The sequence below is a fragment of the Prosopis cineraria genome, unplaced genomic scaffold, assembly GCF_029017545.1.
Source record: "Prosopis cineraria cultivar Desert tree isolate PC_DT_omini unplaced genomic scaffold, ASM2901754v1 PC11, whole genome shotgun sequence".
Classification (NCBI taxonomy): Eukaryota; Viridiplantae; Streptophyta; class Magnoliopsida; order Fabales; family Fabaceae; genus Prosopis; species Prosopis cineraria.
In genome coordinates, this window is record NW_026555342.1 from 20,853,877 (window position 1) to 20,925,965 (window position 72,089).

Below are 72,089 nucleotides of genomic sequence, written 5' to 3' on the forward strand. Positions count from 1 at the left end.
AGCCTTGACAAAATTTGATTTGTTCCAAAATCACCAATCATATTTAAAACATATATTCTTATTTTTCCATCAAACCTACCATAAGCTCAAATATTTCTAAGCTTTAGCATATAAAATGATTAACTGTCATATTATCATGTAATCTATGATACTTTCATTGTACTTGGTTACCTCAATAGATTAGAAGTCATAGCTTGCTCAAATATTTCCAAGCACCAACACATAAATTTACCATGATTTCCACTGAATCAATTTCTCATTAAAAATCAATTTAAGCTTAAAGAAAACCAAACCTCAATTTGGTCAATTCTTTCAATACTTTACATACCCACTTCTCTATCTAATCACACAGCTCTCAAGGATTTATCTAATAACACACTGGCTCCATAATTGACAAGATCTCTTGCAATATTCAAATTAAACTCACAAATAATTAGCATCTAAACCATATATGTTTCGTGAGAGTTATTGGAATTTCATAAACTGCATGAACAAACAAGATCTTTCCCTAACAAACATTTCACAGAACATTTTATATATGGGCATTAGTATTATAATTTTTATACTAAGCACTGCTCTTCAAATCTCATCCTAACAACTCTACCATATCTATATTTGAATTAACCTAGCTTCTCAAGTTTCATTCTTTCAACGGAATCAATATAAATTTAAATGAAATTCAAAGCCATATTATTTCATCTTACTCAACAACTAAAAAGTTTCAGCTTGCTCAAACCCTTCCTTTCTTATTCAGTCACACACAGCAGTAGGGCGAGGGAAGAATCACAATTGCCCCTATTTCAGCACATACAACAAAATAATGAAGAGATCATAGTCCTAACCTTTAAGCAACACAATGAAACAGAGGAAAAATTTTAGAGCCCTTCCTCAAGCTAGATCAGCCAACAATATATATATATATATATATATGAGAAAAATAGGGATGACATGAAGCACTAAAGGAAGAAGTTAGGTGTCTGATGAGGCTCTTACAGTAGTGAATGTCAGTAATGAAATGCAAGGGAGTAGAAGATTTTAACTCACCTTTGCAGCTGTTCGAAGGAAAGAGAAGGAACGATGGAGCAGGGGAAATAGAAGAAGCTGCGAGCTTAAGAAGGAGGAGAGAGCAAGAGTGTTCACGTACTCCCATAGCCATACTAGAACGATAATGCACCTAAATCTTTCTGTTACTCAGAAAGAATAGAGAACCCCACTGGTTGAATAGGGAAGGAGAAAGCTCAATAGTGACGGTCGAAGCCTTTGCAAGTACTAACATCTGCTATGGCAAATGCAAAGAAGGAAGACGAAGAAGACGGAGGAGTGAATTAACAGGGGAAGGCTTGAGCTAAACAACATCAAAGAAGCAAAAAATGAGTAACAACAGCGAACTCACAACAGAGTTGAAGCCCTCGCTGGCGACATTGTGATGATGTAGAAGGGTGAAGGAAATGACAGAGGGCGGTGAGACAATCAGAGCTCTCTCACTCTTGGTGATTCTAGAGAAATCGAAGAAGTAATGTGGAAAAAATGATACATGTGATATCTATATTTCTTGATACAACTAGAGGGATGAAATGGTAATTTTAACCATAAGTTATAGAAATAAAATTCCTCCTTTGCTTCTAAGAGGGTTCGAACACACAATCAGTTGAAGGAGAGCTAAAAAGAATACCACAAGGCCCACCAACACACCTTGTTAAATTTCTTCCAACAAATAATAAAAATACAATACATTTTACCTTAATGCCATTTTATCTTCATAATTATTTTCCAGGTTATTAAAAGATGCTATCATTCAAGTAGTATGATAACAAGAAACCATCAAACTTATACAATCAAATCAACAATTGCTTAAGAGTTTGAAGTTCTACTTGATGAAGCATATCAGAAGAAAGGAATTCTAGCATAGGTGGATTGAGAGGATATATACCCTTTCAAGTTTTAAGTTTCATTTGCAAGTAAAGGAATATAGAATTTAGAAAAACATATCTTTGTAGAAGTATGGATGAACAATTGAACCTATCCTTCTCATGATTCTCACATGATTCAAATTACAAAGCATATTTAAATGCTATTTGTAGGATAAACCATATTCAAGATAAAACAATTTCAACATAAACATTTTTAAATTACAAAAGCGAACATACTTACAAGATAAATCATATTCTCCTAACCAAAGGTACGGCACCCCATAATAATCCAATGATAAGGCCCATGGCATGTTGAATCTAGTGTAAAACATCTCCCAATTGATCTGATTTTAGGGTGCAAAGACATAAATGGTTGTTAATTTCAATTAAATTTCATAAAATAAAATAGCAATACTAATAACTAAAAGGAGACATGTAATTGCTAATTTGCATATAATATATGTGTGTGTGCTTGTGTATTTTTCCAAACCCGTTCAAAATCCAAATTACCCGAAAGCATCAAAACAAACAAACAAACAGAAAATTGATAAAAGTAAACTCAAAAGAGAGAATAAAGGAGGAGAAAGTGATGAGTTAACTCAAATATCTAGAAAAACAAAGCATTTGGAATCAAATAATAGAGGTAGAGCTTGATTAGGAATGGACCAACATCAAATGAAGATGCAATATGAACAAGATTCAACAACTCAATCAACATGAACAACACCAAAAACACAATAGCAACAATAGTGGTGTGATTCTCACACCAAGACAACACTTATGGACACAGACTCTTCTTAGTAGTTGTTGGAGAGACACTGTTGAGGCAAACAAGGGTATGGAGAAGCACGCTCTCATGGGAAGAGAGAATGTGGGGGAGATTTTGTTAGGGCAATATAGTCATTTGGTCTGGTGAACTAATGCCAACAAAGGATCTCACTTTGAAATCTTTCCTAAGTCCTTCTAAGCAAACTCAAATCTAGTTAAGTTTTTTTGAGCAATTTTCCCTTATTTTTACATTTAAAGCTTTTGAAGGGCTTTTAGAACCAGTTATTCATACACCTACTGTCAAAAGCTATTTTTAATTAGTTATTTTTAAAATAACTATTTTATTTTTTAAAAATAATTATTTTAAAAAAATTAACTATTTTTTATTTTTCAAGCTCCTAGAGGGCTTGTGGAACCAGTTACTCATACACCCGGTGCCAGAACTCAATATAATGGTAAATTATTTACAAAATGGACATTGACACGTACTTTTGGCACTTGTTCCAATTTAAACATTGCCGAAAGCAGTGCCGAAAGCACTTTTTTGTATTAGTGTATTTAGACGGCTCTGAGGATTTACAATTTACTTTCTTGTATTTACTATTTACAATTCCATTTATCTCGATTTCCAGCCTTGCATCTCAATTTTGTATTTATGAACAAATGATCTAAATATTGATTTCTCGTAAAAATTATTTGTTTAGTTTCAAGAATTTGCAGCCAACTCAATCTAATTTCCAACCCGATATACTTGAATTTGCAACTAGGTTTCCCATTTCATTTTCCAAGATTTCAACATTAAGTACATATCTCATTTGTTGTCTATTAGCAAAATCTCTTTGTTGCAAAGGATAATTAATTTCCTATTTAGCAAACTCCAATATAAATCAAATTGCTCTAACAAAAATAGTGTGTGGATTCCTCTTTTTGATGATGCTAGCTAGGCTAGCTGCACAATCATAACGCATTAAATTCCATAAAAGAGAAATTTTATTTTATTTTATTTATAGGAGTCCTTTAAGGGCTGTTTGAGCCTTATTAACAGCTCTATTCTTAATCTGAAACATAATGGAGCTCGTTTCTTTGCCCCAATCTGACCATCATCAACTAACTAAAAGAATTGCATTACTTTTCCCTTTTCCTAATTATAATTCTAATAATTGGATTTGATTGATTACATCTTAATTTGTTGATTTTGTTCTGGCTTAATTGATTCATGAGATTGCTTGAATTTGCTGGACTAATTTCAATTAAGTTCGTTTGTTTTTTCAATGATATTTCAGATTTATTTGTTCTCAAACGAAAATAACTAGCTGAAGACGTCCCTGAATGATACTCTTCCTTTAACAATACAAAAGTTTTTATTTTTATTTTTTTAAAATAAAAAATTAGATTCATATTAACTGCAAATGCAATGGCTGCAAGAATTTGTATGACATTAGCCGGGGGGGGGGGGGGGGGAACGAACTCTTCAGTTGACTCTTGGTCTGTTCTTTAAATATACATTATTGAGGAAGAAAATAGAAGAAACAAAAACCAACCAATAACACTCTAACGGTTTGAATTTCACCAGCTTCCATCTGTATGTGCAGAAGAAGGGAGTAAACCAATTTGAATAAATAAGATGCTTACTAGTGCTCTTCAGTTTTGGCTCTTCCCATGTGACATATGCTTTGTGTGTGTGTGTGTGTGCATTCTTTGTTAGCATCCAGAGTATTTATAGCTTTACTTCATGTAAAATCCAGAGTATTTATAGCTTTACTTCATGTGTCACAGTTTTCTCTATGTCTGAGTAAGACAATCTCCTAGCTTTTGGATTAGCCATTGTTGGCTTAACTGAAACAGCACTTTTAGATGTTGAAGAGTTCCTGTACTTTTGAACCTTGCTAGCTTGCTTAGTTTGAGACTTTCTAGGAGGTGTATTGCCAACACGGCTTTCCCATGGGCGAGCGGCGATCCAGCGGTCCTTCCAGCTCCAACCCCAGTTAGCTTTGTTAAGTTCATAATTTCCCAGCCCTTGGTTCTGTGTAGAATTGGATCTCCACTGTACATGAATGATTCATAAGATAAGCATGTGATTTATTTGAACTGAAGATGAATCTGGGGAAGCAAATTGATTATGAGACTCATTTTGTTAGATTAATTAACCTACTTGATGAGAAAAGGCATATGCAAGGGCTCTTTCCCGTTTTACTGCTGCTTCTTCTCTGTAATGTATCCTTGCAAGGATTTCCTCCATGGTTTCAGGGCCACCACACCATTCAACCTGTAAGTAAATATAGTTTAACTACTACGTTAACAGAGTAACTGAGTGGAAGGCAATGTCAGCATTATTAATTAGTTAATGATAAATCTTCTCAATGTCATCCAGATAATGGAAGTAAAAACTAATCTGTACAAAGTTAGCCAGTGAAATCTGTCGTTCAACATATCAATGTTGATGTGGAAAGAAAGAATTCCAGCATCCCATCGTTGAGAATATTTAGCTTAACAAGGCATTGGACTGCAAAGCAAGAAAAGTTACCTCTAGATCATGGAGCTCTGCCTCAAGTTTTTGTTGTGACTCTAGCTTCTTCCGTCTGATCCTGTCTTCTGTCACCATACAGATTCGGCGAGCTCTAATTTCACTCTGTACCTTGCTCCATTCATGAAGATAAGTTAAAGTTGTCTCAGCTTGCTTTTTAACAGAGTGACGTAGAGTCATGATCTTTAATTTTGCAAACCCTTTCAAACGACGCAGAGATTTTCTTGCCTAAAAGATGGAAAACAGCATTTCAGAACAAAAATCAACAGCTGAGAAATAACAGAACAGTAGGGACCAAGTTGATGCCCAACCCTATAGAGACATCATTGAGGAGGCCCATTCTGTTATAGGTAGTAATTGGGAAGTTTCAATTAACTTTATGTATAGGGAAGCTAACTGGGTTGCCTACTCTCCATCTAGGTTATCTCATAGACTTTTGTACTTTTGATTATCCAACACCTTGGGTAAAGAGGTGGTTGATGATGACAGAAGGCGAATTCACTAAGTAACCTCTTGCAATTTCTTTTTGATGAATATATGGATCAGTTTCAACTAAAAAAAAAAAAAACAGAGAGATAATAGAGGCCAATACTTGTGAATTAGCAGCACATATTACAAGAAATTAGAGCCGCAAGTTACGGCTGAGCCCTTTTAAGCCCGAAAGAATCTAGAGCCAGGCCACTACCCTAGAGTGTAAAATAATAATTCAAGCTTAAAAGGTAAAAAAGCCGTCCCTTTTAAGCCCTTTTATATTTTTTTAAAATTTTAATATTAAAAAAATTAAATACTACATTAATTTTAAAACCCTAACCTCATTTCATAGGGGCAAAGAAGAAATATATGAAAAGTTTAATATATTTGCCACTGTTGAGGCTCTATAAAGACAAAGATGAAATTATATTGATGTTGATGACAATGAAAATCATCAAGAATTCGTTAATGATGATAGCAAAGTTTGATTGTTATCGGTTTTGATTTTGTGATGATGTTTTTTATTAGATTTCAATTTGTTTTTATAGATTTAATGTCATGTGTGACAACTTTTTTGAGATTTTAAATGTTTTTTTAGATTTTTAAATTAAAGAATAAATATATATATATACGACCAAGGCCCTGAGGACCAGCCCAATTTAACAAAAATGGAGCACTGAGATTAGGGCTGTGCAAAAGTCTTCCAGTCCTGTCTGGTCCAGTCCAACCCGATATGGTCTCAGTCTTGTTCGGTCTGTATAGTCACTGGTCCTTCAGGACTAAAAAGACTAAAAGGACCAGACTATTTTTTCGGGTTGGACTGGACAAGAGACCAGGCATCCGGACCACTTGGTCCAGTCCAGTCCTATTAATTTTTTTATTATAATTGTAATTAATTTATTTTTGACAAATGTTTAAAGTGTAATTGATGCTAAGGAAATGATTGTATAAAGATTTATTAAGTTTGTTTCTAAATTGTTATTGTAATATAGTGTTGTTGAATTTTGTTGAGTACTGTTTTTGTTAAAGTTATAAATTTAAATAATTTAGACTATAACAGAAATATTTTTTTCTTATTGTTAGAAATTATTATGAATTTATTATTATTATAAGTGTTTTTACTATCTTAATTGAGTTTATTATGTTGGAATGGATCATTGCCTCTCATAGAATAAAAAGAAGGAAAAAAAGCTAAGTGAGTACTGGACTGACAGGACCAGTCTCCCAGTCCTATAGACCAAGTCTAGTCCTGTTAATTTTCGGGTTATCACTGGACAAGACTGGACTACGGGTTGTCTAACCCAATCTTTTTCATAAAAGAGACCGGACTTTGGGTTAGGGTGAAGTCCAGTGCCGTCCTGTCTTTTGTGCAGCTCTAACTGAGATATAATCAGACTTTACAAAGCCAACCTATTTTGGCCTTGGGCCTTCAAGGGCTAGTCTTAATTGATGCCTCTACAAGAAAGCATGCATGCATCTATGATATGTGAATATAAGGTGCTTGTGAATATTTATACACCATATATATATATATATATAAATATAATTTTCCATCTACATTTTGAAACAGATGTTACCATTCCAATTATCTAGGTGCAAGTGAATTCCTGAAATGATGGCCAAAAAGTTCCTTTCACTGAACTGCATTATTTTAACGATACTCCAACCCATCTTCACCGAGTAGATCTTTTCAAATTTATTGCTGAGGTAGGTCCAAAAGATGCCAATATGTGGGGTTGCTAATTATAATGACATTTCATGGCGCACCTAAAATGCATTATTTTTGCCCACCGTCAGTACTCTTGTGTGATTTCAATACTTAGATAAACATCAAAGATGAGTAAAAGGATTTAGATATTTTGCTTTATTGATGTTAAAAGCCACAGAAATGGTCCTGAATTCAAACCAGGCCACCTAGAGTAACCTTCGGGAGTAAGTATCTTCATTCTTGACTATGGCTTTGGGAGAACCTTCCAACTCTTAGTAGTGAGAAATTAAGATTCATGCTTGCTTGCCACAGTGCTGATGAAAAAAAAAAATAAAACAAACAAAACAAGAGGATATGTTTTTGATATATTCCAGTGGATATGTAAATTTCCAATTTCTTTTGTAATTTTTTTTTTTAAAAAGCCCATATCACTTATGATCCTAGTAGATGAGAAGGATCATTACATATTTTCTTTCAAAAGGAAGTGATATCAGCCTGCGTTGTATGACGCAGAAATATCAGATAGATTTATTTGATGTTGTTGTAATATCTTAGACCTAACCGTGAACCTACCTAGCTGGTACAACACAATGACATATCAAAAGGAATAATAATGAAAAATGAAAAAGGAAGGCATGATTACTAAGGATTGTGCTAATAATATAAATATATAATAATAAACTCAGGTTGGAAGTTCTACTATGTTTAAGAACTCCATTCTGCAAAAAATTACAACTTGACATACCTTATAAGCCCGATATGCTGTTTGGATTTTTGTTGCAGCAATTGTTTCAACTGAGACCCCAGGTAACACCAGACTTTCACTTTTAATACCATTCTCTACACCACTAAAACCTTTTCCTCTGTGATTGTTTGACTCCACTGCACTGAGTTTCCCTGAAGGTAGATCTCCCTGTCTCAAAGTGCAAGCAGATATGGACAGAAATTTTCTTCTTACAGCAGCCTCAGATACAAAATAAGTTTTACTTTTGCATCCTAAATATTGATAAAGTGACTCACATGCTTATTTTAAACAACAACGTTCATTGTCCCAAATATGAAATGCATCATGCCCAAACTCAAATTAACTTGTTTTTTTCAATACATAACTCTGCTTTTTAATCAATGGCAATGAATCACCAGATTTAGACAAAATATTGCTCATTTCAGAAAATATGGCAATGGCGAAGTTCAAGATTGACAGGAAGCACGAGATACCTTTGCTTTCTTTGAACTACCTTTTGACTTTCCTAAGCAAATCATTGTCTTAAAACAATTGCATGAACCCATTCTTGATGTGAGGAGTCCTGCGGCATTTAAAATGAACATAATACTCAGTAATCACTTACAAGTTGAAGTTTTTTAAAATCTGGTCAGCTGGCCCAAAAATGCCACAACTGACCTGTTCAAACAAAAGAAAACACAATTGAAGTTCCTGTATTCTTTATTAATCTACTCATTTATTTTATTTCATTAAATTAAAGCCTTATACCTGCTTCTTCAAACATATCCCTGAGGATTACATTAGTGTAAGAGATAGAATATTCTTGTGTAATTTAAGTTATTTATGATCAAGTCCAAATGTTTGTGTCTGCTGCCCTGTGTACATGATGCATTGTGTTATAACTGTACACATAAACAAGCAAATTCATATACATAATATTAATACATATTTTACTTCATGCATAAATACAGAAATGCAAACATATCCACATAACCACATAGATATATTATATCTCAGAGTCTTCCATCATAACAATGGCATGTTATCTTGATTCTTGTACCTAGAAAAGAAACCTAACTCACAACTAGATTTTATTATCAATTACATTAAGATCAAAGAAGCATACTCCAGTCAACCTATAGCATGGTATGTAAAATGTTAACAATTCTAAGCTATCTAGGTTGATAGAGCTGATACCAAAATGCATCCAATTTATTCTGTATGTGCTACAAGAAGAACCCCTATTGAAGAAGAATACAGAATTAGAAGATGAAAGATGATTGAGAGATAGGATGAATCACAGAGGAATGCCATTCCATTCACTCTATTCACTTTTGTCCACATGTATAATTAACTACAATCATTATACACATGGTTCATAACAATTCCACCCGAGTAACTAATCTCTAACCACTCTTGACATTCTTCACTTCACACTTCACCTAAGTCTCTGACTCCCATCTCAGAAACCAAGTACTGATTTTGTCTTCTACTTAAGGATTTTTGTCAATATGTCTGCTAAGTGCTCTTTGGTTCTATCAAATGGATTCTAGATCACATCTTTGTGAACTTCCTTTTCAAAATGACAATCCATCCCTATATGTTTTGTCTTTTCATGGAACACAAGAACAAGACCTGTAGCTGCTCTAATACCACGGAGTGAAGTAGAAGATGAAACAAGAAAATGAAATATGATCAAGAGAGAAGAAGAAGAAGAACAGACGAATATCACTGCCTTCACTCTGTTGACTCTAATTCTGTACACGTGTAATTAGCTACTCTCCTTGTACAGTCGTACATGGTTCATAACAGTTACACTTGAATAACTAATCTCCAATTACTCTTAAGACTTAACGTCCTTCACTTCACAAGAACAACAGTAATTGTCCAGCCAGCTGAAATATATAAAAGATGTCTAAACAACTACACCGCATCTCCTTCCACATCAAATCCACATGGTAATCCATCTACAGAACCACAAAACAATCGAGCAATAGTTCAACTACTGAAAACAGAGGAAGCCTCAAATTCTTATCAGTCATCAAGATGCTAATATTCCCAAAATAACAAAGAATCTAAAGACCGCGAGAGAACACAAAACTGCATCTGGGTTTGACATACCAGAGAAGAAGCCAGAAAGTACCCAAGGCAAGAGGAACCTGCTCCCAAAGTTGAGCAACCTAGATTTCGTACGAAAAAGGAGTAGGACAATGATATCAGCAGAAGTAAATTGGAAGGAAAGCCCAGACGAGAGAGAGAGAGAATAAAAAACGAAACGTAAAAGTTCGGTGAACAATGTGGACTGCCATGGCCCAATACCAGCTTTAATTTTCCCATTTGAGATGTGTAGTAGGGAAAGAAAGAGACTTTGCGCATCTGAAGAAGACAAGACGACTGCTGATTGGAGAGCGGAGTGGTCGAGCGTATAAAAACGCCGTAGATGGTTGAATTTGAAGAATTCAACAAAGAGAGAGTACAGCGACAGCAGAACGAACCGTGGCAACATCGTGTTGGCAATGGGTTGCTTTCCTTCGTTTCTGGGTGTTGTTTTAGATTGACGAATATGTACCGAGGAAATGAAAATTTTCCTCCTGAATACTTACATGTTTTAGGGGGCAAGATCAAAACTGTAGAGTCTTCATTAATTAACTGTAGTGAACAGATGGGGGGGTTGTCAATGCGATTGGGTTCCGCTACAGGCAGGAATACTCCAAGTTTGTGCAGCCGCCCGCCACGTGGGCCGTAGGCGCGTGTCTGACTCGGGTAGTGATTATTGGTTCAGGAATAGTCTAAGTTTTTGACGTCGCCACGTGGGCGATGGTGCGTGTCTGATTTGGGGAGTACTGATTGGTCCAGAAATTATAAAATATATGGTCCCGGCGGGGCTCGAACCCGCGACCTTCGGCTCATAAGACCAACGCTCTAACCAACTGAGCTACGGGACCTTGATATCTGTAAAATTTCTATAAAATAAATAATCATAATTCTGCACTTAGAGCAACTCTCCTTTATATTTATATTTTTTATTTTTAAAAACTGTTTTGTAATATAATTTTTAAAATTATTTTTTAAAAAAATAAAATAAAATTTTTTAATAGTTTTAGAATTAAAAAATAAATTGATCATGATGATTATAAGCAGCTAATAATAGTAATTTACGATAAAAATTTATCAAAATAACTGTAATTTGCAATGATCAAATATATAGTATTTTAAAAATAAGAAAAATAAAATAAAAATAACTTAAAAGTATCTATTTTTTATTTTTAAAAATAAAAAATATTTTTTAAAAACAGAAAAAAAATAATCCCTAAGATATTCCATTAAAATTTAATTACCTCTTTATCAATATGGTATTTAATATGTCATGATGATTCAAAAAAAATATTTTGAATATAATTGCCTAATTATTTTTCACTTAGTACTGTCCCAAATGAGATGGATTTACTTTTTTTTTTATATTAATTTTGATTCATATTGATGATAGATGTTGCTATTTAAAAACTCAATCAAACCCCACTTGTATATATATAGAGATTTGGTAGCATATTTAATAGTTGCTGCAATTCTTCACAAATTAACATGCATTCCACAGTCATATCGTCCTGTATTACACACACACACACACACATGTACGTATGTATATGTATATGTAAAATATTCATTTATCTATTTTGCATGCAATTCTCTTTTTTTCTCCATAATTATTAAGCTATAATATATATATATATATATATATTCAATTAACATATTGCCGATTATATCAAATTCAATCTATATATATTATAGCTAAAAATGTAAGTTATATACATATACACACACACACATATTAGCTGGTGGAAATGTCACGTTTAATGTTAAAAATTCTTAAAATTTGTTATCTTCATTTATACCCTTAACCTTGAGTGCTATTGAATTAAAGAAATCCATGTTTACACAAGTAAATCATGAAATCCAATAAAGACACAGCTAGGTGGCCCAAAAAAATAAATAAATAAAGACTTCTCGGTTTATGTATTTTTCTTTAACAGAATAATATGCCTTTTTTTGTGAAAATAATAATATGCCTTTTAGTAATAAACACATGATGTCAAAAAGTAAAATAACCTTTACGGTGCTCAAAGACTTAATTAAGTTAATATAATTTGTTGAAAAGACCCATACTCCCATATTCCTCCTAGAATATATATGATTTGACTGTGCAAAAAAGAATGTTAATCACGATTACGATATGTATATAATTAGTAAGACCAAGAATAAGCATCCATCTAAGGAATTATATACCTTAACAATGACACTAAGGACTTGTTTGGTTTCAATTACGTACCCTCTACTAATATAATGCCAGTGCAATACAATGTAACGTAATATTATGATGAATTTGTATGGTATGCTATTAGCCATGGGTTAGTTTTTATAGCTAATACTTCCTTCGTTCTAAATTATATTATACTTTTAAAAAAGTTTCTTTGTTTCAAAATATAATTAAGATAATTTGGATAAATTCATATTTAATTAAATGCACTAATTCTAATATTACTCTTTTTTCTCTATAATTAATTTCCATTCCTTTTCTTTTCAATATATTAAATGATGGATATTTTTTAAAGTTTATATTTTTATTTTAAAAAGATGAGATTGTTGAGTGTATTTAATGAAATTTATTGATATGTGAAATTTTGTTTGAAAGTGTCTCATAATTTGGGATGGAGGGACCAAGTAGGTAGAAAAACGAAAAGACCAAAATATCCCATCCAAACAAAATTTCCCCTCCTAAATCCTCTCTTCTTTCCTCAATGAATTCAGCAGCGGCTCTTGTTTAATTATTAAATGGGGATAAATGGTTTGATTAATATAATTATCACGTTCTCTTTAATATCTGTTGGAAACTTTACAATATTTTCAAAAATTACTAATTCATTGATTAAATCATCAAGTTATCGAAAAACGTGATAATTTGCCAAAAAATTCTGCATAATTTTTTTTGCCACTAAGCAACTCTATGTCATTGAAGACATATTAAATTATACTCTCTTTATCTTAAATTATAAGACACTTTTGAAGAAATTTTTCTGTCACAAAATATAAGATACTTTGGAAAGATTAAGATTTCATTAAATATACTAATTTCAATATCACCCTTTCTATCTCTATAATTAATTTGTATCCCTTCTCTTTTCAATGTACTAAATTATGAGTATTTTTAAAAGTTTATATTTTTATTTTGAAAAAATAAAGTTGTTAAATGTATTTAATAAGGTTTATTGATATGTGAGATTTTATTTAAAAGTTCTTATAATTTAGGATGGAGAGAGTAGTTTTTTTGCTCACCCTTCTTGAATTTTGTACATTGAAATTTGTATGATCATCGACTCATTAATCAGTATGCACTAGCAGTTTAGCAGTTCAAAATAATAGTTTAAATTTAAATTAGAAAATAACTGTGTACACCATCAATTTTTGATAAAGTAGAAAAATGTTTTTAGCCATTGAAGAAGAAAGAAGGAGAAGAAAAAGAAGAAGAAATTAAATAAATTTGAAGCCTATAAAACTAAAGAAAAAAGTACAAGTTCAGGCAAAAAGAAAAAAAAATGAGAGAAAATGAGAGAAAAAAGTAGTAAAAAGAATATTAAAATATAACAGAAATTTCACACATAAAAATTAGAAGATAGATCATAAATATACAAGTTTAAGAAATATCTAAATTAAATGACTTAAGTTATTTTGACAAAATATATTATTCTTGAGTATACTCAACATAGGAAATCTAATATGGAGAGCCATATCTTATGCTACAAAACTTCAACATACAAGACTGATAGAACCCAAGTTCTACCTAATAAAGTGTTTATATATTTGGGATTAACTTTTCATATATTTTAGTTAAGTTTTCTAGGAATTTAACATATATACTTTCACAAATTCTAGAATTGCGACCAAGCCACAGATAGAAGCAAGACAAGAGGACGAGGGCAGAAAGACGAACATCAACATATTCGGGACCAGAGATAAATATCCACACCGTTGTATGTATAGGTGACTTCATGGCGGGATCACTCGCAGATGAAGCGAGCCAAAAATGAACCAAATGAAGTTTGGTTTACGATAGGCACGCGTTTCCCACACTGAAAATAAGAGAATATACATATATATTTAGAATTATGAAGTTCAATAGTGAACCTGTGAGTTACACCAGATTATAGTGAACCTGTGAGTTAACCAGATTATTTTTCTATGCGAGAACGGAGATACCATTTGAACCTGGTTCAGGCTCACAACAAATTCATTTATTGGAAGAGAAGAGAGAAGAGAATTAAGGAGAGAAGTTTTTCGTTTTGGAGATATTCCTGATAGATATCTGATATGGCTTTATGCGTCCCATGTATGACTCCCACCCTATAGTCCACAATTTAGGAAGAGAGAAATATTATTCTTAAATGCCCACCTAAATTATACTTCAAAACTCAGATTTCCTTTGTATTCTGATCAAGCCTCATTCTCTCATTAGGCTTATGTATATGGGCCTAATATGTCAAGGTTAACCCAACATATATATTAAAGGCTTAAAAGATAAAATATGATACATTTGGAGAAAAAAAGATAAAATCACAACTACTCATAACCACTTAATCACATTTACATATTCACTCGTTCCAAATATTTGGAGCTCGCAGGTGCATGTTCATCGAGGCTGAGAATGATATTATTGAAGATTCTTTATATATGAATTATTGTTTTTTTACCCCTTAATTTTTTCTATGAACAGTATTCATGATTCGGGATGTTAGAACAATATTCATGAGTTTTATTATTTGTTCCTACTGAAGAAGATTATGTATAATGATGTATCATGTACCAAACGAACATAATCCCTTATTATAAGAATCACGGGCTAGCCTTCTAATTACCTTACTTATCGGCGTGAAAGTAAGGCTCGGAGGCATACGTACACTAAGCTCGCAATCCATCTTTAACAGACTTCGCAATTGCCCATAACTTCCATTAATGTTGTATGGTAAGGAGCATTATAGTCTTTTCAATATTATTTTATTTGATAAAAATAAAATTAAGAATAACTTGTTTTGCATAGTCTAATAAACAAAATTACATATATAATAGTCATTACACCACATCAAAATTGCACTGTATTACATTTCTTTATCATATTGATGACCAAGCGGACCTAACATTGTGTTGGCGTAAAATGGGTGAGTTATCACCTCACGCACACTAGGCATGTTGTGGATTCCCAAAGTTTTTTATCTTAATTTCTTTGGATCATCGAGACTAAACCACTCTGTGGGGCCCAAGTCATTCAAGAAATCAAAATACATTGATGAAGGAAATGGGATGACTAAATGTCCTAAAAGCTGTGTCTAATCCTCAAATGATCTAAAGTAACTAAATCACAAAGTTCTCAAACAGTACTACAAAATAGACTTTTCACGTTATATTTTTAAAGTTTTTCACTTCATAATTGGAGGGGACATTATATTGAAAGACTTAAAATAATAGCTTATTCATATTACAAATGCTTATGATGTGAAAAACTATAAATTAAATCACATCCCCTTTAATAATGGGGGAGGTGGTTTCTACAAAATTTACGTCCCCATTTTGCTAAATGGAGATGTGGTTTTCAGACAAACCATGTTCTCCCTTATAGGAGGTGGGCATGGTTTATAAAGAAACCACATCCCTCTTTAGTAAGAAGGACATGATTTCTCATTCCATAGCTGACAAATTGAGAAACCATGTCCCCCTCTAATAAGGGGGACTTGGTTTCTTTGAGAAACCACGTCCTCCTTTCAGATATGTAGTACAAAATTCAATAGCTTCTTCTGCCACATATCATTCAACAATTGATACTTCAAGCTTGTATGGGTTCTTAGAATACCCTTTTAAGATTTTCATGTATTGCTCGAATGAGTACATCCATTTTAGATAAATAGGACTACAAAATCTTATTTCCCTAACCAAATGAATTATTAAATGCACATAATGTCAAAAAATGCTAGATCAAAGTTCATTTTTAATTGGCATAAAATAATATACCCCTCATTTTTCAATTCATCCAACTTGTCAGGATCTATGACTTTGTTGCATATAGCATTGAAAAACATACATAATTTAGTTATAGTACATTTCACATAATCTTTCATAATCTCCCAAATAGCCACTAGTAAAAGTTATGCATCAACACATGACAATCATGAGACTTCAAACCTATTAACTTCAAATTACTCATTAAGACAAGTCTTCTAACATTAGAAGAACACCCTTACAGTACCTTAATAGCATGCAAACGTCCACATAAACTTCTTTTCTTCTCTTTAGATAATGTGTGTGCCGTTGGGGTAAATAAACTTTCTTCCCCTCTTTTTGTTTTGCATGTAAAAGCATTTTCTTATTCCCATTTTAGCTAAATCTAGTCTGGCATTTATTTCATCCTTAATCTTGCCACTTATGTGCAAAAGCACACCAATAAGACTATCACACATATTTTTCTCCACATGCATCACATCAAGACTATGCCTCACATTTAGACTCCGCCAATATGGAAGATAAAAAAATGAACCTCTTTTTTCACACATTCTTCTCACTTGCATTCTTTTTATTTTTATCAAAAATGGCATTAATTCCTTCCACATATTGATAAACTTGGTCTTCGGTTAAGGCCTTTGGAGCCATTTCATACTCTTGCAAACCAATAAAAGCCTTCTTCAATCTACGATAAGAGTGATACCAATCAAGAAATATTTGATGATCAAGGTAGACTGTTTTTCTTTCATGCTTAAGTTAGTGGTAGTATGTGCTTTTTTAACATATAGGAAATGCATTATGGCCTTTAACACTATATCCTAACAAGTTTTCATATGCAGGAAAGTCATTTATTATTGTAAAAATCATAGCACGGAACTTGAACTACTCTTGCATATAAGCATCAAATACATCTACACCTTTCTCTCACAGCATTTTTAAGTCCTCAATCAAAGGTGCCAAGTAGATATCAATATTGTTTCCTGGCTATTTTGGTCCCAAAATCATCAAAGACAACATTATGTACTTACACTTCATACACAACCAAGGATATAGGTTGTAAATAACTAACAAAACTAGCCATCCACTGTGCTACTAAGATTTTCATATAGGTTGATTCCATCCATACAGAGTCCAAGCCAAAGGTTTCTTGGATCGCTACCAAATTAAGGAAACATGTGATCTATTGTCTTTCATTGAGGAGAATCAATTAGGTATTGAAGTTTCCCATGAGATGTTTTCTCATCAAAATGCCATATCAAATTCTTTTCTTCTATTAGATTAACAAACAAATGTTGAAACCATGGTATTATTGGAAGATACCACATCACCTTCACAAGAGGCACTTTAGTTATGATCTCATCACCATAATCAACATCATTATCCTTCTTCACTTTGTACTGTAAAGTCTCAAATTTCAAACACTTGTGTAGCCCTTTATACTCATTTCTACATAATATGCAGTCATTAGAATAAGCATGTATCTTTTTATAATCTATACCCATTGGACATAAGATTTTCTTTGCCTCACACATACGTTTTGGAAGCAAATTATGGTCTGGAAGTATTTTACTTAAGAATTCAAGTAACTCTGTAAAACTCAAATTAGTGCACCTACTTCTTGACTTTAAGTTAACCAATCCCAATATAGCTATCAAGAGCATAAATTTAGTACACCCTGAGTATAAGGGTTTCTCTGCATCATTACGCAAGTTGTCATATACATGTGATTGTGCAAATGATGTCATCCCAACATCACAAATTATATCCTTTATTTTATAATCCTAGTCATTCATAATTTGCTTATTTTGGGACATAGAGGTTGTGATTGTCTCCCCATGCTATATCCATCTTGTATAACTCAAATTTATTCCATTATAAATTAAATACTCTTTTATTTCGTCAATACCCAATTCAATCTTATTTATGCAATTGACATAAGGATAACAATACTTTTCATTTTTGCTAGGAACATTTTTCCTAGAAAATTCAAGAAACTGATCTATAACATTCTCATACTCCTAAGTCATTCTACTAACATTCATCCAACTACGATCTATTCTATTTCTACCTAACAAATCATCATAAAGTCTATCAAATTAATAATTTACTACCTTATGTGTGCTTTAATTAGACTCATTTCTAAAAAAAATTCATAGAGTCTCTCCTTAAAGATTGAACATCCTAAAATTACAACAATTATAAACCAATAGATGCATATTCTTGGTTTGGATACCATATATAATATAAAATTAGAGTTGATTGATACTTTTGACTGTTCACTACAACATGGCCTCTACTGTTTTCATATATTCCTATTTCATTTATTCTTGGTTTGGATGGAAGGAAAGAAATAGAAGGAGGAAATAAAGAATTACTATTTTTAGAAGTTTTATTTCCTAGTATTCTCTTCTATCTATTTTCCTCCCACTTTTCCCTCTATTTAGACCAAGCTAGCAATTTTATGGAATTATGTGTACGGCATGGTTAATACCCTTGTAATAATTAAAATTGAAATTAATTCCATGCGTTTCAAGTTGAAGTTTATCAGTAAGAGATCAATATTCTTCAGAAAAAGGTTAGAAGTTATGTTTATTTATTAGAATTAAAGCATCCTATGCATTTAGTCTTTTCCTCTCTATTGTAAAAAGAAATTATTGATCATATCTAAGGTCATTAGTGTTAAGAAATTTTAATTTTTCTAGTGTTTGCTAACATGTAACATGTTTAAATTAAATTTGGTTGGCAATATATATATATATATATTAAAAAAATTTAAGGACAAAAAATATGAAATATATGTATTATAACTCCCTCCGTTTAAAAATTTAAGACATTTTTAACCGAATCTTACCTCCAATAAAGTAGTTATCTACGTTCAAATAACCCTATCTTTTCATTTTTATCGCTATTAAATACCCTACAATAAATATAAAGTCATTATCAATAGGGACACTTTTGAAAAAAAGGCAATGATTATACTTGGAAATACTAAAAATACCTTATATTTTTTAACATCCAACTCTTTAAAAAATACCTTATATTTTTCAACGAAGAGAGTAATTGTCATAGATAGAGAATAAGTATCTTTTCATATAAGTCTTCTAAAATCTTATATATATATATATATATATTCTAATTGGATTGGATGTATTTATCAAATTTCTTAGCTCTCTAGCAAAAACACAAACCCCTAAACCTTTAATTTTATGCTCCTCCATCTATTATTTTTATCTTTCATCTAAGGTTTTTTATTAACTTTAATTAGGTTTTGTTTTTAGTCCTTAATACTTATAGTATATTCTTATGCTTTCCCATCCCTTAGTCATCTAATGGGTTTAACGCATTAAGTCTATTTTAGCAAAACTTAACACCGTTTTGACCATTTCATGGTTCTTATTACTAGCTCCATTCATTTCATTTCATGGTATCAACCAAAAAAAAAAAGTCATTTCTTCAACCCTTGAAATAATCCCTTGTTTAATAAAGATTGCAAAATACCACAACCATAACTTCAAACTCTTCACAGCCAAGCATTTTATGGTAAAAAAAAAAAAGACACAATGTGGGAAAATAAATTAGAAATAGATTGTAAAGACATAGTGGAGATAACTTTAAATAAAAAAACAAAGAAAGAAAGAAAGAAACAGTACCTAAGGCTTCATTGTTCAGCAAAGAAGAGAAGAGGAGAGGGGTAGCAAGAAGAGACATTGAGCTAGAGCTTTGTGAGTGGCTGGGGTTTCATTGACATAGAGCAGCCGAGAGAGGACGAAGACAAGAGACACTAAGCTAAGTTATGAGAAACGAGGATGAAGACAGGAGACAAGAGACGAGAGATAGTGAGGAAGCTAGGAGAGACAGAATAGAGACAAAGAGCGAGGGAGGAAGCTCAAAGATAGAGATAGTGTTGAGCTGAGAAAGACGAGAGATAGAGTAGCTGAGAGAGACAAGAGGCAGAGCAGCTGAGAGAGATGAGGCTAGGCTAAGAGACAATGAGTGTGGGTTTTGAAAAACAAAGGTAGTGTAGGGCAAAAAAAAAAAAAAGCTTTTACATCCCCCTCCTCTCAAGGGGACATGGATTCTAAAAAATCTACGTCACCCAAATCATGGGGACGTGGACTTTTAAATCCATGTCCATCTCTTGTATGAGGGTAGATAGGAGGGAGATATGGCTTATTAAAATTTTAAAAAAATATTTTTTTTTCAATTCATGTTCTCTTTTTATTTGGGTGGCATGAATTGTATTTTTTCTAAGTCTCATTTTCAAAATGTGATGTGAATTAGTATAGTTATAATTGTTTTTTGCAGTAGTGAAAATTTTTTTAGAAGATGATGGTGGAGGCAAACACATTGTTTCATTCATTTGCAATCTCTCTGCCTGTCTCACTGGGCATGATTTTAATTAGCATTAAATGGTACTCACAAAAATTCTTATAGATTATTTATCAATAAAATTTTTTTATATTGACAATAAAATTTCAACGTGCAATTTTATAAGTTTGGAGTTAAATCTTTGTCAATTAGATAAATTTTCATTGGTTTAAGGATAAAATATTTATTAGTGAAAGGACGAAATTTGGCCTCCAGCTAAACGATCGTGTATGTGATTCTCGAAAAACATAATGACATGGGTCCCATGCCCATTAATATCCTAAAGATGGAAGTAAGTGAAAGTTGACATCCTTATAAATCGATATGAATCACCGTAGCCTTTTTCAATTTTTGTCGCAATTGCTTCTTCAAAAGTATATATATGCTCCTTCTGTTCCCGTACATAAAATATTTTTTAATTAAATCTTGTCCATTAATAAAAAAGGAGAAGGACAAAGAAATCCCAAAGATCAATAATTCAAGTTAAATCTTAAGTGCTAAATCTCAAAAATTTACAATTCAATCTCTTAATTTTACAATTATATTGTGATGAATTTGTAACTTATTTTTTAAATTTTAATATAGTTGAAATAAAAAAATTATTTTTTCTATTACAATTGGAAATATAAATTGCAAATTCATTATAACAGAGTTGTAAAATTGAGAGATTGAGTTGCAAATTTTAAAATTTGGCATATGAGATTTAACTTATATTAATTGATCTTTTTGAGACTTCTTTATCATTTTTTCCTAATAAAAACTTGTTATTTAGTTGAAAGCACGTAAAGTTATAGCATTTTTTCAATTTTTCTCCCAATAATACCACAATTAATATCATGGTGGTGGGATAAAGCACACAATAATAACCAACAAAAGCTTAATCCAGTTAGTAAGGATTTAATTAAGAAAAATGATAATAAATCCTTTTAAATTATATAAATGATAATTTAATCATTTAAAATGTCATAATTTTACTGAAGTCCTTAAAAATTTTGCTATTATTAATAAATTTATATAAATGACTAAATTATCCTTGTTGAAAATAAAATAATCATAAGTTTTGTTTAAATAATTATAACTTTTCTTCTTATATTCGCAATAATACAATAGCAAATAACAACTTTGTACATCAAATTCCTAATATTAGTACAAGTGTTGGAAATAACAAGTAATGATCATAAGTTTTCTTTAAATAATCATAACTTTTCTTCTTATATTCGCAACAATGTAACAGTAAATTACAACTTCACAAGTTAAATTCTCAATATTATTACAAGTGTTAGAAATAACAAGCAATGATCACAAGTTTTGTTTAAATAATCACAACTTTTCTTCTTATATTCGTAACAATGTAATAGTAAATCACAACTTTGCATGTCAAATTCTTGATATTGCTACAAGGGCAATATGGTCCTTTATATAAATTCATTAATGACATTGTACTTCAATGAAATTATAATATTTTGAAGGATTAGATTGTCATTTATATAATTTGGAGGGATTTTGTTGTCATTTAGGTCATGAAATCAAATGATTTTGTCGATGGATAATTTGTAAGTATCTTTATTAGTGTTTTTTAAGCTATGAGGTATGTTTTGACTTTGGTAAGTCCCGAGACTCAACACATGTAAACTTTTCATAAAAAAAAAAAATCACATAACTACTATGTCTTCCATTTTTAAGACAATGAGAGCAAAATTGTCTAATTATTATTCAAAATTAACTTAACATCCCTTATATTCAGGGACAAAATAATATTCTAGAAAACACCTTATATGTAAAAATAGAGGGAGTATATATATATATATATATATATGGCATTGTGATAGAAATACATTATTGAAAATATAAATTTATAAAATACTCAAAAAAAAACAATATTATAACCAAATCAATGGGATATGCATGGGATGCAATTTTTTTTTTTTGGCCCCTGAATGACGGGTGGTCATCTTATTTTCAGAATTTTCAGTTTAAAGCTATATTATCTTTATATCTATGTATTTAAAAATATAATGTTTTATCATATAAATGATATTTACCAAAAAAGAAAGTATATAAGAAATCAACCACCAATTATCATATTCCGTATTAAATATATTCTTATAGTTTTAGACGTACGATATAATTTTTATTAAAAATAAAAATTTATTTTTCTTTGGCAAGAAATAAGAAGTTATTTTTTAAATAATACCAATCATTAAACTGAATTAACCGAATGATCAAGATGCATTTTAAATAATCATGATTTTTTAGCTTAAAGTTAAAACTGAGAATAGTCCGATATAAAAGGAAAGGACAGAGCATTTAGTTCTGGACAATATTATCTGACATATATTTTTAAGGGATATACTGCTTCCACTTCAGTTTATAAACCTTAAATAATTCGAAATCCTTTTTATGCCTTCTGTAATTTAATGCAGATATTGATTTGAAAGTTATATACATTCTCATCAAGTCTGAGAAAATATCATAATAAATTGATGAATCTTTGGCATAAATTCTCATAATTAAGTTTCCACTAAATCCAAATAAGCTACATCAGTGGCATCGAATTGATTTTTTTTTTTTTCCATATCTTCCAATCATCAATGCTCTTTAATTCTCCTTCATTTCTTTGGATTCGTCCAACATGTCACTACCTATAATTTATATTTTTCCTGAATATGATCTATGTTTCTGATTTAGATTTTCTTTTGCCAACATTCTGATTTAGATTTTGTGTATTTAGTGAATGAATATATTATTTGTATCATCATGATATAATACAAATTCTATATCAACTTATATTATTTATGTTTATATATAGTGTGATTGATTCATCAGATTTTGTACCAACAGTGAAAACAAAATGTCTGGTTTAAAAATAAATAAAACAGAAGTTAGTATTATATTACACCAGACCTTCCCATATTTTCATATTCATGCAAACAGAACAGAGAGTTGAACCCAAAACACATATAATTATAAGGATCTTGTCTTTATCTCTTACATATTTTTATTCATTTATATCAATCTGCTTTTAAATGTAGGTGCATTATTACAGAAAAATTTAACCTTAAAATTCGTAGCTCACATAGTGAAAGCCATTTATTATAAGTTTAATTATTTTTAACTTAATATTTTTTTAACTTAATATTTTTTTTCCAACAACAATTCTCAAATTAGATCCATCAGTTTTCAAATATGCCTCTTCCTTTTTCATTAAGTATTCTATCAATGGAATTTGATATGTGTATATATGGTTGTGTGTATATAAATACACAAATATTCTTACCATATTAGTCTTTGGATCCCTTCTCTCCCAATATGATCAACCCACAAATGGGTTATTCTTTTTTTTTTTTTTTATTAGTCTCATTGTGAGCTGTGATCTCTGACCAGATAATAATGGTGGGATATATGGTCTTTATAATAAGTAAAGATTACAACTTCATGACCCATGTGATAGTCAATAATTTTCTATTTAAATACATGTGGATATGCGTGAGTATTGGCTTTGTCAAAGATTTCTGAGTATATAAAGAGATAGTCAAAATATAAATACATATAATTGGTTCTTTTGGAAAGATTTTGTTTTAAAATAGAAAAGTAGAAATTAAGGGGGTAATACATATTAGACAAATCTTTGATTTTTTTGCTTATTAAGAAGGCTTTTGAGGCATAGATAGTTGCCTTATATAGGCGTAATTGATTCATCTTATTGAATATAAGATTATATTTTTAAATACATAGATATAAAAGATAATATAGCTTTAAATTGAAAATTCTAAAAATAAGATGACCATCCGTCATTCAGGGGGCCCAAAAAATTACGTGCTTGTTTGTTTGCAAGACTTTGTTATCCTCTAATTAGAACAGCGATAATCAAAACCAATAGAGATAAAATAAGGTTTTTGTTTGGAATATTGTTGCCTTGTTATGTTTGTCAATGGTACGAAAATTTATCGATCTAAATTATTTAATAAATGAATAATATTTTTATGAAATTTTTCTCAAATTAAATTGAAATGTTATCTTTTTTCTAAAAAGTATAAAAGCTCATAAAATTGAAGCTAATGTATTTTATGTCTAGTTGCATATAATATTAGTAGGAATTATATGCTTAATCTTATATACTTGATATACTTTTATCTAATCAAATCAAGACATGTGGATTTAAATATGTTAATAATATTAATAACAAGAAATTTTTATAGATTAAATAATATATAAAACATATACATGTCTTGATTTGATTGAAAATAAGTATCTTAAGCATATAATGCTAAGTCTATAATGTTTCCCTTCAAATATTTAGACTTGTCTTTTAGACTCCATAAGTTGGGGTGGAAAGAGGTTAAGCCTCTAACAGGAGCTTACAGCCTAGCGTATTTTAGACCTAACTTAACCTATTTAATGAATAAGTTCAGACCAAATTCAAATTTATATTTAGGCCTATTTAGCCTATTATATATATACAATATAGTATAGTTATAAAACAATATTTATATTTAATTTTATTTTAATAGTCCTACAGTATTTTGAAACATTTAAAACTAAAATGCTAGAATATTTAAAGGTCTTATAATAGGCTTTTAGGCTTAGACCAGATTTATAGGCTCAGACTTATTTATTAAAGCCTCTGATTTATACAGGCTTAGCCTATCCATAAGTACTAGTACGCATGTTTAAATGACACTGGTATATTCTATAAAAAAATACTAATTAATAGTTATCATGATATTGAATTTATTTTACACCAACACGAATATCATATTTATTGGTGTATATGATACCGTTATTAAATATAGATGTCACATTTCTTTATATATACTTTCTTTGACATAGAGGTAATTATAGGGCATATTATTATTTTTTATCATAAGTTTTTTATCCCTTATTAAATATTGATGTACATTATTAAATTATCTTGGTCTTCTTATTCATTCCTTCATTAATAGGACTAAAATTGCAAATTTATTATTATATTTTTAGATAGAATTAATGAGTTTTAAAATTTTTATTAGTTCCAGTAAAATACATTAAAAATAACTTATAAGTAAAACCTGAGGAACTATTTTTTATGTTGAATTGGCCATCTAATTAACCTACCCAGTATTATAAATATGAATCATAATGCACTAAATGAGAGTAGACTTTTTGCACATTTAATTTTCTCTCACAAATAAATGTATATACAGAATATTCATACATTGGTTTTCTAAGAAAATCAGACACAATTATGATTTTCTACAGAGAAAAAAAACAATAAAATATAAATGAAATGCATTAACCCCCAATGCCATTAGTATACTTCATCTGTTTCAAAATATTTTCCTTTCTAGAAATTTTTTTTGAAATTATTTAATTATTTAGACTTCCAATGTCCTATATTTATTAGTGATATATATATATATATATATATTATTCTATCTTTAAAGACATTAAAGTACTATAAGTACATTATTAGTACATTAATAACATATACTCCACATACATGAAGAGCAAATTTAGTAAATCATATTTTTATTTATTAAATACATTTTTTAATCTGTGTACAATAATTTTGAAAGACAAATATTTTGAAAGAGACAGTATTAATTAAATAGATAAATTCTCGAGAAATCTTTCATTTTGATGCATGACCGAAGATTTGGCAGTGTGCTTGGAGCCGAGTAAGAATGCGATTTTCCCAGATGCGAAACGGACTCTTAACTCTAAATGTAATAAATAATAAAAGAAATGAAAGTAAATAGTAAAAGTTTGACCAGAGACAAATTAAGTTTCCACAAGGACAGAAAATAAATAATAAATGAGTTTAAATTCAAGTACGTGGGCCCCACAATAGTAGGAGTAGTGTGTGTGTGTATGCATATAAATTGCATGCAATAGTATTAATTACTGGGCGAGGAAAATGAAACTTCTTTGTTAAAAATAGCAAAGATTTTCATTTTTCACTGATTCTTAGACGCTACCCTCAAGAGTAGAACTCTCAGAGTGGATCTTAAAAGTCTTGTTTTCCCAGAGAAAGCAAAATCGAGTTAGAAAAACAAGCGCGAGAAATGCGAGAAAGCGAGAAAGATTCTGATGGGCATGCTTGGATTTCCGGGCTTTGAAACACTCTTTTCTCTCTCACGTTTTTTTTTTTTTTTTTCTCGGACAAAATCATAAGGGTCTGAGAAAATCCCGGAAAACGCATTTAGATCATTAGATACCTTCTTCAGCTTCACTCTCACTCAAGATTTTCCTTTTCAACCTTTTCTCTCTTCTTCATTGGCCATTTCATATCGATCTTCTTCACTCTCATAATTTCCCATCCTCAAATCCTGGAATAATAACTTTTCATCACTATTTTATCTCCAAACTGGTCTGTGTTTTTGAACTTCCCTTCGATTTGGGCGCTGGATTTTCAGATCTGGATTTGAATTCAAACGAAACAGACAAGAAGATTCAGGTACAGATAGAGAAACAGCAAACGGTCTATAGATAGATCATGTTTAGCAGTAGTAGTAGCAGAGGTGGTGGTGGTGGTGGCGGTGGCGGTGGCATTGGCGGAGGTGGCGGTGGCGGAGGCGCCGGGTGTGGTTGTGGGAGTAACGGCAACGGCGGTGGTTCTGGGGTTTGGAGTTCGGGGATTAAGAAACAGCAGAAACGGCCAAAAGTTCCAAAAAGAGGACCTGGTGTGGCTGAACTGGAAAAGATCTTGAGAGAGCAAGAAAAGTCAGACAGAGGTATTAATATTAATAATATTAGTAGTAACAGTACTAATAATGCAGAAGGATTTCCAGTTTCACCTTCTTGTTTCAATCTTCATCACCATTCATCTCCACCATTGAAGCCCCACTGCCCTCCTCCACCACCACCACCTGTTCCCGTGACCGCGGCGACATCTTGTCCTCCTCCTCCTCCTCCTCCTCACATCCCCATAGCCCCAAGATTTGACCACTTAAGCCAACCTCCACCTCCTCCCATGGCTGCTCTCTATGGCTATAACACAGCTACACAAGGAAGGAATTTTCCAGAACAGTCTCTATTTCCTATGAATCCCAGTTCTTGTGATGGATTATCCCATCCTGATCATCATCATCACTCTGCAAATCCATCTTCCAAGAATTTTTGCAGTGAATCAAGTAACAATCATCTTTGGCCTTACTCAGCCTTGCCTCAAAAGAGACACTGTAATAATCGGTACCATACTTCCATGGTAAGAATTCTAGCAAGCTAGCTCCATTCATGTTTGATTTATTAAACATTGTGTTCTGATTTATTCTTAATCTCGGTGGATCTAATGTTCTTGCAGATGAGACAGGTTTTAGGCCCTACTGCACCACCACCTTCTTCGAGCTTATTACCAGCAGGCCTGCATAATCATGAGCCCCCTTCAAACCAAAGTTCTTACTTCAATTGCACATCTAGGAACGTTAACCCAGAGGAACCTAAGGTGACTGCTTCTGCTTCATACCTAATTCAATTATATGTTTAAGATAAATTCAAGGTCTAATCTAATGTTGTGATCCAATGTTATACAGACTATGTGTATTATAGAGATTATCGACTACTTAATTGAATCATCTTATAATACCAATCCTTTTGGACAAAAGTTCTATGGAGGACTTTCATCTCTGGAACTTTTATTCAGTTAATTAATTTAGACACACGTGAGTTAGCGTGATCATTAGTACGTTCATTCTAATTAATTAAAAAAGTTATACAAATGGGCACGCGATGTGCGCGTGATTATGCATTTGGTCTCCAGCAAGGTTCATTTCCTTTCTTTGTTTCTGATTCTAAGTCTCAGAAAGGAAGGAATGACCAGCTTGTAACTGAATTTGATGTAAATTTCATTCGTGATTCTCTTTGACTTTGATATTTCAGTTATGAAAACCAGCCGTTTCTGACAGAAGCATGTGAAAATGTGCCCAATATATATATATATATATATATATGAGTTTCCCAGAATATTTCTCAGCAAGAATAGTTTTAAAGTATATTGATAAAAAATTCATGGGGGATAACTTTCCGTCTTGTGTGTCTGCTGCAGATGGTTGGTCTGAAGAGGCCTCACCCTTCTTCATCATTTGAAAACTCTCTGGTTCCTTCATCCACCTTCCAAGTTTCACCAATTTTCTCAAACTTTACCAGACCACACAAGTCATCTAATTCAAATGACACTCACATTACTTCAAGCAACTTCAATTCCTCTAACAATGAGTGCTTCAGGTTGGTGTTCTCCTTCATTATATATTCAATTCATCATCTCTCTTCAATATCAGATTGATATGTTAATTTGATTATTGTTTTGTAGTTATATATATATATATATATATATTCACATTTTATTCATTTCTCAGGGATGTCAAATGGGGTGGTCCTTTGGGATATAGCAGCAGAAAGTTTGGTTCTGATAGTAATGGAGGATTAGGTCATCATTCAAACTTTTCTTCATTCAATGGCACTGCTGCTGCTAGTCCACCAGTTCCTTCACCTTCCATGCTTATGTTTCAAAGAGAATCATGCAAGAACAATAATGCTCTCCCCAATTACCAAGTTCTTGAAGTAAGTTCGATTCTTTTGATTTCCACATTTCAAATTTCAATCACATTATGTAGAGAAAAATAGAAGTTATATTAGACAGATGGATACATATCATCTTTAACTGTACATGGCTTTTGACAAGCGAGATAAAGGACAGTGACGGGTCCTACTAGGCTAAGTTTCTCCCCTGGTCCCTCTCCTTATGTCCCAATTCTACCACTCTCTTTTTTCTCTCTTCAGTTGATAAAATAATGATTTTCAAAAGTAATTTTAAGTGAAACGAGCGTAGAAAGATAATTGTAAGTCTCACTGACATGTGAGTCTTGTATAAGTGGAGCCCACCATTCATCTAACGTTCTTTTAAGAGATTTAAGTTTTGAAAAAATTGTAGAAAAGGACCTTATCGCTAAGTTAATTGGAAAATGGACTAAATTCAATATCTGTAAATTTTCTTTTACAATTTGGAATTTATTGTTATGATTTTGCAAATTTTCTTCCTTATTATATAATTGTGGTCTTTTCCCCCAATTAATTTAGTGATTATTTCCTTTTCCCTAATTTTCTCCTAAATGTTGAGCTAAAGAACTCATTCAAATAACTTAATATTTAAGGGGGTCTCATAATTTTTTTTTTAAAAGCTTATCTTCATTTCCTTTGTTTGATTTATTGAGTCTGGTCTAACGATATTTCAAGGACTACTCATTGATGTTTAGTTTCCTGATAATGGTTTTCTCTGTGTTGTGTGAAATTTTGCAGGAGAGAATGGAGGACTCTTATCAAAGGTCAGAATCATCAAGTGGATCAGACCAGCGACCTTTCTATAACTTTTTAGAAGTGAAAGAAGCAGGCATGAAAGAAAATACACTTGGATCAAACCATAAGGGATCTGAAGTAGGAATTGATGGCCCTGATCTTACCTTAAAGCTTTGGTAACAGCTGCGGCGGCCGGAGGCGATGACAATGATGAATGTGTATTCACATTTCTCAAATCTCTGGTTTAGATGAGGATGATAAATTGGTTTCTCAGACTCAAAAACAATGTTATGTTTTTATGTATGTCAACAAGCTAGTGAAGATGAAGTGAACTTAGGCTGAAGAATTGGTTAGATTAATTGTTAGCTAGCTAGCTAGCTTAGCTTTTATTAGTTTGAATCAATTTGATGGTTGAGTTTTAATTTAGAGACCCTCTTTTCCAAATAGGTTGAAATTTAATATTTAATTTTAGTTGCTTTAATTTAAATGAAGAAAGAAAATCAGTTTCAATTTATTATTTGTGTTTTGTTATTAATTGATGCTAGCTTGATAATATATTTTGGTCCCCCTTGGTATTATAAATCAATATCAGTCATCAATGATTAATAAAGGATTAAAGTATAAATATATTCTCAATTTTTATGGAAGCGCATTTATATCCCAAAATATTTAAAATTATAATATTTTCTTGATGTTTCGAAACCTTGCAATGTCATCTCGACTTAACTGAAGAGATGGCCCTTCCCAATGACGTCACATGATGTGAGGTGACTGCCAATTCGCCTTCTATTTATTTTCTTCACTTTTTTGACTTTTCAACCACAACCTCATGTCAGCTTAGTTCTCTGTTTGGAAACCTATTTTTAAAATATTTTTATTTTACAGAATAAAAAAATAAAAAATTATATTTGATAATGTATTTTTAAAAAATATTTTTTCAAAAAATTAAATATTATTCTGAAGAATAAAAAAATAAAAATAACTTTTTAATGTTATGAAATTATTATTCTGAAAAATAAGAAAGAATAAAAAAATTATCTATTTTTATTATTTTTTATTCTCAACATGTTTTATAAAATACTAATTTTTAAAATAATAAAATAAAAATAGTTTCAAACAGTCTCTTAATCTCCTTCTTAAACCAATCAAATATCTTGCTCCCTTCTTTCTCACGACATGCAGGCAAAAAAGGATCATGAGCTTATTTGGATAAGCCTCAAAGATATATTTAAACTATACATAAATGTATTTTTATTAAAGCTAATAAATAGTTAGATCTTAATTTTAAATATATTTTTATCAGTTGTAAACTAAAATACAAAGGAGCATGAAACCTTGGGCATGCATCATCATGTGTAAATGTACTTCTTTCGATCCTCTTTATAAATCACATTTTAAAATGTTCATTTAATCCCATTTATAAGTTACGGTGTAATTTTTTAAGTAATATTTAAAAGATATTTTTAAAATTACCTTTTATGAAAGAAAAAAAGTAATAAGACATTAATTTTTAGATTTGTTATATAAAGACATATTTAAAATTTTACATACTTTTGTTTCTTATACTTTTTTTTACATTAATATTGATGATATTGATAAAAATGATTTATAAAAAAGACCAGAACAGTAATACACAAACCTAGATCACAAAAAGATAAGAAGAATCAGCAAAACTCTGAATGCATACCCATGGTATTATGCTGAGTTTACCGATGAACACCCGAATTCATCAACTAGAAGAAACGAAGACTCATGCAAAATAATAATAATAATAATAATAAATTGCAAGAAACCCATTTTGAGTTTCATCCCTCATCTGTCTTCATCCCTTATCGTCCCTGAACATTTATAGATAGAGAAATTACATTCTCAACAAAAGAAAATTTAGTTCCACATTTGACAACAAATAAACAAATCAAATCAAAACTTTCTTTAAGCTAGAGAAGATGAAAGGACGCCCATAAAATCACTCCATTGTCACAAGGGAACAAGAGTATAGCAGAGAATGATGGCAAAGGTTGAAGACAGTGGCCTTTCACATTGAGAGAAACCAAAAATCAACATCATCAATGGATATTTTTGAGGGAGACAGTAACAACAAATCATCCACATTGTGCCATTTTGAAAAATGTTGGCACGACTTATGCCTTCAAATATTTAGGATGTCAGATGTGCCTTCATGAAAACCTCAAAATTTATTATTTAACCCATTAATAAATATAATAAAGTTCATTTGAATTGATATTTTAAAACTACGATCTCATAAATTTTAATGTATTTTCAACAAGCGTTTGCGCCAATCTAAGGTACAAATAACATGATCCAAAATTCATTCATCTCTAATTCATACTCCCTTCGGAAATGTTTATAAAGTACTTGAGGCAAAAAAATTTGATCAAGGCATCATATATGATATTTACTCGGCAGAATGGTGTGAATAAATTTGTTAACATGTCTTTGGATGCGATTTTCCCTATTTAATATCACATCTTTCCCATCTTAATATTTTTAAATTTAGTTTATTTTATCAAAATTACACTATATGGGTTTAAATAAGTGTGATGTTTTTAACTTTTATAGAAAGAGTTAATAAATTTAAGCCTTTCTTTTGGTCAAGTGGTGACATTGGAAGTGTCTTATAAAAAAAAATTAGGGGAAGGGATGGAAATAGATTGTAGGAATTTTCTCACAATTTCTGTAATGATCTTAAATTTTAAATTAAATAAAAAAATTTCAATAGATATTTTATTTAAATAAATTTATAGTAAGTAGAAATTGATAAAGTAGAGGAACTCATGCTAGAAATTCTCCTGAGAATCTAAAGTCTAAATTTTTTTTAAATAAAAGTTTAATTTTAAAATTGTAGGAAAATTTCATGTCCTTTCTTGTAATATTATTGTGTCTTTTCTTGTGATTTTTTCGTACTCATTCTTGTAATTTTTTCAAAACTCCTTTTGATCAGTTTTACTTTCTCAAGCGAAACTAAAAAATGGAGATTTTTCTTTTCAGTTCTCCACCGCCATTATACACTCTTCTAGACACTCCTAGTCAGTTCATTTCCTTGACTCTTATAAACCTTCTTAATTCACTGTGGTAGGAGATCATTTTTGCTGCTGTTGCTTCGTCCTTTTCATTCACATTTTTAGCCATGTTGAAGTTCATTTGCTGACTTCCTTTCCCTGTCTTCGTGATGATCTGTGTCAACATGATCCATGAGGTGGGTGCCAGCTACTATTTTGTGTTTTTGTCACTGAGAGAGAGAGAGAGAGAGCATGGAGTTGCTGAATTTCTTAGTTTGTCGTTCCCTAATGCTGTCTCTATTCTAAATTAACAGCCATGCATGTGTTCATTTCAACATCGACTGCAATCTTCTAGGTGTTTGAATAGCAACGTCTTTCCCTCTTAGCTCCTGTTCTTCTATTGCCATCGTTGGAGGTGTGGGTGATTGGAAACTTATAGTCTTGCTTCTCCTCCAATCGTGTGTCATTGTGGGCGTAGCTGTTGGTGCGTGAATTCTTCCTTCCTCTGTTTCAGTCCACTTCTTCCTCTTGCTCTTCCTTATCATTACAGGTTCATGTCTGAAGGTTTAAACTCCTTGTTATTAATTTGGTATGTGGGCATTTTAATAGTTGAAATTGCTAATTGTGCCTCTCTTCGCTGAATGTATGTGTGTGGGTCAGAACTAATAGCTATAAAACAAAATTGATTATTTTCCTCTATTTCTATGGTTGTGTGACTACATGAATAAGCTGGATTTGTTGGAATATTGGTGTTGTAGAATTGTTGGGAGATGTTTGGGGAGAGATTTGAAGAGAAGAATTTAGTGCTAAAACTTGAAAGTTTATGCATGTGGAGTGTTTGATAGAATGTCCATTAAAGTTATGGTGAGAAACATGATTCATTTAAATACTATTTAGTTAAATTTAACTTGAAATTGGCAAAGGAATTTGATTATGAAAAATATTCTTTATGGTTATATGGTTATTGAAAAATTTAATGAATAATTGAGGAGTTTGAATGTTAATTTCATTTACTTATATTAAGAAGAGAAATCATAATGACATAAAATGTGTTGGTTTACATGTTATATTAATTTGGAGTATCATTGAATTAAGCAAGAAATTGACGGAGTCTGACTATAAGATTTCTAAAAACTCATGTGAGTGGGTGGTATTTCGAATATATTTTCAGTAAAGTGTTTATAAAAATTTCTTTATTTAAATATTATTATTATTGCTTTATAAATTGTTTACATACTCTTGTTAATACTATTTTCATATTAATGGTATTATTTCTCATACGCAATTTAATTATTTAATTCTATGTTGATGTAAAATTTTTATTGCAATAATTTGTGTATGAAGAAAATGATGATAATTTTGAGCAATGAAAAATGATAGTTGAATAACATTTGAAAGTGAGAATTTTAAAACTATTTTTTCTTCTTCATACATACTTGATTTTAATGAGAGGAACTGAGTTTAGAATGCTGGATGCTAATGACAGTTCCATTAGCCCTTGGCGTGCCATGGTACACCTAGCTAGCAGGGTGTATATGGGAGGTGCTAGTCCTATGCGCAAGCTAACGCACATGGAATGGAGGGATGATTATTCGTGAGCATCGTACTCATGCTTGTTCGTGGGCCTCATGCTTATGCTTGACTCGTGGCTCTAGCTGTGCTTGTTTCACGGCTTTTACCTGCATTTAATTAGTTATTTATCCTCGTGGATTGTATGTCAATGCTTGGTTAGTTACCCTCGTGAACTGTATGTTCACACTTGCTATTCATTTTGATAAAGCCTTCCTAGATCTAAACTTAAAATTCATTATTTTATATTATTTCTTTAAAAGTATTTTACCTAGTCATACTTTTACTTGAAATTTTTATATTCTATGAATATTATAAATTTTGATAAATTACTTTGTCCTATTAACATTGTTCAAATTCTTGATTGTATCATTGATAAAACTTATTGTTCATTATTACTAGTTTAAGTTCATGTTTCATTATTTCAAAAATTTTAAAATTAAATTTATTCATTAATGTCTTCATAAATTTATATATATATATATATATATATTTAGAACACTACTCACTGGTAATTTCTTTAATCTCAGATAACATAGCTGACTCTACACCTTCAGCAGATCATTTAGAGGCCTTTTACCTTTTTGAAAAAGAGAAGACATATTGCAGTTATTGTTTTGGTAAAACTATGTATTGTATTTTATAATTATAACTTATTGCTCCACATATGTCATAATTAGGTCCTAGTTTTATTTTGTTATTATGTAAATTATTGGGATGAAACTAGTTCCTTGCTAGTTTGGTTGGTAGGTTCTATTGTTGTTATGAAAATTTTAGAAGGTAGGTCATAGTTATAGGGGAGACTCTGTCGAAATTTCTATAAACCATTTAAGATTTTACAAATTTTATTATTATATATAACTTACATATATCAATATTTTAGCATAATTTTTGGTTATTAAGGCTTATGGAATATGAATTCTCTTCATATTTCATGCCGGTCATACCCTTAATAGCGGGGCATGACACTTTCACACACACGCGCACGCGTGCTCTTATAATAGTACCCTAGCCCTCATTTACAAAAATTCACCTCAAACACACATATACATACTACAAGGCTAGGTAACATAAATGCACACAAGCACAATAACACCTTTTCATGTACATGGTCCTATGACAACTTATATATAATACATTCTTTACATAAACAAGTTCATTATTCCAACCCAGATGGGTTAATAAGAGATCCACTAGTCTTGGCCCGATTCTTTCCCTTTCGAGCTCCCAATGTCAGATCTTGTTAAAATATTAATAACTACAGGTGAAATAAAAATCAAAATAATTAAAATAATTTATTAAATGTCTACTACACGAATAACCACATACAAGTAGAAAAAACCATTATAATAGTCATGAATACTAATTATAGATATAAATATACACTTATAGTTATTTTTGATGAAACCAATCACACACAAGTATGATCATTTATCCACCGAATCTCAAAACCCCTAGACTAAATCTATAGGATCTCTTGAACTAATCACATAATCATTGATCTGTGCACACCTTCAGTGACAAAAACACCCAATCAAAGGTATTCTATCCCACTTTCTAACTATAGATTCTCCCTCTCTCACACAATAGAGGTATTGTTAACTTTTAATTGCATCCTCTTGGGCATTAAGGAGTCACTAGACTATTCGAATGTCCTGTGATAACAGTCCGAACTAAAATGCTACACCGGATGCCTCGTGGTGCCAGCCTGACTATATGAATTTTGTTCACACGTATTTCCATACACACAAGGTGAACTTCGATCTACTATCATGATCATACTACTTTAGATGCATATAATCTCATTTACACACTTCCATATTTATATGTATATATATAATCAATTCCCTTTTAAAACCATTTATAAACTAAGTAAACATTGTCAAATTTCTTTAAATGCTAAAACATGCATGTTGTAAAATACACCAAACTGGAAACCATGAAACTATATTTTCATATTCACTTATATGCAGTTACACTAGTTAATAAACATAATGAATTATTTAGTTACATCAACCCTTTTATACTTAGAAAGGTTATCTGTGGTAATATGGTCTCTCTCAGATTACTTTCATTCAATCAAAGTACAAATTCACAGTAATCTACACAAATTAGTACTACAAGTCAACTATCGAATTAACTAAAAGTACTAATTATCGCAATTAAATATCCAACCACTTCCATTTACCTTTCGTAAGTCTTTATCACCCTATTCAATTCTCTTACCACTTCTACTTCCTTAATTCTTTTCTTCTCAAACTTTTATCAATTTTAACCTATTAAATCAGGCCAACTTAAGTTTATAACTTTAAAGCTTAGCCATTAACTTCTAAACTAGTGGCAAAACCTTAAAGAGTCTTTTTGTTATAAAAGGTAAAGAAAAACCCCTTAAAACTCCATAATTCAATTTCTCAATAACTTAAATTAAGAAAAATTAGTGCAAAATTAGAAGTTAGGGTGGTATGAAACTTATTCGGCAAGTGACAAGTTGGAAATATCACCCAAGTTGTTGTAGATCCTTGCCTTAGTTAAGTTTCCTTACTTCTCCTCTCTCTTGTGCTGTCTCACTCCTTTTCCTTTATAAACAAAGAGTTGATCCATGCATTTTAAAGTCAAATTTTTGTGCCATGCATCACGACACATGGCACAGTGAGGAAAATTTTACCATGCTTGCACGCTCACTTCAGAATGTTGTTCTTTTGCTTGATCCTATCTACTTAACATCTAAAGAAGTCAAAAACCTCAGTTTGCCATATTCAAAACCTTGATTATCTAATTAATACACTAAATTACTAATTCATCCTTTAATTAGTAACTAGTTTCCCGAATTTAAATTTTAAAATGTTACACTTTCTATTTTTTAAAAAATAAAAGGAGATAGGTGGTGTTCTTGCATAGGTAAGTAGAGAGGTGGTGTTTCCTATATAATTCACTGCCCCTTTCCTACAAGAAATACCACCTCTCTTCCCTTTTATTTTTTTCAAGTAAGTAGAGGCTATTGTTGGTAGGTAGCCTCTTGTGATATTTCATTAATTAATGAAATGCCATTTAAGATCTAATATAGCATTAAATCTTATAACGTTTTATAAATGCCACCAAAGCCCATTTCTATAGTAGTGATCCTTACTTTACTAATGATCAAAGCAAGCTAGGTTTGTTGGACTCGATCAACCATGGTTGTGAAATCACATGATGTGATCCCTTTCTACCAAAAACCCTTCTCCTTTTCTAGTATGTGAAAAAACTCTTACTTTTGTCCCCTACTCACAGTCATCCTCTAAGATGTCTACTTTTTTATGGGTTTTCCAATCACCAATCTATTATAGGGGATATTTAGTGTGACAATTGAGCCTTCTATATTATGAAGTTTATGTTGGAGTCTACTATAACCTTTACAAAACTCCTCAAAGGTCTATCATTTTACAATTGTGGGATTTGGCCTATTTTTTGGAGTTGTTTCTAGCACTACCAATATATACATGTGACTATATAAGACATGTCCTTGCTAAAGCTTCTAGTAGTCCTAACAAGATCCTTTGTTTTTTATTCTAGCTCTTCAAGACACTACCCACCTTCATAAAACTTTCCTTTTCCTTGACGACTAATATATGCCCTCTTAGTTCTATTATTGTTTAAAGTACCAAGATTTTAACCAACTATGAGTTGCACTCTTCCTTTCTTACACCATCCCTAAACTTTTGATATATTGAGGTGTTGATACCATGAATCCTTCTTCTTATGTTGAGAACTACTTGCCCTAATTTGGGGTTGGTAATTTAGTCTTAGTGTGTCACGTCCCAAAATAAAGGGTGACTAGCACGAGATGTGAATTATATCACGCATCCTTTAAGCCTCAAATCAAGAAATCTTTTTAATTCTAAAACATAATTAAATTTTATATTGAAGTCATGACACCCTAAATAATAGTAATTATAATAAAAGCTTTAATATGTTTATAGAAATTTTGGTAGAATCTCCTCTTGTAAATAGGATCTCTCGAAATCTCTACAACAGATAATGTAACCATATGCCTTTATTCAAAGCTATACTCCCTAGCCAGTCAGCCAACATAATAAAATAAAATCAGGACCCTAGTTATAGTTAACGTGGAGCACTTAAACATAAATTTAAAATAAAAAATAATTAAACATTTAATTGTAAAAAAAGGCATTTCCAAATATAAAATATTTACCTAACATAATTGTAAGCCCCTCAATGATTGGCAGGAGGTCCAGCATCAACTAATGAATTTGAGACCAAAATATTTTTCCAATGAATAGCATCTCGAAAAATAAAATTTAAAAGAGTAAAATAATAACTCAAACAACTAAATAAACTAATTGAAGAGATGATAATTCAATATAATAAAATTAATAAATCTGTAAATTTTAATTATAACCATAAAATGAGAGTGAACTGAAAATTACTTTATTCTAACACACTTGAAGAAAACAAATTATCTACATGTAACTCAAAGTAATAAATTTATTAAATGAAAGCATTAGATTTCAAATACCAAATGTTAAGTAAAAATTTAAAATTTTGAGGACTTAACAGAATAAGTAACAAATATGGACACACAGTCCATAAGGATAAAATAACCAAACGAGGCCTGAGCTATTAAAACAAATGTGGACACACAGTCCACAAGAATAAATGACCAGATGTGGCTAAAATTACAAAATAGACATGGACACATAGTCTACGAGGGTAACTAACTAGATGTGATTGAAACCATGAAACAGATATAGGTACTAGACCCACGAATAACAAACATGAGAATAGAGCTCACGAAAATGAACTAGCTAATCATTGACCAAGGTGCACCAAAGGCTAACAGAACTGCCATTAACAACCAATGTTTTGCTTAGAGTCCTCTAAAATTATTTTTCAAACATGCAAGAAGAATAGTCGCTTTTGAAATACAATTTACATTCTCAATATTAGACTCGCATGAATCATTTCAAACTTCAATTCAATACTTGTCAAAATAAAATTTTATAATTAGTGTGCGCTATTATATTCAACAGATAACCAAAATTCTCCAAAGCTAATCAAAATAATTTCATAAATCTTGAAAATATAACTCAGGGAAAGTACATGTACATTCCATAACTCAATTATTCCTTGCGCACAACTTTTATATTTTCAAACAATAAAATAATTAAATTAACAACGTATCCAACACTTATCATAGTAATTAAAAATAATCCACATAAAAATGTAATATTTCAATAGAAGATATTTTTTATGTAGACTAACTGAGATGTTATTCACTACCTGTATAGTTTTCAAGTATATAACTTACATCCAAATTAGTCTCCTAATGACAATGCTTTGTCCTTAAATTCCTAACATTCAAATAATGTCGTTGTCATTCCCTCAAACATGCTTTATCATTTAAAATCTCTAATCCAAAACAACTCAGAGAAATAAAAGAAAGAAAAATCTTCACTTTTATCTTTCTCAATGTTGCATCAAACATCCCAAAGAAAAATATACAAATAGTGATTTGATTCTTAAATTACTAACTTAAATATCTTGCCAAACAAAAACAAAAAACAAAACTCAAATTTCAACTTTGACTTCCATTGCAAAGCATAAATGCTTTTTAGTATTATTTAATCAATAGTGACATATCTATCAAATATATTTTGCCCACTTAAATTCCAAAATTTTCCTTTTTAAACATTTATCAAACATCCTTTATTTTACACAGTGTCTAATCCATAAGACCACGTTCTTGTTCTTCTTCAATTAATTTCAAGGGTTGTCCTAAATCAATATTTGAACTAATCAAAATTCCATCTTCTATCTAAGAGAATTGTCTTCCAAAAATTTTCTAATTAAAATTAAATTATCACATGTATCTAATCATTATATGCCAATTCTTCTAATAGGAATTTAATCGAGCACTTACAAGCATAGTTTTTTTTTAATTTATAATTCCAATCCAATCTTCTCTTCAAATCCATTCCAACAGCTTCCAATATAAATTTCAAATAAAAATATCATCTAAACCCATTTTCTTTACCATGGCTATATGTTTAAATCAAAATAGCTATCTAATGCTCTAAATACTTAAAGATTGCTAAATTAATGTTTTCCATTCTTCCTTCTAATTGTACAACCGCTACAACAAATGTGAACATCAAAATTCCATTTACAAAGCAAGCTCAACAATATGCACTCAGCCTAAAAAGAAGAAAAATGGATTCAACTCACAAAAAATCAAATTAATCAATTTTGATTAAAATGGATTCAAATTCAGCTTAAATCAATTTGTATTCCCACTCAAACATTCATAACAGCAAAAAGGAAAATAAATCATTACTTCAATCATAAAACATACACACCCACATACATAGCACAAGAAAAAGAGGACTTGAAGCTTCCATACCTTAAAGCAAGAATGATAGAGAAAAGGGAAGGAGGAACCGAAGCTTATGGCTGAATAGGGAAATGAATTGGGCATGCCGCAAAAAAAAGAGAGCAAAACAAGCAAAACAAGACCAAGAAGCAGAAAGACTCATAAGTAGTACCTTAGCCTTGGTGATTTAGCTCTCATGTGTTAGCTCCTACACACCAGTAATGACACAACCATGAGTGGAGGAGGTATAATAGAAAAATAAGAAGATGAAACAAAGGTGGGGAGGACAGTGGAGGACTTAACCTTTGCAAGGTAGCAATGAGCGCCCACAATCGTTGGTGATAAGGATAGAATGGCAAAGAGGAAGGTGAAGTCAGGAATCATAGGATGAAGGACCAGAAGCTTCTCTCCCTTTCTTTCTAGTATGGAACATGATTGAATAAGTGAGATGAGAGGAAAAAAAAATCTGATGGCATAAGGGTATTTGGTAATTTTAGAAGCTCAAATAATCAACATACAAAAAATGAATTCCTTACTTTGAGCCTCTAGGAATCAAATATGAGACTTGATTGGTAAGATGTGGGGTTAATTTCCACTAGACTAGTTCTCCTTCTTAATAAATTTGCTCTAAAATTAATATAAATATATCAAGATAAATTATTATAGATTTTTAATTTTACTTAAAATTTTGGGTTGGCGTATGTTTTCCTAACCCACCTAACCACTATTAGGCTTAAAAGACTACTCTCTCTATGACTATTAAGATTTCATACTCTTTACTACACATAGGAGCTCCTTTATTACATCTATCTTAGACCCCCTAAAGCATTTTTCACTAGTTGGTGGGTGCCATAATTAAAGACATCATTTATGGTTTTCTTCATAAGTTAGCTTAACTCTTTTTTGCTTCTATCTCTATGCACTTTTGTTGTAGTTTGAATTCTCTTAATGTTGATGATTACAAGATTTAAGAAAGATGCGACTTTAGTGGCCCAAATTAAAGTAACCATTTCTACTCCTTTTGGACTTTCCCCTCTTTCCTTGTCCTTGGCTGAACACAATGATTATCTAGAGGATGAATCCTAGGGAGGCCAACTAGAGGGCACTAAGAACTAGGACAACTTAAGGTCTAGTAAATATCCTTAAGGAGGTGAAGAAGAGGCAGAAGAAGAAGAAAAAGAGAGTCATATGTACCTCCCGAATAGCATAGGCCAATAAACATATGGCCTACATCTTATGGTCCTCTTCTAAGCCTCTTGTAAACTCTTTGGGTAAGCAGCCTACCACTAGCAAAACCCCAATCCCAGAGGCCCTTTAAAAGGTTAAGTTCCTCTAGGGCTTCAACAATAGCTATGTTATCCCCCATTTAAATTGACAATGAATCTTGAAAGGAGTTTAAAAGCTTGTGTTCGTAGCATTGTCGCAAGTCTTCGGGTTCCTCGACCTAGTTAGGGGGAACTAAGGAAGAGAGGAGAAAAAGGCCTTTAAGAGTTCAAGTCATAGTCTTGATCCATGGATTTGAATTTTCTATCACCAACTTTAGGACTCTAACTTTCTCATCCATAACCTAGCACTTCCCATTCTCAACCATCATCTACCACTTACATAAGTATTGTTTATACTTTGTCTTTCTTGGTATACTAGGCGATATTGTTCTCCATTAATTAACACTAGGTTTTAACACTGGATTTACTATTTTGGATGCAGTTATTACAAATGCCACCCTGTAAGTTTTCCATTCCAATAAATTCTCTGATTCTTTCGTTGGCTTGAATTGTTGATTTTTTGTTTAGATAAGCAAGATGCTTTTGGTGATGATTTTTTTGCATGTAGGAATATTTGGAGATAACCCTTCCAATTTTGCTACTCTAGTTGACTTCTTGACCATATAGTTAGTCCTTAAAGTGCAATCATCCAATAAACAGAACAACTACCAGCATCTAAAGAGGCCATTAACTCGATTTAGATACTCCTTGAACTGGATATGCCTATTCTTTTGTGAATCCAAGGGATGGGCTCTTCCATATCCTAGGTGCTTTATGCAAGTAGATTTCCCTAAGATTAATCAAATGATGGGCGATTGTCTAGACTGATCAATTGCAAAGCCTAACAAGACTAGCTACTAGAGGTAGTTGAGAAGGCTAAGGTCGATGTGAGAGGAACCTTCTCGAGATGAGGAGCATTAAGGGAAAGAAAAGTGTGATCTACAACAAGATGAATTTTCATCCTACATGCGTACACAAGATAGAGAGAGAAAGTGAATAGAGGAGAGAGAGGGGAGAGGGAGAAGGAGGGAGAGTGAGAGTGTATAAGTTTTATCATATACAAATATAGAAAATGGTGGACCAAAATAGAAATTAGGTACGTGGATGGCAAGGTGACGAGGCAGTGCATCTTAAATGTTCAGGGACAAAAATTACTCTAGATTAGGAGTACCCGCAGACCCTAAGAGAAAAGTTCATGAGCAAAAATGACCTTTAACCAAATATTATTTTATTAAAGACATATTTAAAAATTTAAATTGTGGGACCCATATAATAGCCATTAAGTGCGTTGATGACAAGTGACGAGGCAACTGATTTCAAATGTTCAGGGGCAAAAATGACCCACAATCAAGTTCAGAGTATCTGCACATCCTAAGGAAAAAGTTCATGGGGGGGGAGAATGACTTTTAATTCAAAAATATTCAACAAATTAAATGAGATTTTTCATTCAATTTAATTTGTATAAAATTAAATTCCCTCCTCTCTCTCACTGACATTCTTCAATGATCAATTGTTGCATTTCCTTTATTAAGAAGTAGATAAAAATTAATTCCATGCTATATATATATGATTATGAACCATAACATCATTAGTCAATTAATAATTTAACAAAAAACTTGATAAAGTATGAATTTGATTAATGCATCTCAATCGACAAGAGTTGGATTAGTAAAAACAACTAGTCATTCATAACATGGTGAACTAAAGTTCATTTCCTTTATAAAAGAGGTGTTTACATTTAATATCTTATTTTATTTTAAGTATGATTGCTTTCAATATGATAACACCTGTATATAACAAACAAAAAAAAAAGATTAATGCGTCGCAAGAAGTACACAAGTAGTAATTTAATTTGTTTCAAAAGAACCTGTGAAGTACAATTCATGATTATCTCTACCTTACAAATACATTTCAAATAAATAACGTTCATCATCCAGTCAATTAAAAATATTTTATATTATTATTAATTTGATTTCATTGATCATATCTTATGCAATATTTAATCTGCCTCGATTAATTCCAATAGATTGTAAGGAGAGCATGAAGTTCCTTTGAAACAATCCCATGCTGCAATCTCATGTGAGGCTTCAGTTTGATGGCCAAATCTGTCGAATTGATTGTACTTTGATCTATCAGGACAAAGTGTTTTACTCTCGTGGTTATAGCAAGGTACACCTACGTGTGTGAATCCTGTATATGCCCAACAAAAAAAAAAAAAAGAAAAAGAAAAAGCAATGAGTACTTTGAAAATAATAAATTGAAATGATTTTATTCATATTTTAACATTCAAAGAATTAATGAATAATAAGGCTTTTAATCTCTTAAGTTTATTTTAATTATCAATTTAATCTCTCAAATTTAATTTTTATCGATTTGGTTTCTAAAATTTGCCTTAGTAATGGATTTGTTCCTTATTTTTGAGGAAAAAAAGATAACACTCTAAAATCTGTTAATATGGATAATGAAATTTTGATGAAAGCTATGCAAACTAATAAAAAAAATATAATTATTTAACAACAGACTCAATTTTTAAAAAACAAAAGAATAAAGGAAAACTTGCAAATAGGTCATATATAAAAAACTTATTTATAAATAAGTCTCATGAATTTGTAAAATTACACTAAGGTTTTATGAAACTTAGTTGTAATTAATTTAATTTATTATGTAAAATGACACAAACACCAATTGACTTTCACCCCTTTAACTAGCATTGATTGGCATTGACCAACTACTTACGGTCATTGATAGATGGTTAATGATTGTTGACTAGTTAAAAATAATTTTTTAAAGTAAACAATTTTCTTAAATTATTAATACTTTAATGTTTACAAGTCAAACATCACATACTACTAGATAAATATCTCAGATTTACAAGTAAACTTCTTGCATATAAATTAAAGCTCACAAATTTATAAGTTAGACTTATAAATTAGGATGTTTAACTTGTAAATTTGTAAAGTTGACTTATAAATTAACATGTTTAACTTATATTAAGTTGACTTGTAAATGTAAGGAGTTCGAACTATAAATATTAAAAAGTTACTCGTATGTCTATAATGTTTGACTTGTTAATATTAAAATATAAATAATTCAATAAACTGTTTTTTAAAAAAACATTATTTTATGACCAATCAACGCTACCCAGTGACCGATCAAAAGCTGCACATGGTCAATCAATCCCAGTCAACACCAATTAAAGGGATGAGGTTTCAAGGGCATTTGTGTCATTTTTCATAGTAAATTCATTACAACCAAGTCTTATGAGACTTGAGTGTAGTTTTACTAATTCATGAGACTTATTTATAAATAAATTTTTTATATGAGACTCATTTGTAATTTTCTCAACAATAAAATATTATAGCATAGCATAATTGATTATATTGATGAAAATTAAACTATTTTAAGGGCTAATTTATTTTCATTTAACTACATATACATGTTAAATTATTAATATATTTTACACATTAGATTAATTTGAAAGTCGATATATATTTTAAAAATTAAAGAATTAATCTAATAATTTAAGAAAATAAAAGGTATTAAATTAATAAAAATTAAATTTAAAAGACTAATTGATAATTGAGATAAATTTTACGGACTAAAAATTTCATCATTCAGTTGGTTTACTCACCAAATTCATCTGGATGTTGATAAACCCTTCCAAGTATTTCGTATCCATCAAATACTGTAAACTCGAAGCCAGTGAGACCATTGTCTTTTAAGCCTTCAAGCCTACCTGGAAGCTTATCTGCATAATATCTGTTTCCACATCCTGCTGATAGGTTATAATAATGTGGTGGACAAACTGAAAGGCTTGATACCACAAACTTTCTTGCTCCAAGATCATAAATTTTCTGAAAATGAGTCAAAAGAAAAAATGTTTTGTGATTATGCATGTACACGCAATTGCAGAACTAGATAAGGTTATACATATATGTGTGTGTGTGTGTGTGTGTATATATATATATCATATTGTTGCAGCATATACACTGAAACTTTATAGGGAGAGTGTCATCAAAGGCCCACACAAGAAAGATAATTGCCGCGGGCCCATATAATTATGAAGTTATTCTTCAGGCCCATATAATTGATATGACATTGTCTTTGGATAAGTTAGAACACGGTGTTCAGATGTTTACAACAAGATATTGGAATTTTGACAATTAATTTTCTTCTAGATCATCTTCATATATTGAAAATTCCATGTTAACTTAAGGGTTAAATGGAAAATTAGCCTCTAAATTATAATGTAGGAGTATTTGGGGCTCTAAACTCCTTTTTAATACAATATTTCCCTTTAATATTTTAAAGCAGTGCAATATTATCTTTACCATTAATAAATGTTAACTTTAATTGTCTATAATTTTTGGGTTATTTTTATAAATTATTTTATCTTTTTTTAATAATTTTTTAGGTCTTTATATATATATTGTTAACTAATGATTAAATTTAATAGTAAGATGACATTGCATTATTTTTAAAGTTAAATATAAATGTTGCATTAAAAAAAGTTTAGAATTGTAGATGCTTTTGTTTATAGTTTAAGGGTGAAATAATTTCCCTTTTAACCCTTAACAATAAACAAGTACAATTATGTAATTGACAACAACATATTCTGATTTAACAAGTCAATCTTTGGTTTGATCTGGTCGAATTTTTAAAATAAAATTTCAATTTATCCTAAAAATGTAACAATTAACCAGATAAGGTTATATATATAGCACATCGTTGCAGCATACATATACACTGAAACCTTAAAAAGCTTTAACAATACATCTGGAACGAACCTTCATTTGTGTCGTGATTTCGTCAAGGAGAATATCTGATAATTGTTCGTAAGTCATTTTGGCTGTGAGATTACCATTCACTTGAGGATTGAAATCATTATTGCCAATGAAGAACACGAATATGGATTTGCCGAGGTGTTCACTTAATTCCTCTTCATCGTTTATTGCTTTGGGAAGATCTTGTGTTGCAGTTAAAGTGAAGTACTCGACTTGTTTTGTGAGACACAAACATTCTCCCTGAAACAAATTAAAAAGTCAATTTTAGAAGATAATGATCAGAGATAGATTAATGATAAGCATATAACATTCAAGAGATGAAACTAAACTAATTATATAAATGCAAGATGAAATTTTTTTCAAGCTTCATCATCTTAATTAATTACCATTCCGGTTGTGTTCAAGATTCCACACGATGCTGAAGCGTAGTTTATGCCGGTAACTATTTGACTTCTTTGATCTTCTGAGAGACTTAAGTATGCAGGAGCCATTGGTAAACCCAAATAAGTAGCTTTGGCAAGTAAGAAAGATTAAAACACCATAAGTATGTTTTACTCGAGTAACTTCTAAAAAAAAAAACAAAAACAAAAACAAAACAAAACAATTACTGCTATTCAATTTAATGTCATAAGATAGATACAAAAATGCATTCCTTGAATAGCAGAGTCAATAAAATCTTGGGATAGTTGTGAAACCTATCACAATTTTGATGTTATATATGCCCACAATTGCAGTAATCATTATAAATTTACCATTTTAAAGTGAATAAGATTAAAAGGTATTTTCACCATAAATTATTTCGCCAGTAGTAGTACTGGTATCCTAAACTATTTATGAAAACAATGTCACTCCTCAAGTGTTAAAAGCATCACAATATTTCTCTGACGTTGTTCTGTTAACTTTATATTGATTTGGGTTAAGAAGTATTTTGTGCCTGGAGTATTCATGGAGGAGTAACCAACAACTGACAATAATATCACATATTATATATATCTATTTATACTGTTATAGGTTATATAGGTATGTTCATTTGTTAGTCCTATAAGTAGTCTGGATAGACATGTATAATCTAGTACAAAACCATCAATTTATAGTTGGTGTAGGATGACAAACATATATACATCTTTTTCACCGATAAGTCCTTAGTTAGGAAGCGAAATGGTATCCATTTTATCCTCCAAATTTTTTAACTAAAATAGGTGGATCATGTTTTGATGTTGACATTAATGCAGGCTGAAACAACTTTTTCTTGACCGACAAGTATCTAGTTAGCAAGTCATGATCATAGACATATATAACTTGTGACGTTACTAATTGATTGTGAATCCAGGTTTATAAACTTTTTTATACAAATGAATACTTAGCAAAATATGACACCTTAAACATGATGATGATGCGTGCAGGTTTCAATGAAAAAATAGGGGTGCCAATTGCTCTACATGATTAAACTTGAATTTAGAGTGCTAGTTACTCTTCCATGAATACTTTAGGGGAAAAATATGCTTTGACTCAGAGTCAATATAAAGTTAATGATCGATGTTAATGTCTATTAGTCAAGTAAGCAACATTGTAACAATTTTAATACTTGAGGAGTGTCATTGTTTTAATATATAGTTTGGAATACCCGGTGCTTTTCACAAATAGTTGACAGGTAAAATGCCTTTTAACCCAATAAATAATTGTATTAATAAGTGAATTCCTAAATTATAAGGAGTTTAAGGAATAATTATAGGTACTGTTAATTTCTTATGAATGATGTGACATATATGTCATATGTAGGTTATATATATATATATATATATATTATATTGATGTTGATTTGATCCGTATTGGTTGATTTGCGTAAAATCTTACCAAGAAAGTCAACTGAAACTTTGCCGTTACTGAATCGACCCGTTGCATTATTATTGTCAACACCATAAGGCCAAACTGCTTTTGCTTTTGAATTCAGATAATCGTTATTTCCAACATCGGCAGTTGAATCTCCAAAAACATAAATTGCAGGTATCAAAGCATGGTCACTTGCAGAATATTCTTCCAAATGATTAGACGTAACAAGGGAAAAAGCCAGGAAAAAGAAGAACAATAATATTGATTTTGACATATTGGTCTTCTTCTTCTTGAATATGAAAAGCTTCAAAATCAGTTATTTATAATAGTGTTTGTTGGTGAGGCATGAGAAAATATAGGGAAATTAAACTACAAATATTTTTGGAAAAGGCGACAATAACTTGCTTTATTTAGAAATAATGATGAAGATAATTAGTTGGATCCAACTATAATCCAATATAATAAAACTCACTTGGTGGTCTTTCAGTTATTCTAGAATAGAATGGATTTTCAGCCTCGACAAATAGTAAAAAAGACGTTCTTGTAATGTTGTTGTTCCTTAATTTTACATTTTGGAACACCATTTAAAGCAAAGTCATATATTGTTGTTATTGATTTAGTTATGTTTTTCACTTTAGACCATGTGAAATTATTTGGTTGTAGGTTATCTTATATCTGGTTTTTCGGACATTATATATATTCTTAAAAGGAAAAAGATCAAAATTGTAGTTTTGATGAGAGAAGCATATGCCACAATCAGAACAGACAACATATATAGGCTTAGCAAGAAAATTATGAGATTGGTCTTTTTAAGGATGAATGAAAAATTACAAATTTCTTTATTCTAATGTTTTTTTTGGTTATGGTTAGAGTATATAAGAAAAGTTATATACTCGATTTTCATTTGAACCCCTAGACTTTTATTCATGCCATATCTAACACTTACGACTGAGCTAGTCTTAGGTGACTTTTATAAGATACCTTTTAAGTTGAGTTTAATATATATATATATATATATATTCTACTGCTATGTTGAGGTTTTGGATATATATTTAAAAAATTCAGAAGTACAGAAGTACGTTATAAAGGGTCGTTAGCTTCCAAAATAATTATTTAATATGTGCTCAATTTTCACTATTTGAAAAACAAACATATCGTATCATCAAGATGTAATTTATTTTAATTGGAAGATTTAAGGTTACAATCAGCTCACCCAACAAATCCAGCTAAAAATTTTAAAAAAAATTGTTGCCGTTACCTTACAAGCTTGCAAAGCGAACTAGTCTAGGTAGAGAAAGCTACTTCTGGATGTTGTCTTGTATTCCTTAACTGTGAAGATCTTTTATATTATATTGGGTTGAGTTTTTGTGCGAGATTACCAGAAAAACCATTGATAGGGCTAGCGTTGAATTAAGAGAAAAGTTTGAGGTAAGTTTCTTGTGGAATTCTAAGAAGTTTTTGAACGAACTGTGGAAAACTCTATAGTTGAAAAATGAGCTAAGAATAGAAAACTTCATTTTCACTACTCTTATGACTGGAAAAATCTTTCGACTAATTATATCAACTTAGGGAATTCCATATAGATAATATAGAAAGCTAAATCAAGATAATTTATATTTTTTTTACCATGTCAACACTTAATCTATAATTTTCTCTCTTCTTTCACTCTCCTATCTGTTTTCCAGTTACTGACATTTTTTAAGGCTAAAAGACCAAATTGGTTTTTAAATTATAAGTCTTGGAGCATTTGGGACCCCAAACTCATTTTAGGTAGAATGTTTTCCTTCAATTTTTAAAAATGATGCAATATAGCTTTTACAATTAACAAAAGTTAACTTTGATGGTTAATTGACTAAAAAATAATAGAAAAGGACACCAAAAAAAAACTTTGTTCATCCTTTTCTTTATTTTTTGATGTCCTTTTCAATGATTTTTTGGTCAGCTAGCGGTCAAAGTTAACTTTCATTAATGGTAGGGGCTAGATTATATTATATCATTTTAAAAAATTAAAGGAAAACATTGTATCAAAAATAAATTTAAAGTCTTAAATGCACCTAAACCCATAATTTAGAGATTAATTTGCTTTTTTACCCTTTTTTTTCAACTACAAGCTGCCTACCTATGATTTTACATTTTACTATTTTGAAACTGCAATATAATTTTCAATTTTGTAATGAATACTAGATGGTTAATTTGTTGCCCAAATATAAAAGGGAGAATCACACTACAGGCCCTAAAACAAGAAAAAATTTTACTTTGGACCCAATATTACACTGCTGGTCCAAAGGTCTTTGTTGCAATTTTTCTTGAGAGAAAAAATATAATTTGCCTTTATGTAATTTGAAAACTCAAATAATGTACAATACATTGTCTATAAATACACAAAATAATATTCATAAATTATCAACACAATGTCTATACATATCTAATTGATCTATAGATTAATTAAAATAAAGTGACATAGAGAATGTACAACACAATGTCCATCGATGCACAATATGATGTTCATTGATGCACGACATGATGTTCATAAATTTTCAATATAATGTCTATGTGTGTCCATGCATGAACATCATGCTATGCATCTATGAACATCATATTGTGTATCTATAGACATTATATATTTTATTAAATCTATTAATTAATTAGACATATATAGACATTGTATTGTGTATCAATGGATATTGTGTTGTGTATGATTTGAGTTTTCAAATCACATAAGGGCAAAATTATACTTTCACTCCCAAGAGAAATTATAACAAGGGTTCTTAGGACTGCAATGCAACAACAAAATATATTGGGCCTGCAGTATAATTTTTTCCTTTTTTGAGGCCTGTAGTGTGATTCTCCCATTATAAAACTACCACTCAATCTTCATTTTGACGTCACAGAAGGATAGCTATAATTTTATGGTTTGAATTTGATAAAATATTTTGTCGGAAATAGGATATATAGACCAAGATAATAGAATAATTTGATTAATTAGCTTCCATGGTTGCCACAAAATAATGTTACACACACACGCACACAATCTTAAGCAAGATTATTATTCAATTGGAAATGGTCGATGGCCAAACAACTCGAATATATATAATTTAGAATTACATTCAAGTCCCAAATAAAAAAATAAATTAATTTTCAGTACATTTACAAGCCAAACTTCTATATTTCCATGTTAAATTTCAGTATTTGCAATTGGATGAGACTGCTTTGAATAATTAGTTTCTTTATTTATGAAATCTATATATAATTCTCCCAACTTTCAAAGGGAAAATGCATGTTTTCCTTAATTAGGACATCTTATTAATTTATCCTAAAAAATTGTAAAGCCCGTATTTAAAATTAAAATATAAGCCAAAATATATATGTATATATATATATATTATACTTGAATACTGTTAAACTCGAGAGATGATTAATATTAATATTAATATTAATTAATATATATTTAAAATTTGAATATATTAATTAATGTTAGTATATTAATTAATATATATTGCACACTTGGCGCTAAGAAATCTTGATTGTCACCGTAATGACGACAGGCAAGATAGAACTCATAGAAGTCAACACATACCGTTCCATTGAAACGGAACTTTTTGAATAATGGATCCTAGTTGAAGCATTACAAGGTATCTCTAATAATATCTTACTTTAAAAACATACTCCCTCCACCAAAAAATATAAAGCATCTTTTAAAAGATTAAATATTTAAAAATATAAAATATTTTTAATCTTTTAAAATATAATTATTATATTTTTTTAAAAAGTGTCTCTATTAAATAAATTACTTTGTATTTATTTTAGGGTGAAACATTCTATTAAATAAGAGTAAATATAAAAAATATAAGATTAATTTAAAGATAAATAATATTTATAAAATGAAGAGATAAAATTTGATTAAAAATATTTTATATTTTTTAATTGAGAGAGGAAGTGATAACTAAAAAATAAGATTAAATTTGTGGTTTTTGCAACAAGATTCCTAGAAAAAAATTGGGTAAGAACAAATAATGAAAAGACAATGCAATCTAATATTCTCCGTCGTTGGTAAAAAAAAAAAAAAATCTAATATTCTCTGTCAACCTTCAAAGCCAGTGGAATTGACTTTTCAAACTTTTGAATTTTCAGTTTAAGCCTCAGAATATTTCTGACTTTTCAATATCTATCCCCTATAAATCCTTTGGGAAAGGACACGGACCCACTCTGCAGAGGAGACTTCGTGTTGCCTTCCCGACGCCCCCCCCCCACCAAAAAAAATGTATAAAAAAATAATAAAAGCATAGCTTTGAAAAATCTTTTAATTTCACACAAATTTTATTAAAGCACATTTTTACTCTTAAATTATTTATTAAGGAGCACCCAGTGTTTTAAAGGATTCCCATTCCGTGCTCATCACTTAGAAGGTGATCCCAGCCCTTCATTTTTTCTCAAAATGATCTCTACTTTTTAATTTTAAATTAATTTTTAAATATTTTAAATATTATATTTGTGAAAAAAATTGTAAAAAATTATTATTAAATTTTGAGTGTCTAAAAATATATCTAGATAATCAATTTATAAAATTTATAAAAAAATTAATATTAAATTGGAGCATTCAGATTATATCTAGACTGTCTAGAATATATCTGAACAGTCAATTTATAAAAGATATAAAAAATTTATATTAAATTGAATCATCTAGATTAAATATAAACTAATAAGATTGATTATCAAGAGATTTATTATTTGATCTTTTTTATGCATTTTTATTTTGATTAATATAAAATAAAAATAAAAAATTAAATCTAGATTGTTCAGATCATATCAGGTGTGATGTGTATGATAGTGCTCATCATGTAATGAGCATCAAGAGCAGTCCAGATTTAATATTAAAAATTTCTACAATTTTTATTTTCACAAATATAATATTTAAAATATTTTAAAATTAATTTAAAATTAAGGGCAGAGATCATTTTGGGAGAAAATGAAGGGCTGGGATCACCTTGTGGGTGATGAGCACAGAATGTGAATTATTAGTTGTAGTAATGTTGTCCTTCAACTAAATAAAATGGAGCATTTAGTAATGTTGGCCCTACCTTTTAAAAACATAAACATTTATCTTATTTTTATATTATTTTATAAATAATAAAAATAAATTTGGGTATTTGAGTTGAGGCTATTTGAGTTCGGACTTGACTCGAAATTTCTTCCAGCAATCTGAAAAAGTTTAAAGTGAAAAAATTTCTAAACATTTAAGTCTGGCCTTAAAAATTTTGTAATTTATTTGGATTTGTTTGAATATCCAAATTTTGCACGTAGAAACATTCAAAGAAACCTTGCTACTGGCTATATTGCAATTGCTTTAAATAATTCTGCAATAACAAAAATATACGAGAATGGTCATTTTCTAACAAAACGAATAGATTTAAGCCTTATACCAGACTAGGTTCAGATTATAAGATTGTGAGATGACTGATGAAATGATAAGATCTTAATCAAAATTCAAATATTCCTGATTTAATACTCTATGCAAATAAGTTAGATGACATATAAACAAATCATGAAACAATAAATATTTTATAATTTATAAATTTATTTTACATTTTAAGATTTTTTATTTATCAATTGCTTTTTGTCTACTTTTTTGAAAGATTGTAATTTTAAGTTTTATATTTACCCTAAAAATATCAAATTAATCACAAAATATTTACAAGAAAATACAGGTCTATTTTTATCATTATACATCTCAACTGACTTTTAAATTAAATTATCCAAATAAATTTTAATTTGTTCAATTGACTTAAAAAATGTATCTAAATATAAATCATGTCACAATTGCAAGATTTTATCCTAACTTTAGTTTCTTAACGTCAATTGCAGATTTTTTTAAAATAAAAGCCACACCATTATATGACTAGAGTCTGTAGATATATTTTAGGGAGAACATAATCATTTATCTCTATAGATTTATCTAGTTTTGTTTCTAATCCATGTTATTTTTTTTAATATTTTCAATCCTTATAATTTCTAAAATTTAATATTATTAGAAACTTGAGAAATAAATGTCATTCAATCTTATTAAAATTATAAAGATTTAAAATATTAAAAAACTTATAGGATTAAAATAAAAACCGGATAAAATTATAAAAGCCAATGATTATATGTTTTTCATATACTTTTTTATTTTAGCTATGCTGTAAAAAAATCTTCAGCGAGAAAAATTCCTGCTTACGTTATTGACACGTTTCAACACAACATTCCCAAGCAAAGATACTAAATTTTCAAGTACTATTCGCAGAACCCAGAAGATTCACCGTCGCTTTATTTGACTTCTAAGCAGGCTTGAATCGATCTTTTGCAACTTATGCAAGAAACAGCCGAACCAATTCTCATCTCCATCATCAAATTCTTATATATAAAGGCTTGATTTCTGTAACTTTTGGTAGCTGATGGACACAAAAACAACTACGACTTGCAATCTTATACCTGACATAAATTACCAAACTTATTCATCCCAAAGGCTATGAATAATACGGATCGAAGCCTTTTACTTCTTTTTTCTGCTGCGTTCACTTCCATTCTCCTTCTCAATTGCTTCACAGGAGTTGCAGCTGATAGCAGTAATGGTATCAATTTTGATGTTGGAGCAATTCTTGATGTTGATTCTCCATCTGGAAAACAACAGAAAGCAGCCATGGAAATTGCAGCCCAAAGCTTCAATAACTATTCAAAGAGTCTCAACATATCCCTTCATTTTCGTCACTCTCTAAGAAATCCATTGCAGGCAGCTTCGGCTGGTGAGTATTATATATATTTTATTTATATTATGTTCATAATAATGAATTAAAATTTTTTTACATTTAAGCATGTTTGAGGATAATAAATGATGCCTTAATTAGTTGTGTTGGCACTCAATTAAATTGGAAGTGACATAATATAATTTAGCTAATTCTAGCTTATCATTCTTTTCAATGAGCAATTTAGGTATTATATAAACATAAATTGCAGCAAATCATTCAATATAAATTTAGTCTAATTCAAGATTCAAAATATTTACAATCTAAAAATAAATTGTATTCAAGTATTACAACTTAAAATTACTTAAATAATTTTAAGTTCTTGAATTAAAAAGATAAATGAAAAATCAATCCCCTATAATTAAGTGTAAATTCTAGGCTCAAGCACTCATGATTTTTTTTTCTTCCTCCAAGCTTACTGTAAATCACGGCCATGGGAAATAATGGAAAATGGATGAATTGTTGATGTGTAAAGGCGGGGTGAAGCTGCGTGAAATTGGATGGAAAATGGATGAAAGGACAAAGAAATTGATGAATGATTGGATGACAATTCACGTGGCTGGGGATGGATAAGTGGAAATTAAAGGAGAGAAAAAGTAAACTGTGTGGTGCGCGCGCGTGAAATAAACAAATGGAAAGAGGAAATGAAATTTGATGGATGAATCAATGGTACCAACGAACAAAAAAATCAAATCAAACTAAAGAGCAATTTTTAAACAGATAAGGTACATCTAAATTCTAAATAAAATATTATATAATATTATTTTAATTAATTTTATTCTCATAACAAAATTCATATTTAATTTTGAGTATTCTCTCCCTATTATTATTAATATAATTAATTTATATCTATTGCTGCCTCATGTTTTGATGAAATAACATAGTATGTTAAATTTATCTAAGAATTTCCTCCAAAGCTTATTTATAATCAATTTTCACATATTTATGTTGGTTTGGTTCAGTTTGATAAGGAAGTGAGAGATTTGAGAAAAATAATTCAAGGGCTAGAAGAGAGGGCTGGGGAGTAGACTTTTTAAAAAAATCTTAACTATTAAATTCAAAAAGAGCTAATGAAAAAATACATAAAAAAGAAAAGACAAATTCCCATGATTTTCTTTGTTATGATTTTCCATAATATCTTTAATGAATCTAAAATATCTTTCAAAGCCTTAACCATTATATGTCTTTTGAAATTCAAAAATTAATCTTTGCCATTGAATTTTATTCATTGTCCTTCTATAACCTGAAAAGTCTAAATAAATCTATTGGTATAAATTATGTCCAAGGTAAATCTCATATCTCATGAAATATTTTCATATTAATTTTTTCAACAATTATAATTTTCTCACAAAATGGCCTAAAACTCAAATAATTGTCAAATTATAGATTGACAAAATTAAGCCATGTTAAAAATAAGAAAAGTAAAATATTAACAATTTATTCCCAAAATTCTCATAATTAATGCCAAAATATATCATTAATCCAAAATGGCTAATAATTCAAATAATATCCAATAAACCTAAATTAGCCTAAAATTATTATTAAAATGCATGGAAAATGTGACATAATATATATAAAAAAATCATGATTTGTCAGTAATCTATTTCAAAATTTATAAACTCCTAATTTATTTTCTAATTATTATTAGATGTGAGACTTCTTTATCATTAATATTTTCCTACTACTTTTTTTTTTGCCTTTTCCTTGCCTGAATTTGTATTTTTTTTTTGTAGCCTTAAGTCCATCATCTTACATTTTTTCCTCTCTCACTCTCTCTCTTCTCTTTTTAATCTCTTGTTTTTTTCCCTTCTTTTTTGCCAGTTTTTTTTTTTTTCCCTTTGTTCGTGTCCCTATATTGGGTGGCTCTTAATACCAATGCAAAATTCTCACCAACATAGCTTAAATCTCAAGCTCTATATATTTCTAATATAATTTCAAATTATTACATGTGAAGCTTCTTTATCTCTAACAACGAGCGAATCACCTGCAATTACTTTGTTTTCCAGCTGAGGAGCTCATAAACAAGACGAAAGTGAAGGTTATAATTGGAATGGAGACATGGCCGGAAGCATCTTTTGTAGCAGTTCTTGGAGATAAAGCTCATGTTCCAGTAATTTCATTCTCATCTCCTTCAATATCTTCACCATCTTCATCAATGCCATTTCGTTGGCCTTTCTTGATTCAAATGGCCAAGAACCAGACAGCAAATATGAACTGCATAGCTGATATTGTTCATGCATATAACTGGCAAAAGGTTATAGCAATATATGAAGATGATCCTTATAGTACTGATTCAAGCATGTTAACCCTCCTTTCTGAAGCTCTCTTGAAGACTAATTCCCAAATTGAGCGAAGGCTCATCCTTCCACCATTTTCTTCTTTATCTGATCCAAAAGGGCTTGTTCTTGATGAACTGATAAAGCTATTATTATCAGCACAATCTAGGGTTTTCATTGTTCTCAAAGCATCATTGCCTATGGTGACTCATTTGTTTAGCGAAGCTAAGAAACTAGGGTTCCTAGGGAAAGAATCAGTTTGGATTATCAATGAGGACATTGCTGGAATGCTGGACTTAGTCGACGAGTCTGTCTTATCCTCCATGGAAGGTACTATTGGAATCAAAAGCTACTATTCTACAAGTTCAAGTGCTTATATTCAATTCATAGAAAAATTTCAAAACAAGTCTCAGCCAGGATTGTATGCCCTGCAAGCTTATGATAGCATGAGTATCATCACAAAAGCCCTAGAGAAGATGAGTGACACTAATAACACTTATAACTCAAGGGTTTTGTTGAAGACAATGCTATCTAGCAAATTCTCTGGTTTAACTGGCAACATAGGGTTCAAGGAAGGCCATTTATCACAGACTCCATTGCTAAGAGTGATAAACGTGGTTAACAAGAAATACACAGGCCTGGACTTTTGGGTACCAAACTTGAAGTTCTTTAAGTCTTTGGAAGACATAGAGAAAGGAAGTGAAACTGCTACAAATAATCTGAGTGGTCCAGTGGTTTGGCCAGGAGTTCTAAAGAATCTAAACAATGATGATGATGATGATAATGTTCCAAGAGGATGGAATATACCTTCAGAAGTGAATCCTTTAAAAGTAGCAGTTCCTACAAATCCTGCTTTTGAAAATTATGTGAAGGAAGAGTCTCCTGGGAAATATAGTGGCCTTTGTATTGATCTTTTTGAAAAGATTCAAGAACAGATCAAAGATAGGTATTCTGGTCTGCCATATAAATATTACCCCCTCGATGTATCTTATGATGTGCTTATACAAGGTGTTGCCAACGAGGTAAAATCTCAACCCTGTGTATATATTTTTTTTCCCCGTATTTAACTATATATGAAATGCTAGCTAGTACATGCATATCATTTCCTACTATTAATTCAATCATTAATTAGATATATCTAGTTGCGAATGTATGAACTCAGATAATATTGCTGCTGACTTTTTCAACAATTTTCTCTCTCATTAGACCTTTTTTTCTTTAAGGAGAATACATGGAACCAGTTTCATTGCTTTTCTGATCATTATACAAATGAGCATTGAGAGCTCATCATCTTTAGATCATTCAAATATAATTTTCATAATCTATATTTATAGTTTTTCAACAGGTGCTTTTTAAATAAAAAATTATTTCTTAAAAGATTGACAACTAAGATATTGTCTTTATTTTAGACTCTATATTCATTAAAATAATTTTTTTAAAATAAAAGTAAAAATTTGTAAACCTTGACCCTTTAAATTAGATTTAAATGGTCTAAAGGAGATAAGCTCTTAGTATTAACCTGTATGATGAGCACTGAAATTGGTTTTAGGAATACACTTCCTTAGACTTTTCTTCATTTTAACTTAGACCTGGTCCATATAGGGCGGAGGGAAAAAAATTCTTCTTTGATTGCAAAATGCTAAAAATAAATATTTTGAATCTTCTATGAGGGGAAAAGACAAAATTTTGAACAGTCGAATGGTTCATGAAACGTGCATTTATATATATATATATAGTTCTTTTTTTGATAGAATATATACATATATATAGTTTGATTACAAGAAAGAAAAACAGAATACACACACACACACACACACATATATATAGTTCTTTTCTTCTTTGTTAATTTAATATTTTTCCTTAAAATTTTAATTAATCTTTTATATGATTTTCATAACATAACGGTATGTCATCATTCATCAAATTCGAATTAATAATTTTTGAAAATTTTAATTTGACCCCAGTCATTATAACTCTATCAATATGCTTTTGAATTGTAGTCAATTAAGTAGATTATCTGGCTCACTGGCTGAATTAGTCAATTAAGTCCTGAATAAGCAGAATCTTACATTTTAAATTAATTAAAGTTGAGATGTGATTAGTTGTCAATGGGGGGGAAAAACTAACCTATTGGTTTGCACTGAATTATGACAGTCCTATGATGCTATTGTTGGAGACGTAACAATACTTGAAGATCGATCTAAGAATGTATCTTTCACACAGCCATACACAGACTCTGGTCTATCACTCATATTTCCAGCTGAGACGGAAGGCACGACGTTTCTGTTTGTGAAGCCATTTAGCTGGCAAATGTGGTTGGCCACTGCTGCTATCTTCTTCTACACAACGCTGGCCATCTGGTTCTTGGAGCATCCCTTAAACCCTTACTATAAAGGAACATGGAAAACTCAACTCAGCAACACAACTTGGTTCGCCTTTTCTTCTCTATTTTTCGCTCACGGTAAGATTCAATTTCCCCAACAGGAAAAAAAAAAAGGCAAGCTTAATGTTGATCTTAACTCTCTTCCCTCTTTTGTTTCGAGTACCATCAATTAATTTATAATTTAAGCGTTGTTCTGTCCAAATAACATTTACATTTCTATTAGACTTAAGATGAAGTCTCACAAGGAGCAATTAAACCATTATGATTAGAGGATTAATCACAATTATCACAATTATATAAGCTTGTGGTGAGTTCTTATGAGGACTAGGGAGAGTACATCTTAAAAGACTAGTTTGTTAAGAGAAAGAGTCCTTAAACATATAAATCTACTCCACTTGTGAGGCTCTTCATGTGAGACTCAAAACAATGTCATCTTGTTCTAGTGCTTATGTCCCTAATAGCTTCAATCCATGACACTTCACTTAACTTCCTACTTACTTGTAACCCTTTAGGCCACTCAATGAATGACACTATTAATTTTATAAGTTTAAAAAGAGAGCCTGTCCTAAAAACCTAGTATATTGATTGGAAGAGCCTTTAAACTTGTAAACCCCAAGTCCCCACTTCACTTGTGAAACTCATAAAATGAGTACATCCAGCTTAACTGTGATTAATACAATATTCTAGTAGTCTTGCAGTATAATTTTTTCCCTCAGTGATGTTAAGGAGAGTATCAAATCCTTCCACTCAATCCAGCCACTAGCCCTTATAACCTTTATTTCCTGAATCACGTTTGACTGATGATTTTGTCTAGCAACGTCTATATCCATTTCCTTAATAACACTAACCAGCATCTTAATTATTATCTTTTAATTTGATGTTCCTCAGGGGGTAAATTGTACAGCAACTCAGCAAGAGTGGTGGTTGCTGTATGGCTATTTCTGATTTTTGTTCTGACTTCAAGCTACACTGCAAATCTGTCTTCTATGCTCACTGTAAAACGCATGAATAATGGGAGAGACATTCAGTGGCTGAAGCAAAATAAGTTAACAATTGGCTGTGATAATAGCAGTCAATTTGTGAAGAACTACTTGCTCAATGTGTATGGATTCCCCATAGACCAGATTAGAGATCTTGATGGTGAACATGACTTTGTGGCCAAGTTTAAGAGCAAAGCAATTTCTGCTCTCTTACTTGAGAGCCCATATGAGAAGGTTTTCCTAAGCAAGTACTGCAATGAATATACTGCAATTTCTGCTGGCTATAAATTTGGAGGCCTCGGCTTTGTGAGTACCCTACAATTTTTATAAATTTTAACTTGATCTTTGAAATTTTCATTACATTTTGATTCACACTAATAAAAAAAAAAAAGCTATGGGAGTGCTTTAAAAGTGCTCCATATTTAGGCAGTCCCATATGTATAGAAGCGCTTTGAAAGCTCTTCTATAAGTGAGACCTACAGGAGTGCTTAGCTTTTATATGCTTCTACAAGAAATGCTCCTGTCAGTTTAATTAATTTAAAAAAAATAAAAAATTTATCAACTTTTGAAACATTTATAAATAAACCGTTCTCTTGGGTTTTGTAATTTTTTTTCCCAGAAACAAAGACTTAGTGACAAATCCACAATGGAGCCAAGATGGGTTATTGGCCCTTTGATAAAAATTATTTTTTTATTTATAAAATAATTTAAATTAGATTTTGGCCTCCATTCTTCATTTTATTTTCAATTTGGGCCCCAATTTCTAAGCTCTAGATCTGTCCCTATAGAGACCTACCAAATGCAATTTTTTTTTTTAAAAAAACACTCCTATAAATTAGCTCTTTCGGAGCACTTTCTTGCATAAATGCTCCCATAATTTCGCTTCTATTTATTTGAGTATTTTTCTTTTATATAAGCACTCCAAAAATGGCGCTTTTATATGCCTTTTTATAGTAGTGTCACAAAGTTAGATTTTGAACTCTGACTGTAACTATATAAGCAGGTATTCCAAAGAAATTCTCCCTTGGTGAAAGACTTCTCAGAAGGAATTTTAAGGCTAGCAGAAAATGGAACTCTCAAGAGTTTGGAAGACAAATGGCTGACTCCTTCCAATAATTGCTCAAGCGACTCAACATCGTCATCTTCTGAAACTGAAAGCCTAATCCTCGCTGACTTTTGGATTCTCTATGTGATAAGTGGTCTCACTTCCACCATCTTCTTGATCGTGGCTCTGCTGAGGACTTACTATCATCAAGAGAAAGAAGATCAAGGCATTAATACTATAGAAACTTCTGATGATGATGGTGTTTGGAACAAGACACTTGGGAGATTCGCCACAGGCATTTACGACAGTATTGGCAGTCTCAATTTCAACAATAATATAGGAAGAGCTGCAACCTTTGGCGGAACTCAAAATGTTCGCCATTGGAATTCTTCGCGGTGGGAGAGTGTAAGAACTTCTGATGATTATGTTAATCCTCGACGGACCCAATCAGTAGGATTAGAGATGTTATAATAATATGATATATGTACATGTCTCTTGTGTATCTCTGTATGTAATCTTATAGCTTCCACGTGTGTTAGTGTTCTGACCTATGTAGATGTGTCTTGCGTATATCTGGAGTCAAGGACATTTTAGCATTCTTTGAGAAGTAGGGCTAATTTTAGCCTGCTCCAACAAAATATATTGGAGTACTAGTTGCCAATTATATACTGAATTCATGTCATTTATTATGTAGGATGTCTGAATTTATATGATAAATAATATAACATTGGAGGATATATGAGGTTATGAATCATTTGTTTTGCTTTTTTGTTTTTAAATATCATTTGATTAGTAATTAAATTTGGAAGACAAGAATGCAAGGGGTTATCTTCTCTTCAATTTATTATAAATGTGTTATTATTGATCTTCAAAAATATAATTTAAGAAAATTAATAAGTGTTTTACAATTTAAAAATAAAAAGAAACTAATTATGAGATGTGATATTTATATAATATACATGTTTATAATTATTTTAAAATTTAAAATTTTACAAGAGTGTGTGCCTATATATATACATATTTCTTGTACATTTCTGTACACTAGTTTTTTCTTCTAAGACTTATAGTGTGTAAAATATAGTTTAGGAACATGATTTACATTTTTTAAAAATTTTGAAAAATAAAAAATTCTTGCCAGTTCAGCTGGTTAGAACTAGTTTATGCTTTCACCCTAGTACTAAATCGTACACTAAGTAATTTTTGATATCTAACCTGTTAAACCAGCCGATTGCATTTAGTTTCTTAAACATTAAATTTAGGTCATACTGTGCCATTTTTTTTTGAAACATTTAAGGCAACTTTACTTTTTTTCTATACATAAAGATGCTAATTATATTTTTTTGGAATAAAGTAATAATTATATTTTATAAATATTTCAAAGCCAACACTATCCTTTATCTCTAAAACTTATGTGACATTGATAAGTTCCCCAAAAAAAAAAAAAATTCAGGTGTCTGTTAGAAAAATAAAATGATATCAACTTAAATATAAATATATGCAAAATATAAAATTTATAATAAGTCATATTATTTATAATTATTTAATAATATAACTCTTCTCAGATTTTAAGAAAGCATGTAAGCGCAATTCCCGTTATTAGTTTTATTATCAAACTAAACTAAACTAGAACTAAGTAAATTAAAGTAAAAAAAAGATGAAACTGAAAATTATTGATAAAGTTAAATAATTAAATTGAAAACTAATAAAATCTAGGCTAGAAGATAATTATAGAATTTAAAACAAATATTAAGGAAATAAATTAAAAAATAAATTTTAAAATACTATTAAGGGAAAATAATTATTTTTTAAAAAATAAGTATGTATAGCCGAAGTTATGTCATCTGACACCTACGGTCCCTTGCATCTCCTCACATTTTTCCTTCACCAGAAGCTTCCCAGATCCCACCTTTAATTTTTTCTTCTACTACACAATTTTAGCATTCAAAGTAGCATTCTTCAACCGGAAGCCTTCACGTTCCTTATTGAAAAATCAAAACTATGCATTCAAAGTCACCAAGAATGCAACTTTGAACGTTCCCATATATCATTCCTCAATTCATATTCAAAGTTAGAGTGAGACAATTATCCATCACCATAACCTGATCTTTCCCAGAGAAACTCTTGCCTGCACCATTGTTCTTTAACAACTGAGATGAGATATATAATTATACCCAACATTTCAACGTTGTTGCTTGAACTTGCGTGTCATATGACCCACTCACAAAATTTTCCTCTTCCTTGCTCGAGTATTTTAAAGTCTGCAATTTTGTTTCCAAGAACTTCGTCTCTAACTTTGCAGTCAACAACTGCATCATTGACCAAGTAAAATATTCAAATTTTTCTACGCTTCCTCTAGAATATATCCCTAGTCTTACATTGCATGCTGTTATATAAGCCGAAGTACAAAGCTCGTTCACAAACTAACAATCCATTAATGTTTGCTTTTAGATCATTAGCCATAGATTCTGAAGATAAAATGAATTTGTTTTTTTACCTTTCCTAAAGAACTTCCAAGATTTTGGGTGTTCATTTTTCTGCTCGTATCTTTCATTTTTTTTCATAGCTATGGAGATGAGGCTACAAGAGGAGACTGTAAAGTTATACGAATTGGTGCAATTATTGATGTCAACTCTCGTGTTGGTAAAGAGCAGCAATAGCCATGGAAATTGAAGCTCAAAGTATAATGACACTTCAAAAACTCACAAACTGGCTCTTTATTTCCAGAACCCCAGTAAGGTGACCTATCTAGGTAAGAAATCTCAAGCATTTGCAAAGAAAAATACGTCAGAAAAACCTTAACATATAGGTGAACTTCTTTATAGCCTTTTGTTTTAGCGTTATATGTTTCTCTCCTGACTGTGCCAAACCTGGTTGCAGCTGAAGAATTAATTGATATGCAGAAAGTGGAAGTAATCATAGGGATGCATGCATGGCAAGAAACAGCTTTAGTGGCTGAAGTTTGAAGTCAAGCTCAAGTTCCAGTCATTTCCTTTGCATCACCTGCAATTACCCCACCATTGATGTCACGCCCTAAAAATTTAATGTAACTGGCATGGGGCACATGTACAAACCTACATCCCTAAAGCCTTGACTAAGAAAAGTTTTGGATTAATACATCTGACACATTATCAGCATGATTCTATTTATCTAATTTTACATTTTATATAAATTAAAATTTCAAACTTCTTATAAAAATTTCAGCAACACCTTGCCTAAAAGTAGAATCTCCCAAATCTTTACAACAAAACTTTTACAATATACATATAGCAATACAGGGCTTTGCTTCTTAATAATCGATAGACAATATAATAAGAGAGAATTAGGATCCTAACTATAGTCAATCTGCAGGAGCACTCTAAATCATATTTCCAAAAATACTACATAGATTCTAAAACTTACATAAAAAGAAAGATGTTCTCATAATTGATTTTTAGTCAATTCAACAATGAACCTTGTCAATGATCAGTAGGAGATACCACATTAGTTATGCTATTTGAGACCAAACAAAATGCTTTCTAGTAAATAACGTCCCAACAATATATAATTAAACATGAATAAAAAGAAAGTTTTAAAACAATTATGTAATTTAAAGAGGAAACAATTTTCATAAAAATTTAATAAACTTCAAAAATAAAAAGATTCTATAAAATTTTAAATAAAACCTTGAAACATTAAAATATCATATCAAATATTATTATCACTTGATTGTAAGGAAACAAATAAATAATTATAAATAATTTACTAATCAAGACCAATGGGATGTAAAATTATCAGATAATCAAATTCATGTTACAGGGATTTATCAGAATAATTAACAAGATACATAGTCCACGGGGGTAAATAACCAAACGTGGCTTATGCTATGAAAACAAATATGAACACACAGTTCACGAGGGTAAGTAACCAAATGCAACCTGAGCTACAAAACAAACGTGAATACAAAGTCCACAAGGGTAATGCTAAATATGTGATAACCCTTATAAAAATAAATTAATATACATATATATATATATATATATATGATAATTTGTTTATGTGTGTTTATATTAAATCCTTATACAATTATGCCAATAGAGGAAGCTGATGCAGTGGTAGTTGGGTTGGATTACTTTCATTTGGTCCCAAGTTCGAACCGTAGTGAGCCCATGGAACATTTTTCTTCCTTTGCTGATTTTCCTCATAAAATTACCAAATTACCCCTATTATAATTAGATTTTTTTTAAAATTCTTCTTTCGTTCTTCAGCAAGGATTCTGGAGCAAAAGAGAGAGAGAGTCGGTGGAGAGAGTAAGAGGAATCTTAGGTCTAGAAATTTCACTTCCTCTATATACAGCAGTCACTGGCGTTGGTGACTACCGAGGTTCCGTCCGCCGTTGCTAGTTGATTGAGTGTGTGAGTATGTGGCTTCCTTCTTCCCTGTCATGACGCCGTCTGGTGTGTATGCGGGCTTGAGTTGCAACTTGCTTCCTCCTCTGTTCTAGGTGTTATAAAAGAGCATGCTAAACCTTCTCCTTCTTCCTCCTTGAATCGTTGCTGCTTCTTTTCAGTTTTAGCTGTTATTATCGTCGGTATGCTTGCCTCTACTCCATCTGTCGTTGGTCAGTCAACTTGTGATCTTTGCACTCTGTTTTTCTTTATTTATTTCAGATTACCGAGCTCTTTCTGCCTTCTTTATCCAGGTGCATGTGTGAGTATTTAGATCTTCCTTCTCTTTATTATCACTAGTGATTATCGTTGGAAAGAGTTGGAGACTCGTGCTGCATCGATTGCTCTGGCTGTCTTTCATATTCTTTGTCTTTGTTTTTCCTCTTCATTTTTTGCTTTGGTTCTATCTGTGGCATCACCTTCGAGTAATAGCTGGGATGAGAAACCAAGTTGCCAAAGTTGCGGCAGTGTTGGTATGAGTGTGGATTATTGTTGCTGATTCATTTCCTGTGTTTCCTTACAAGTAGTGCCCAGTTTTTTGCTTCCCTGTTCTGCTGCAAGCTTCATTTTCTTCTTCTCTCTCCTTTGTTGTCCGTTGCCATCTGGGTTAAGGAGGTGAGAAATTTTGAACTCTCCTATTGTTAATCTACTGTGTCGTGAGAGTAAGAGATAAGGACATGTGTGTATTGCGTATACATGAAATGCAGAAGTAGAGTTTGTGCGTGCTACTGTTACTATTTGGTATGTGTAATCATGGCAACCTCACATTGTTCTGTCATCACTCATGCTGTTACATAGGAAGAAGAACACTGAAATTTGAGCTAGAAATTCATCTAACTTGGAAATAATATATGATATATGTGAGTTGAGGATTGGGATTTCAAAATTTATTCCCTTTGTGACTATGTGTACATGCATTAAAATAAATAAATAAATAAATAAATAAAAACAAAGAGAAGAAGAGAGGAGGAATTTCTATTTAAATGAATATTGTGGATATGCAAGGAAGCAAGATGATATTATAGATTGAGATTCTAATTAGAAATTATGGAATTAGTGATATTGCAAGCTCTCAATGAAACTGAAAATTTAGGAAGGAAAATATCAACATTAACTTAAGCAATTATGTATGTATGTTGTTTAGTAAAATACCCAGGACAAATTTTATTTATTTATTTATATTCTAATAGGGTGCGTAGAAGAAAGGGAACCTGACCAAAATTGAAAGAAAGGATATCTTTAAAAATTTTGAAGCTCCGACGAGTAAGTGAATAGCATTCCATTTAATATTTTTATTTTTATTTTAATAGCCTCTTCCTGAAATATTTTATTCTTATGAACTATATTAATTATGAAAATTATGAGATATCAGTGAAAGACAAACGAGTTATGATATATGCATTTATTGATTCTTACAAAGATATTTCCAAGTTTGATGAAAGTATTCTTGTATGGTTGTTAAACTTTGAAATTTATTAGATACTCAATTAATACAAATTTATGATTTTGACAAACATTGAGATTTGGCACAATTCATGCGAGTTTGATTTTGAGAATGAAAATTTAAATTCAAAATAATTATTTCTCTCGCATGTTAAAACGGGATTTTTAAGAAAACTCTATATAGAACACTGCTACTAACGGCAGTTCCGTTAGCTCGTAGCGCGCTGTGGTTAAACACTAGCTAGTTTGTTTCGTGAGTTTTATTCTCACGTTTGGTATTCGTGGGCTTCGTACCCGCGTTTGATTTCTTGGCCTGAGCCACGTTTGGTTACTTACCCTCGTGGGCTGTGTGTCCATGTTTGATTCGTAGCTCCAATTGCGTTTGATTACTTACCCTCGTGGACTGGTGTGTCCACATTTGTTTTCGTGGCATAAGCCGCGTTTGGTTATTTACCCTCGTAGACTGAGTGTTTACGTTTGTAACCTGTTCTGTTGAGTTCTCAAAATTTTAAATGTTGATTAATATGTGTTTCTGAAATTTATCCGGTGTTGACTAGTAATTTGTATCACTTTGAGTTATATGAGAGCAGATGGTTTCTTTAAGCATGATAACATAAATTGTTTTCTACTTATTCTTATTTTTCAAATATGATTATGACTTATATGCTTATAATTTTGGTGGAATTACTTTCAATTATTTGACACCATTATTAGAGACTGTTGATTTAAATTTTTAAGAATTTTACCATGGGAATGCTATTCACTGAAAAAAATTATTTGGCTTCAGATTGGTTAGCTGACGCCGATTCCACTAACGACCTCTAAAAGGGCAACTAGCTACAGTGGGTGGATATTTTGATTGGTATTATTGCCTTTATGTAAATATATAATTTGTATGTCTTTTTGATTTGAGAGAAAGAGTAGATGCTCCACATAGGTTGTTAATAAACTTTATTTTTGATCTGTATATTGGTTGCTGGCTGGAAGGAGCTACGCTCCTGATTTATACTGTTATCTGTGAGAATTTTGTTGTAGAATTTTCGGGAGATCCTAGTTACAGGGGAGGTTCTGTCAAAATTTCTACAAAAATATCGACACTCTCTTATAATTTCTTTTGTAAAATGAAATAAATGTTTATTTTGAGGCTTACAGGAATGTGTAAGTGACTCATACCCGTGCCGGTCACCCTCTATTTTGGGGTGTGACAAAATACACACGGCTTAAAGCCATGAAATCAAATGCAGGTGTTAAACTCACAAATAATAAACATGAGAACATAGCTCACAAAAATCAAACTAGCCGTTATTGATCATAGGGCTCCAAGGGCTAACGAAGCTACTATTAGCAACCAATGTTCTACATATAGTCCTTTTGAAAAAACCATTTTCAAACATGTGAGAAAATAATCATTTTTCAAAATATAAATTCCTCTTATCAATATTAAACTCGCATAAACCAATTAAAACAATCAGTCTTTTAAATATGAAAATTTGTTACTAATATCTCAAACTCTTTCACAAATTTTCATGATTGTCTCTATCGAACAGAGGAGTACTAGAATATGTAAAAGCATTTTCATCAATCTTTCAAGAATATACCATGACTTCAAGAAATAACAGAATTCAATTAATAAAAATAGCTAATGCGAGAAAATATATATATATATATATATATTAATAATTGCAAATAGTTGAAAACAATATTTTGATCGAAGAAAAATTTCTAATATAAAAATTAATTTGGACATTATTCACTTACTTGTAATACATTCAAAGCTTAAAACTCACTTCTTATATTCCAATCGAACTACCATCTTACAAACACCCTATAAAATATAATAAGATCTTAATATACTTTATTTTTGAATCTACAAATTTCTTTTCAAGAGAGCCTGCTCAACTAGAATTAACTATAATAACTTTGAAGTTTTAGGACCATAATTCACATATAAAAGTATTTTCATAACACTTAAGCCAAAGTTAACTATCAATTAAAATTTAATCGCTTTTTAGGCTTTCTGTCGTATATCTAATGTGTAACATTCTAAACTATACAATAGAACCCTTGCCCAACAATTTCCAACATCCAAATATAACTTTTGAAATGTTAATATATCTTACAGATTATTAGCCATATAATCCTCAAGAATTCACAACTCAAATTAGACCTCAATAATTTCTTAAATATATTCCTTCACAAAAAAATTAATTTATTTTTACAAATAAACAATGTCCAAACCAATAACAATGTTATGGATGCATACTCAAGCAAAATTTTCCTAATAGGTATTTTATCAAACATCTCATATGCATCAAACTTCAAACAAACACCAAGCCTCTTCCTTAATTTCCTTTCCAAAATTTGCCCATACCAATATTTAGATTAATTAAGGTTTACAAGTTTCGTTCTTTTAACCAAATCAAAATAAGCTAGTTAAAATTTAAGTCAACCCTACTTCATCTAGCTCAAACAGTCTAAAAATTTTAGCTTGCCCAAATCCCTCCTTCTCCATTTGAGCATACCAGCACAGAATAAAAGAAAAAAAAATCATAATCTTCATCATTAAATCACATGAACAAAAAGAAAAGGGAAATGGAGAGTGAAGTGCATGGTAATCCTAGAAAGTCTGGAGGCGGTGAGGGAGGTGCTAGCGGTGGTGGAAACAAGAAGGATGGCGGAGATAAAACTGGTGGGTCACAAACTGGTGATCCACAGTTTGTTTTCATGGCGAATAAGGATTTGATTAGTAAGGAGAAAGAGATGGTCCAAGCTAAAGCTCCTAAGTCGTATAGGGAGTCTTTACTCAGTTTGAATTCCTCTGGTTTTTTATCATGTAGCGGGCACAATGAAGATCTTTTGAAGGGTTGGAAAGGATACTTTGCCAAATGTAATGATCAAGAGAAGAAGCAGCATGGTAAGTTATCTGATGAAGATTGCCAGGTTCTGGAGGATGTGCATGATAGGAAACCAGAATTGAAGTTCACGCAGGCAGAGTATGAGCAGTGGTGTCGTCCTTGGTTAAATTCTTTAATTGTTAAATTAATAGGTAAAACTATCCCATTAAGATATCTTAGGCCAAGGTTGGTTAGAATGTGGAAAATTCATGAACCAATGAGAATTACACCGCTCAGTAATGGGTATTTTATTGTTTCTTTCACAAAGCAAGAAGATCTCAATTATGCTTATCAAGAAGGTTCGTGGATGATAGATGACCATTACCTCCTAGTACAGAAGTGGCGACCAAATTTTAATCCCTGGAAAGCGAATACCCAGAGGAGGATTGCAGCTTGGATCAGAATAGTGGATTTACCGGTTGAGTTATATAATGTGGAATCACTGAGACGTATTGGAAACATGGTTGGAAGGACCTTGAAGATAGATTTATCAACCTCTATTTCAGATATGGGGGCCTTTGCACGAATCTGTGTTGAGTTAGACTTAAGCCAGCCTTTACTCCCTTTATTTATGCATTTCGGTGAGGATATAAAAATAGGATATGAAGGATTGCACCTAGTATGTTTTCATTGCAGTAAATATAGTCATCATAAGGATGTTTGCCCAGAGAAAATTGTTCCTTCAAAGCTGGGGAATACTGATACAGTTGAAAAGAGCAGGGAAGCGGATCAGAAAGCGTATACCAGCGAGGAAAGGGATGAGTTTCGGGCTATTTCTGAGGAGGTCCCTGTAAGTAATGCAGTGCCGGTAAAGGAAAAAATTAGAGAGGTGGAAAACACGGTGGCCAGAGACAGATACGGATCGGAGATGCTGATTAAGCGTCAGTTACGCTGGAGATATGGTAGTGCGGATTTGAAGGGATTATACGATGGAGATGCGAGATTGAAGGATATGGAGAGAGGAGGAAGCGAAAAAAAGGGAGTGCAATTTGCAACCGGTGAACGTAAAAGAGGTGATCATGGCGGATAGAATCAAAAGGCAGCAGGAAACCGAATTTTCAGCAAGGAGAATATATTAAAGAATCACTCAGAGTGGGTCCCAGTCGGAGCAAAACGTAAGGGATCAACAATTGGGAAAGTCAAAGGAAAAGAACATATTCCCCCTGCTGACCGAACCAGATCTCACGTGATGAAGATTAGAGGTAATTGCGGTTTGGACTTGAAAACTTCAAATACTTTTA

The 72,089-nt window shown here is 31.0% G+C and overlaps 4 protein-coding genes and 1 non-coding gene across 7 annotated transcripts; 2 read left to right on the plus strand and 3 right to left on the minus strand.

The window, feature by feature from the left end:
* Positions 1-4,265: 4,265 nt before the first annotated feature.
* Positions 4,266-10,679, minus strand: LOC129285203 (protein IQ-DOMAIN 9-like). Of its 3 annotated transcripts, XM_054920785.1 has the most exons (7): positions 10,425-10,679; positions 10,227-10,285; positions 8,600-8,688; positions 8,127-8,294; positions 5,203-5,430; positions 4,831-4,944; positions 4,266-4,722 (listed from the first exon to the last, which is right to left on the minus strand). In XM_054920785.1, exons 3-7 carry the CDS (start codon positions 8,669-8,671, stop codon positions 4,429-4,431), a joined length of 876 nt encoding a protein of 291 aa, XP_054776760.1. In that variant the 5' UTR covers positions 8,672-8,688; positions 10,227-10,285; positions 10,425-10,679; the 3' UTR covers positions 4,266-4,428. The 3 variants fall into 3 exon arrangements, with proteins under 3 accessions (XP_054776760.1, XP_054776759.1, XP_054776758.1); XM_054920784.1 differs by lacking the exon at positions 10,425-10,679 and having other exon boundaries at positions 10,227-10,377; XM_054920783.1 differs by lacking the exons at positions 10,227-10,285; positions 10,425-10,679 and adding an exon at positions 8,874-8,952.
* A 297-nt stretch (positions 10,680-10,976) lies between these two features.
* Positions 10,977-11,050, minus strand: TRNAI-UAU (transfer RNA isoleucine (anticodon UAU)). The gene has a single exon. It is a non-coding gene; the product is annotated as a tRNA-Ile (tRNA).
* A 15,941-nt stretch (positions 11,051-26,991) lies between these two features.
* On the plus strand, positions 26,992-29,966 carry LOC129286304 (uncharacterized). Its single transcript, XM_054922297.1, has 5 exons — positions 26,992-27,702; positions 27,799-27,939; positions 28,540-28,718; positions 28,850-29,054; positions 29,790-29,966. The coding sequence occupies exons 1-5, from the start codon at positions 26,992-26,994 to the stop codon at positions 29,964-29,966; spliced, it is 1,413 nt and encodes a 470-aa protein (XP_054778272.1).
* Positions 29,967-44,009: 14,043 nt separating this feature from the next.
* Positions 44,010-49,208, minus strand: LOC129286305 (GDSL esterase/lipase At2g04020-like). The gene is made up of 6 exons (XM_054922299.1): positions 49,097-49,208; positions 48,649-48,828; positions 47,181-47,305; positions 46,798-47,034; positions 45,642-45,864; positions 44,010-44,200 (listed from the first exon to the last, which is right to left on the minus strand). Exons 1-6 carry the CDS (start codon positions 49,206-49,208, stop codon positions 44,010-44,012), a joined length of 1,068 nt encoding a protein of 355 aa, XP_054778274.1.
* Positions 49,209-55,062: 5,854 nt separating this feature from the next.
* LOC129287123 (glutamate receptor 2.7-like) lies at positions 55,063-62,831 on the plus strand. Its single transcript, XM_054923280.1, has 5 exons — positions 55,063-55,403; positions 57,410-58,701; positions 59,834-60,140; positions 60,951-61,348; positions 62,046-62,831. Exons 1-5 carry the CDS (start codon positions 55,130-55,132, stop codon positions 62,556-62,558), a joined length of 2,784 nt encoding a protein of 927 aa, XP_054779255.1. The 5' UTR covers positions 55,063-55,129; the 3' UTR covers positions 62,559-62,831.
* Positions 62,832-72,089: the final 9,258 nt, after the last annotated feature.

Bases quoted from the DNA above. Each gene is read 5' to 3' on its own strand.
- LOC129285203 (XM_054920783.1), bottom strand. The intron at 5,431-8,126 runs GTATGTCAAGTT...TCCATCTTTTAG, and splicing joins CAGCATATCGGGCTTATAAG to GCAAGAAAATCTCTGCGTCG. The intron at 4,945-5,202 runs GTAACTTTTCTT...ATTTACTTACAG, and splicing joins CAGAGCTCCATGATCTAGAG to GTTGAATGGTGTGGTGGCCC.
- LOC129286304 (XM_054922297.1), top strand. From the start codon at position 26,992: ATGTTTAGCAGTAGTAGTAGCAGAGGTGGTGGTGGTGGTGGCGGTGGC. The intron at 27,703-27,798 runs GTAAGAATTCTA...ATGTTCTTGCAG, and splicing joins ATCGGTACCATACTTCCATG to ATGAGACAGGTTTTAGGCCC. The intron at 27,940-28,539 runs GTGACTGCTTCT...TGTCTGCTGCAG, and splicing joins TTAACCCAGAGGAACCTAAG to ATGGTTGGTCTGAAGAGGCC.
- LOC129286305 (XM_054922299.1), bottom strand. From the start codon at position 49,208: ATGGTGTTCCAAAATGTAAAATTAAGGAACAACAACATTACAAGAACG. The intron at 47,306-48,648 runs GTAAGATTTTAC...TACTTGCCAAAG, and splicing joins AGTTTCAGTTGACTTTCTTG to CTACTTATTTGGGTTTACCA. The intron at 47,035-47,180 runs GTAATTAATTAA...AATTTGTTTCAG, and splicing joins TCTTGAACACAACCGGAATG to GGAGAATGTTTGTGTCTCAC.
- LOC129287123 (XM_054923280.1), top strand. From the start codon at position 55,130: ATGAATAATACGGATCGAAGCCTTTTACTTCTTTTTTCTGCTGCGTTC. The intron at 58,702-59,833 runs GTAAAATCTCAA...GAATTATGACAG, and splicing joins TACAAGGTGTTGCCAACGAG to TCCTATGATGCTATTGTTGG. The intron at 61,349-62,045 runs GTGAGTACCCTA...CTATATAAGCAG, and splicing joins AATTTGGAGGCCTCGGCTTT to GTATTCCAAAGAAATTCTCC.